The 71,061-nt window shown below is 34.1% G+C and overlaps 9 protein-coding genes, 1 long non-coding RNA gene, 1 other non-coding gene and 2 pseudogenes across 14 annotated transcripts; 8 read left to right on the forward strand and 5 right to left on the reverse strand.

Annotated features, from left to right (window-relative positions):
- Positions 16,410-20,517, forward strand: LOC18604667 (putative pentatricopeptide repeat-containing protein At1g74580). The gene is made up of 2 exons (XM_007037261.2): positions 16,410-16,590; positions 16,894-20,517. The coding sequence occupies exon 2, from the start codon at positions 16,989-16,991 to the stop codon at positions 19,266-19,268; it is 2,280 nt and encodes a 759-aa protein (XP_007037323.2). The 5' UTR covers positions 16,410-16,590; positions 16,894-16,988; the 3' UTR covers positions 19,269-20,517.
- TRNAL-CAG lies at positions 21,184-21,264 on the reverse strand. The gene has a single exon. It is a non-coding gene; the product is annotated as a tRNA-Leu (tRNA).
- Positions 21,380-25,934, forward strand: LOC18604668 (pentatricopeptide repeat-containing protein At1g74600, chloroplastic). Its single transcript, XM_018116889.1, has 2 exons — positions 21,380-24,458; positions 25,456-25,934. Exon 1 carries the CDS (start codon positions 21,393-21,395, stop codon positions 24,075-24,077), a length of 2,685 nt encoding a protein of 894 aa, XP_017972378.1. The 5' UTR covers positions 21,380-21,392; the 3' UTR covers positions 24,078-24,458; positions 25,456-25,934.
- Positions 26,941-28,480, reverse strand: LOC108661167 (annotated as a pseudogene).
- On the forward strand, positions 27,907-29,922 carry LOC18604669 (glutathione S-transferase U9). Its single transcript, XM_007037264.2, has 3 exons — positions 27,907-27,997; positions 28,738-29,173; positions 29,373-29,922. Exons 2-3 carry the CDS (start codon positions 28,853-28,855, stop codon positions 29,742-29,744), a joined length of 693 nt encoding a protein of 230 aa, XP_007037326.2. The 5' UTR covers positions 27,907-27,997; positions 28,738-28,852; the 3' UTR covers positions 29,745-29,922.
- On the reverse strand, positions 37,318-40,657 carry LOC18604671 (eukaryotic peptide chain release factor subunit 1-3). Of its 3 annotated transcripts, none has more exons than XM_007037267.2 (3): positions 40,527-40,657; positions 37,955-39,439; positions 37,318-37,732 (listed from the first exon to the last, which is right to left on the reverse strand). In XM_007037267.2, exon 2 carries the CDS (start codon positions 39,391-39,393, stop codon positions 38,080-38,082), a length of 1,314 nt encoding a protein of 437 aa, XP_007037329.1. In that variant the 5' UTR covers positions 39,394-39,439; positions 40,527-40,657; the 3' UTR covers positions 37,318-37,732; positions 37,955-38,079. The 3 variants fall into 3 exon arrangements, with proteins under 3 accessions (XP_007037329.1, XP_007037330.1, XP_007037328.1); XM_007037268.2 differs by having other exon boundaries at positions 37,318-37,735; positions 37,955-39,395; positions 40,527-40,651; XM_007037266.2 differs by having other exon boundaries at positions 37,318-37,735; positions 40,527-40,651.
- LOC18604672 (glutathione S-transferase U9) lies at positions 41,785-42,613 on the forward strand. Its single transcript, XM_007037269.2, has 2 exons — positions 41,785-42,127; positions 42,213-42,613. Exons 1-2 carry the CDS (start codon positions 41,807-41,809, stop codon positions 42,591-42,593), a joined length of 702 nt encoding a protein of 233 aa, XP_007037331.2. The 5' UTR covers positions 41,785-41,806; the 3' UTR covers positions 42,594-42,613.
- LOC18604673 lies at positions 43,294-45,200 on the forward strand (annotated as a pseudogene).
- Positions 45,818-47,011, forward strand: LOC18604674 (glutathione S-transferase U10). Its single transcript, XM_018117235.1, has 2 exons — positions 45,818-46,140; positions 46,473-47,011. Exons 1-2 carry the CDS (start codon positions 45,820-45,822, stop codon positions 46,851-46,853), a joined length of 702 nt encoding a protein of 233 aa, XP_017972724.1. The 5' UTR covers positions 45,818-45,819; the 3' UTR covers positions 46,854-47,011.
- LOC18604675 (60S ribosomal protein L34) lies at positions 47,271-48,876 on the reverse strand. The gene is made up of 4 exons (XM_018117065.1): positions 48,816-48,876; positions 48,614-48,693; positions 47,677-47,786; positions 47,271-47,502 (listed from the first exon to the last, which is right to left on the reverse strand). Exons 1-4 carry the CDS (start codon positions 48,874-48,876, stop codon positions 47,409-47,411), a joined length of 345 nt encoding a protein of 114 aa, XP_017972554.1. The 3' UTR covers positions 47,271-47,408.
- On the forward strand, positions 54,171-56,716 carry LOC18604676 (pentatricopeptide repeat-containing protein At1g74630). Its single transcript, XM_007037273.2, has one exon. The coding sequence runs from the start codon at positions 54,298-54,300 to the stop codon at positions 56,227-56,229; it is 1,932 nt and encodes a 643-aa protein (XP_007037335.2). The 5' UTR covers positions 54,171-54,297; the 3' UTR covers positions 56,230-56,716.
- On the forward strand, positions 57,058-60,309 carry LOC18604677. Its single transcript, XM_007037274.2, has 4 exons — positions 57,058-57,569; positions 57,749-58,052; positions 58,938-59,097; positions 59,522-60,309. Exons 1-4 carry the CDS (start codon positions 57,384-57,386, stop codon positions 59,988-59,990), a joined length of 1,119 nt encoding a protein of 372 aa, XP_007037336.2. The 5' UTR covers positions 57,058-57,383; the 3' UTR covers positions 59,991-60,309.
- On the reverse strand, positions 67,296-69,606 carry LOC108661280. 2 transcript variants are annotated; one of them, XR_001927036.1, is made up of 3 exons: positions 69,471-69,606; positions 67,807-67,890; positions 67,296-67,445 (listed from the first exon to the last, which is right to left on the reverse strand). It is a non-coding gene; the product is annotated as an uncharacterized LOC108661280 (long non-coding RNA). The 2 variants fall into 2 exon arrangements; XR_001927035.1 differs by lacking the exon at positions 69,471-69,606 and adding an exon at positions 68,534-68,575.

The raw sequence follows: 71,061 nt of genomic DNA on the forward strand, positions 1-71,061 counted from the left end.
GGAAGATGTCGATTTGATCCTCACACCTTGCAATGTGGGCGAGCATTGTGTGGTAGCAAAGATCGACTTGGTGAGGTGGACGATCAAGGTGGTGGACTCCGCAAGAACTTCGGATATTAAGGATAACGGAATGTGTGTAACTCAAATGACACCCTTTACGACTATTACGCCAATCATCTATCACCAAACTGATTATTTCGACAAAACACGTCGAAGACACGGGATTTGATGTCGATGCCATTGGATATCCATTTGCCAAAAGCTAAAGTGCATCAGCAAAACGATAGTGTCAGCTGCGGTATGTTCATAATAGGGTACATTTATGATATTTTACAATTAGAAAATATCAGAGTTAAGCATAATATGATTGCAAATATGCGTCGCTAATACGCACTAAAAATTTTTTTCAATAGTTGTGAGAGTGAACCCTGAACATATCGGCCCTTGTATGTACATCATTTTTTTATATACAATTAATTTTATTAATTTTAATATTCGTACATTTTATACACTACTTTCCCATTACTTCTTTATCAATTAAACATAAAATCAAGTTAAAAAGTGAAAAGGTAAAAATAGAGAGATAAACTTCATATTGAAAAAATCCAAAAATTCCCAAAGCTAAAATTTCCTTAATTTTATTAATTTTGTGCCGTGTCACCCACAAGGCTGCAACAATTTGGCCTGTCACACCAAGTCTGCATGCACTTAGCGTGTCACCACAATTGGCCCTTGTCGTGTCACCCTCCAAGACTGGAAGAAGTCAACGTGTCACGTCATAAGTCTGAATTAACTCAGCGTGTCATGCCAAGTCTGCATGCACTTAGTGTGTCACCACAATTGGTCCCTGTCGTATCACCCCACAAGACTGCAACAAGTCAGCGTGTCACGCCATAAGTCTACATGCACTCAACGTGTCACCACAAGCATATGCTCCCACTCAGCGTGTCACCATAAAATGTCATTCACATCTACCAATTACAGCCTAATCTCAACCCCCACACCAGATGATCAAAACTGCCACGTGGCATTTCTTTTATTAGCTTAACATAATTTAGATAAATTAATTTAATTTTATATCTCTTAGGAGATTTGACTGTAAGAACATAAAAGTTTAAATCAAATGAAATATAAAGGAATTAAATCAAATCATTAATTGTTTAATACAAGTGGTAATAAAATGTGAGAAATGGGGTAATAGTATAGGGACTTTGCATGTCTATTTAGTGTTCAAAACTACGAACAAAATGAAATGAATACTCAAATAATATATCTACAAAATTAAAAAAAAATAATACAAACTCTTTTCTCCCTCTTAAATTCCATTAGTGGTTAGGTGTAAATCCTCTTGGTGTTTATGGGTGGCATCGCCTTTTAGCTACAATATATCCTTTAAACCAAAATGGTGTTGATAAGTCTGAAAACATTCTTATTTCTGATGCACAAGATCTAATTGAAGTGGCAAGTGCAGAGCATACTCAGGACTGAACTCTCTGCATATCTATTCTTATTTCATTCATGAGAATATTGGAGAAGAAGGAAGAAAGTTTAAAAAGACATCGTTACGAACATATTATTCTTTATTTAGTTGAAAGGGGTCTCTCTACCCCAATATTACATAGACTTCCCCTTTTCACGGAGGAAGGGTAAGGAACAGACAAACTTTAAACGGTACAAGCATTATTATACATTTTGGATTGTTTGAGATAATGATGCTAATTGGATGTTACTTCAATTAGTATTTGGATGCACTCAGCGTGTCACCACAAATTGGCCCCTGTCATGTCACCCCACAAGACTGCAAGAAGTCAGCGTGTCACGCCATAAGTTTGCATTAACTCAGCATGTCACGTCATAAGTCTGCTTGCACTCAGCGTGTCACCACAATTGGCCCCTGCTGTTCACCCCACAAGACTGCAAGAAGTCAGTGTGTCACGCCATAAGTCTGCATTAACTCAGCGTGTCACGCCATAAGTCTGCTTGCACTCAACGTGTCACCACAATTGGCCCCTGTCGTGTTACCTCGTAAGACTGCAAGAAATCAGCGTGTCACGCCATAAGTTTGCATTAACTCAACGTATCACGCCATAAGTCTGCTTGCATTTAACGTGTCACCAGAATTGGCCCCTACCGTGTCACCCCACAAGACTGCAACAAGTCAGCGTGTCACGCCATAAGTCTGCATTAACTCAGCGTGTCACGCCAAGTCTGCATGCACTTAGCGTAACATCCACTCATGAAGTTATTTAGCATAATATAACTTAAACGAAGAAAATAACTCAAGAAAATATGTGCTCAATGAAAATAAAAATTCTTATAAATTTTATTAAAATTTTTTTTAAAAAAAACCCTCTCGAAAATACAAGGAGATGATACAAAAAAATGAACCGTAGTTCATTTTTTCTTAAGTTCATCTACTATTTCATATATCTCAGTGAGAATCTTGTTGTTGCTCAGGATGTCAGCCTCCAGTTCAAAAGTCCTGGCCATCAGCTTGTTGATGAGGGCGTACATCTCTTACTGGAATATCTTCAGCTTCTCCCTCAGAGGCATCTCTTCCTCTTCGGAGGCTACCTCTTCCCCATTATCGACTCTTGGATCTCTTGATGCCATTTTATAATAATTTGAGATTGATTTAGATAATTGAATTTGATTCAAATGGTTAATGGCTCTCTTTATTTATAGGCATGAATGCTGACTCTTCATTTTCTACACCCATATAAGTGCAATGAAGGGAGGCTGAATTGGTTATTAAGTACTTGCTCAGCCTACTTTTTCATCTTATCTATCTCTTAAAAGCAAAAGCCAGGTCAAACATCATTTTTCAAGAAATTCTTAATAAAAAGTAGCTTAAAGGCTTTCTCTCTTTCTCACTAATCAAAAAAGATTTTAATGTTACCTTTTTTGTCTTTTTGGTGTTGAAATTCGTTATCGTTTCCTCTTTTCTCTTCTTTTTTTTTTATTTAAGCATCATGGTAGACCAACCAAAATCTAATACTATTGCTATTATACAAGTATGAAATTATATATAAACTTCAAGAATTACATTAGAGCTTATTAGGTTATTGAAGACCACAAATCCTATTGAATTTATAAATAAAAATTTACTATATTTTATTAATATATTTTTTAAATTAAAAATATAAATTCATGACATATAAATTATATAAATATAAATAAAAGTGCTTAGTCAATGAGATTCTCGAAACTCTACTTATTTTCATTTTCAAAATAGACATATATTTGGCAAGGTTCGAAAAAGAAAATTGAACTTTGAGAATTTTTAATATTGAGTATGGATAAGCATCTGAGAGCCGGAATCATTCAAATAACAATTAAAATATCAAGTTATATTATTTTTCTTATAACAGGTGTTACTTTTTTAAAACTTTCCCTTCATTAACTTTCTAAATAAAGTAAAATTTACACTTGAGGTGGGTGAAGTGAATAACGGGCAAGAAGAAAAACAGAGGCAGAGAGTATTGGCGAAATTTAATTACTCCTAAAATAGAAAGGAATTTCATTGTAAGAACATAAACGATTAAATCAAATGAAATAGAAAGGAATTAAATCAAATCATTAATTGTTTAACACAAGTGGTAATAAAATGTGACAAATGGGGTAACAATATAAGGACTTCGCAAGTCTATTAAGTGTTCAAAACTACGGACAAAATGAAATGAATACTTAAATAATATATCTACAAAATTAATAAAAAACATAAAGACTCATCTACAAGAGAAAACTAACAAACACTAAAAAATATGAATGAATGTAAGATACTGTAAGAGGAAATTGTGAGAAAGGTATTGCACATGGGTTACACATTTAGTTAGGCGGACAAGCTGTCTTTATCCACAACACACCCTACATTTTCATACATTGTCCTTCGTATTGGATAGTTGTTGCGTGTGTGATCGGTTTGTCTGCAACTTGAACATGCTTTGGGTCGACGCACTCGTGGAGGCATCAATTGACTTAGAGATGGTGTCGGATTTGTGGATGGAACTACAAATGGGGATGGGCAATGTTGTCTATTATGCCCGTACCTTTTGCATTGTGAACATTTTCGTGCTAGACTACCTTCACCAATTGATGGAATCCTTCTCTTCCTAGGTCTTCCCACTTGGCCTCGTCAAGGTGGTGGCAAGACAACAATTTGTTTCACATGAGGAGGGATGTCCCACTCACTAAGATGCCCTACCGACCTAATGGATCCCGAATAACCCTCCACCAAAACGGTTGTCTTGTAGTAGTTAGCGCAGAATTCAATGGCTTCACGTTTGCATTTACTGAAAATACAATAAACTCAATCTTCAAGCACAATGTAAATGCAATGTCAATTACGGTTCAAATAAGAAATAAAGATATTCTAACCTTATTACTTCAATGGCATGGCAGCATGGCAGTAAATCTGTTTGGAACTCACAACATGAACACGTCTTCCTGGATAGGTGTACAAGTTCATCCATCTTCCCGACTTTAACTTCGAACTCTACTAGATTGATAGGTTTAACTACAAAGCGATGTACATCATTGAACCGTTTGCTCAACTACCTGGCAACCCAAGGGCTGAGGGGCGTGGTCACCTTGACGGCCTCCTCGTACCGGTCATGGAACCAACACTGGAACATATCTCTGATGAACTCGATCAAAACAGTGATTGGTATTTGTCTTGCATGCTTCAAGCATGAGTTAACACATTCCGGTGTGTTAGATGTCATCATTTGGTATCGCCTTGCCGGTGAACATGCACATGCCCATCTATCAGACCCTATTCTCATAAGGTCAACATGGGCTCTCGTGTGAATATGCTTGAGCTGGTTCATATGTATGTTGAAATCGAAAACCTTATAGCAATCTCGAGCAAGGGTGAAAATCATACAACGTCGTCACGCTTGAACTTGTTTTTAAAGTTTTTTTTCAAATGGTAACCACATAAACCATGGTGTGCTTCTGGGTATGCATTTTGGATTGCTTTCTTAATGCTGAGATGCTGATCAGAAATGAACATAGTGTTTTCAGGACAACCAACCGCATCATGCAGCTTGCTAAGAAACCACGTCCACGCATCTTCGTCCTTAACATGGCCGATGCCAAACGCAGCTGGATATACGCACTCGTTCGCACTTCGCATACAGCGACAAATAGAACACCCTTGAACCTGCTTTTCAGATGTGTCACATCAATTACAACCGTAGGACGCATTACATCCCTAAACCCTCGAATACAAGCCCCGTATGACCAGAAATAATATTTGAATCTTTCTGCCTCATCAGTAGCCACCGCAGTCACTATGCCAGGATTTTCTTGTTCTAACATATAAAAATACAAAGGTAGTAGTTGAAATGACTCCTCCGATGGATAGAAAATAAGCCTATTCGCATACTTTTTCGCTTGCCAAGTCTTACCATACAAACATTCCAATCCCCATTGAACCATCATCTCACAAATTATGTCCTTAGTTCTCAATGCTACTCTATTAGCCTGAAGCTTGTATGACATAAGTTCACCAATTATCTTCGCACTCGTAATTGGAAATCGCATTTGCAAACCATCAACAGTACAAGTGTGTACTTTGTGGAATGTCCGAACTTGCCAATATTCTCCTTTGTCAGGTAACTTCTTTGCACGCACATTGAACTTGCATGCCTTGTCCTTGCAACCAACTTCATAATGACCTTTACATGACCTTTTTACTATTATCGCGAACTTCTCTTTTATAACCAACATGTTTAAAGCTCATTTCAACTCGGCCTTCGACGAAAACATTCTTCCTTTGCATAAGCGATCATCGGCACATGTCGACTCCTCAGTGGTAATTGTTTGGAAAGAGAACCTTTATGCACATGTAATTACCCATGTACGAGATATCCCTACATTTCTCCTTTCCTAATCACTATCATTGAGAAATGTATCAAGGGAATGAATCCCGTTCTCACTAGCAATGGGGTTATTGTATATGAGGTCATCACACTAAACATCTCATACATCAACACCTCCAACAGGTTCCTTTTCGCCTTCAACATTATTACAAATTGGAATGTCACTGTCGTAAAGGCAGTCATCTTTGAACTGTCATCTTGCCATTGTTCAAGCCCATAATCTGAAGTGTCATCAAATCTATCTTCACTAGCAGCGAACAAATCCTCATTTCCCTAATCAAATGCAGTATTATCCTCTAGCGTCGCAGTGTCACCCTCTAACCTCACATTGTTGTCCTTAAGTGTCGTATTCTATTTGACAATGGCATTACACACTCTACAGTTTCACTCGATCATTGCATTTGTTCGACAGAAGCAAGTAATTGGTTTGATGCACATCCTGATCGAAATTGTGCAGCCAACTGTTCTGTGAATGTCGTCAGTCTACCAGGCTGTACAAACTCTTCTGCATACCTCAATTGCCATTGTTGTGGGTTACAGACCGAATGCTGTGGTATATGTGAAGCATTGTAAATCTCATTTTGATTGAAATGATTACCATGTTGTCCAACTTCTTTATGTGACATAATATTTGTTTGGCGTCTCTTAATGCTGACATACACAACCGGAACATTCCTCTGTTCTAGCAGAATTAATGCAACATCCTCATCGTCCTTGATAATTGGCCGTGATAGCTCTCCGAGTGTACTGATCAATGCAGGTAACTCAATCTCTTCAATTTCTGAGTTTACCCCAACAACATCTTCAACCAACTTCATTAAGCTCGCAAACGACAAATCACTCCTAACCCCCCGCATGCATGACTCACCACCCTTGGAAATGCCATCCACCCACTGACCACCGTGTCTTATCACAAGTCACACAATTGGAACCCCACTGAAATTTTGAAAAAAAAATTTGTCAATCATTTTACACAATACATGCCGTGATAAAAAAATTTTCAGTCATGTTGTTACACGCCATGCATATAACGTAAAATGTGGTAACCCGCCATGCATATAACATAACATAAAATGTTGTAACACGCCATGCATGTAGCGTCAAATGTGGTAACACGACATGCATATAACGTAAAATGTCGTAACATGCCATGCATTTAACGAAAAATGTGGTAACACGCCATGCATAGAACATAAAATGTGGTAACACACCATGCATATCAAGTCAAATGTCATGACACGCCATGCATCAGTGTCGTTACACTTCAAAAACCCATGTGACCAATTAACCAATGCATCAGTGTTGTGACACGGCCAAAACCAATGTTGTAACACGCCATGCATATATCATTAAATGTTGTAACACGCCATGCATATAACCAATGTCGTGACACGTTAAAATAATGCTAACACATGTTATACATGCATGACGTGTAACAACTCTAGGCAATGTTTCTAATCCATCTTCTAATTTATACCAAATATTTCAGAAATTTAAGTGTGTTGCAGTAATAAACCCAATAACAAGTATCTTGATGTCATCTCTATTATAGGGTCTATTAATCTACGACAATATGGCCAGATGTCGAGAGATAGACCACAGCCCGATGACCATGGTGCTCAACAGAGAGTTGACAGAGCTCATACAGTTTAGAGATCTGAAAGAGTTGAGGACGATGGTGCTCAACAGAGACTTGCCAAAGTTGAGACAGTTTAGAGAGTTAAGAGAGAAAGATGACCAAGCTCAAACAGTTGAGCATTTATTTTTATTTTTTATTTTTTTCTATTTTTTCTCTGGTGAGAGGGAGATAGCTCAAACAGCTGAGCATTCATTTCAAACGATGTTTTTAAGGGCATTTTGTTCTACTCATGCTTCTTTTTGGCTAGAAATAGATAACTTTATATGGGTGGTTATTTCTGAAATTACCTTATCACGAGGTCCTTTTCTCACAGTTTCCTCATACATTTATTATGTTACACACTTGGTTAATATGTTTATTAAAGAGATCAAATTTAATACGATACGATTTAATACAATAAACCAAATTAAACATGATCAATACAATAAACCTCTTTTATTAAAGAAATAGCTTATTTGTATTTGAATATTTGATTTATTAGTTTATGCATGATCTCTTTATTAAAATAACAAAGATCATATCTCCTTTTCTCTAATTTTTTTTTAAAAAATTAACTTATTTAAAGAAAATTAATTTTTATTAATTATTTAATTTAAGTGTAAATATAATATTAAAATAAAATTGTACTAGTCTCTGTTACTCAAATTTAAAACTAATAATTGCAATGCAACTATGATAACCATCAAGCATGCTAAAGTGTCCATTAATAATAAAACAACTATAACAAAATAATATTGTCTATGAATCAAAACTCCAGTACTCAATTGGCTTTCCTTTTATTTTCTTTCTGTCCCATTTCATCCATCGTTAGCAATCATCATATTCCTTTAAAATATGAAAATTTGATTTAAGGTAATATGTAAATGATTGAATTCCATAAACGAATAAGAATATTTATCATTTAACTTCACTACTTCAACAAAACATAATACCAAAATAATCACATATTACCAATAATCATTAAAATGCTAGAAGGCTCAAATCAAGTTTGAAAAGCCGTCTAAATTTTAATCGAAATTCTAAATAAGTCCATTAGTTTACAAAATAGATACTCCACCTTAAAAAAAATCTTTCGCTGGACACATAGGTCTAGCCGTTAATCAACCATTAGTGTTTCTATTAGTTTGATGACATGGTAATATTGAAATGATAATATTATCCTTTATTAATTTTAAAAATGATTATTATATATTTTTATTAATTTTTTTATTAGTTAAAAAAGAAAAAGAGTACTGATTAGTGCTCTTTTTTATTTTTTATAAAAACTATAATAATAATTTTTAAAATTAACAAAAAAGGGACATTTTACTCCTTTCATCATCTCTATTGACGGTGTTTACACTTTTGGGTTGAAGTGTCCATTTCGAAAATTAATAAACCCGTTTGGAATTTTGATTAAAACTTAGAGGTGTAAGAGTATTTTACCCTTGAAAATATGGCATGTCTATAGAACACAAAGTAAAACATAACATAATATATTAAAACTCACATGCTAGTTTAATTTTACTTATATTTCAATCTATAAGATTGATTATCCATTTTACAAGTGAGGAATATAACCATGTGTCAGTCTCTGTATTTTATTCATATTCATTTTTCTTGATAAAATTTTGATTGGAAACAATTTAAGAATAATGTTGTAATATAATAAGATTCTCATAATTATGACTTTTCATAACACCTTATACAAAGCACACAACATTCCAAGGACTTTATTTCATCTAATCAACATTTATAGACCTTTTGAAAATAAAAGAATGTTTTTCATAAATAGTAAATGCTTAAATACAAGATGTACCTTTGTACAATCAATACATTGGTTTACAGGGCATACATTTACACTACACAAAAAAAAAAAGAGAGATCGCATGGATAGAACCCCATATGCCTTGGCAATTAGATCCATCATGCACACGATGCTTTTGCACTAGACTAGATGCATCATAGGTTCTAAGTTTTGCAAGCATATGTCAAGTTAATCTTGGTAAACATCACTAGATAGCAATGAAGAATATCTTTAAGTACTTGAGAAGGTTTAAGGATTTCATTTTGGTTCATAGAGGAGTCGAACTTAATGTAATGGGTTTCGATGATGTAGGCTTTCAATCTGACAAGGATGATAACAAGTCGTAAGGAGGATATTGTTCACTCTAAATGGTGGTGCATTTAGTTGTAAGAGCTCCAAACAAGAGCCAACCATAGGCTTTACAATCGAGGTCGAATACATGTTTGCATATGAGAAAATGAAAAAAATAGTTTGGATCGAAATTCATCACAAAACCAAGTGCGATTCTTAGCATTTGTTGAATTAATACCCCTATATTGTGAAACAAAAAAACCAATGTGTCATCAATAATCTAAACACGTATTGAGGCATTACCATTTAGTTAAAAGGATTATCAAATGAGGTGACATAAAGATTGAGCAAGTGCCTATAAAGGATAACTCAGTAGATCCTTTTACTAACGCTCTGTTTTAATATAAACATGATTGCTACATGAAAGTCATGGGTATTAGATACCTAGGCTATTAGTTTTATTACAAGTGAGAGATTGATAATGTAAACGTATGCCACACAAGTCAATTAAATTGGTTGTAAAGATACAATAATGTTGATTTATGCATTTAGCCTAATAAAGGTTTACTTTATCTATGAGTTTATGGAATAATTGATGTTAACTTAATAAGATAAAGTCCTTAGAATGAAAGTCCTTTGCAAAAAGAATTATAGCGAGTTATAATTATGAAATCCTTAATACACCAAAACATTATTCTTAAATAGTTCCTAATACATACTTTACCAAGATAGGACATTGATAGAAGTTAAGAGATTAACACATTATTTTTTTTACTTATGAAGTAAGCAATTGGTTTCACAGATTGAAGTATAACTATATCTAAAACTAATATGTAGATGCTTATTAGAATAACAAATTCATTGAACAAGACCCACTATGTAATTATTTCATGCCTTGGTCTGGTGATATCACATAGCAATCTTTCAGTTGCTATGGTTTGCAGTTTTGATTTTAATTAGTTAGACCACATGTATAAGGTGAGGTATGAAACTTTTGCTTCAATCTTTAATTTAAGTTACATGTATGAAGAATTAGGGAATAGTTAAATATTTACTCATTTAGGAGTAAATATAACACTTAGATTAAGAATCAAGTTCACCATTAAATACTCATCACAAGAAGTTCATCATTATATAAAGATCCTTAAAAGTGAAGACCAGAAGAACTTTGCCACTACTTAACAAAATAGAGGGCATATCCTAAAACCACAATCTTGGCTAAGATGTTTAGTTTTTCTTGGTTGTCTCTCACCTAGACATGATTCTTTAACAATTTAAAATTTATGATCTTATAATCTTATTGAGCTTATATGTTATGAGTTTATCCATCGAAAAATTGTTAAGTCATTGATTCTTCTTGTGTTTAAACATATTATTCGAATGCAAGTTCTATAAAATTCAACCCTTCTCACCATAGAGACAATGGCAAAAAGTTGCATGAAAAAATTATTCTAAGTGTCTAAAAGGGAAAATGAGAGATTTTCATGAATTATATACAAGAGAATTTCATTTCGTAATTCACTCAAATGTCTATGGAATATATTCTCATGTGTTAATTGTGTAAATGATCCTTAAATTTGAGATCATTAGGCTATCTTATGTGTGGTTTACTACACTTTGATACTATCTTAGGTAGTCCGTACCAAGGATGAACGATGAGGTTGATATTAGATATAACATGAAGTACATGAAAATAAATAAATGATCAATAAATGATACATCACCCTAAGTAATTTTAAGGGAGATATCTCATTGTTTATTGGCATTTCTTAACTCAAGGAAATCTTTTGTCAAAGTATAATGAAGACTCGGAAAAAAGTAATTTTTTAAATTTCATTAAAAAGTTAAGTACCCACCAAGAATAAAAAGGGAGTATATAAGTTAATATCCCTACATACACCAAAGAACATGCTTCATCCAATAAAGAAAAAATATATAATGAAATTGATTTGCATTTACTACTTTTCTGGTTGGAATATAATGCACGATTAAATTGCAAAAATGTAAAGCAAATCATGTTTAGTCTATCAACCTTAATTTTGCTCGACATTGGTTGGAAAGAAATAAATTGGTAACGACCTCTTAAGGTGAGCAATTTTCAATTTTAATTGAATTAACAGAAAATTTTTGGTTAAAAATGATTCGATTAATTCAATTAATGAGATAGGTTAATTCGATTAATTTATAGTTGGTTAAGGTTTTAAAAATTTTTCTGGTTAATTGAATTAATTGTATTAAAAATGTCAAATTAAAAAGTACACAATTACTTGGCTAAGGTCAAGTGTTCCATCAACAAAGTTAGGGACAACTTGTTTGTTTAAATGAAAAAACCTGCATAATTCTTCAATTTTCAATAAGGGCGGAGCCTTGTGTAATTATGGGGGGCTTCAAAATTTTTAAAATTTTGTATATATTATATATTTTTTCTCTTAATGGCCATCTCAAAAAATTTTAACATTTATTTCTCTTGTTTTGACCTTTCAATAAAAGTTGGCTAGCTTTATCCTTGATTTTCATATGAGGACATTAAATTTTTCTTCTTACTTGAGTTTACTATCATCTAAGGCATAAACAAGGGTTATTGTGTTGAGTTACCATTTTCCTTTTTAAGCAAAACATCAGAACTTCATAGAAAATTCTCAACCTAGAACAGACTCTCTTAAAATTCTATATCTAGAAATGGGAGCAACATAGGGTTGTTCCAAACTTGGCAATTGCTAGCCCATTTGCTTAAAAAGGTTGGTCCCCATGTGGTTTATTGTTAAAGAGCTTCAACAAATTTCTTGATTTTTGCTCTATTTTAAGAATTTTCTAAGGAATATTGGGTAGTCATCAATGTTTTGGCATATTGGGATAACATGGTTTGGTAGCAATTCAATAATTTAGGTTTGGCTCTTTCCTTGCATGTTACTAAATACTTTTTATATTTACGAACATCATCATTTATTCGAAATTATATTAATTTTACTTTTCATTATCATGATATAAATAAAATGAAGATTATAATGAAATTGATATGCATTTATTCAAAAAAGAACAACATTGAAAATATTATTTCTTTAGAATTTTCATTAATAAAATAAATTATAAACCTTTTCAGGGAGAAGGAGTAGGAGAAACATTCTCTCCATCCAGAGTACACTTATTCCATACTTGAGCAGTTTTTGATAAGATCACTGATGTATCATTATTTTTAAATAGAGAATTTTGAAGAGTTTTTTTCACTAATGCATTATGACAAAGTTGACTGAGTCCTATAAGTTCATGACAACAATCATCAGAAACAGTTCCGGTCTTGAATATACTGGCGAAAACCTCAATAACACAATGCGTTGTCATCTTAGTTTCACAATTGTTTGCTTTGATCGAATCAACATCACGAGCCATGACCGTTCCACTTGTCATAATCACCAAAACACCGAACGCAATATAAACGTTAAAACTTGCCATTACACCCAAGGAATACTAACTTCGCTTATTTTTGTTGTTGGCAGAATACTTTGTACTGCTGCAAGAATTGATTTGCTAGGAAAATGTTCATTTATAAGATAAATGGAAGGAAGACGTTATAAATATCTTAAAGACATTTCAGCTTCAATAGTATTTATAAGTATTCCACATGATCAAATCTTAATGGGCATAAACTCTTAATTACATATGTTTCTTAAGAATTCTAATGAACACATTAAATTAAGAAAAAACAAATGAAGATTATTACATATGGAGAATGAGCAAAAGACAAAGAAAGAATGACCTAATTAAAATTGGATTATGGATCTAATCTACACATGTAACTGTAATGTTGCATCAAGTTTGCAGTTGGATCCTCCATGGCGATAGACTTAAATCAGCATTATGTATTTTAATTTGAATTTCAGTTCATATTTCAATATTTACTTTTGTTATGAATTGTGGATTTGAATTATGAGTTGAGATGAAAAAATAGATTATTTTAACTATTTTTATTAATTTTATCGATGGAAAAATTGATTGAATTCTGTAGGTAATTATCTCATCACGAATGGAATTCCATAAGTAAATTTACTAGTTTTTGATAGATTTGATGCTATAATTATTAACGCATTAGCCTACTTGTTTACCCATTTTTTCACCTTTCTCAATTGAATTTTCCATTGAAAATTTCAAAGATTTATCAACGAAATTTTTGAATTTTTCGACCATTGACAATACCTATTGTATTTTTAGTGATCGAGTTCTTCATTGGAATTTTGTTGGAAAAAGTAAATTTGTTTTGTAATGTTATAATTGGGTTAATTATAAAAAATGATCTTAATATAATTTAATTTCAAAATTTACAAAATGATCTCAGAGTAAATGTGACGTTTACAAATATTATTTTATATCAAGATTTGAATAAAAGTGATAAAATATGCACAAAAAATTTGACTTTTTTTGAAAGAAAATTCTATTAAAATTTGACTTTAATTTTTTTTGTATTGTAAAAAATTGGTTAATTATAATAAATGGTATTCATTTAATCTAATTTCATTTTTTACAAAAAAAATACCCTAGATAAAATGGAGTGTCTATAAATATTATTTTATATCAAGATTTGAATGAAAGTGTTAAGATATGTATTTATATTTATGAAATACTTTTTGTATTTACGAACATCATCATTTACCCAAAGCTATATTCACATGAAATTTTACTTTTCGTTATCATGGTATAAACTAACAACTTGAAGATTATAATGAAATTGATTTGCATTTATCCAAAAAAGAACAACACTGAAAACAATCCACCTTTTCACCTAGTGGTGAGTATCGGTTGGTTTCGATTGGTTTCAATTTAGGAGAGACCAAAATTGACCAAACCAATGCTCTAAGATGACCGACTGATCATCATGGAAAACCGATAAGATTGAAACCAATCATGGTTTGATCGATTTTGATCAGTTATAGATTTTTATAAGGTTTGGGTTTAAATGGCCCAAGACAAAAAATAACTAATTGGCCCATACTTTCATTTATATGAGGATTTGAGCTTAATTGGATCAATTTGACAATTTCATTTTGTTTCAATAGGTAGTCTAGTCCATATAATTTATTGTTTAATAAAAAAAGTAAACAATTAAGCATCACATAATTTATTTTTTAGTAAAAAAATCAAACACTATATAATTTATTTTTTAGTAAAAAAATAAACACTGTGCCTTAAACAAAAAAAGAAAGAGAGAAAGATTCAAACATTGGGTACAAACATAGAGTAAAGTGCAAACAAGAACCTTGTAAATAAATGGTTAAGTAAGACTGAGGTAGTCGATGAGGTGGGTAAAGGCAACTGATGGGTAGGGTAGATGCAACACGATAACGGTAGAGTAGCAGAAGGCAAGTGAAGATGGGGGGAGGGTTTTTAATTTTAAAGGCTCTGTTTAGGATTTGAAAGTAAGAAATGGTGCCGATCGGGGGAAGGAATGGAAATGGGGAAGGGGTAGATATTTAATGAAACCTATGATAGGAATTCCCCCTACCCATATACAAAAGGTAATTAAAAAAAATACATCGATTTTTCAATCAGTTTAGAGGGGAAAAGTCCTTTTTGGCAATCGAACCGATCAGTTGAAGAAATCAACTGCCACAACTGGTGTCACAATCAACATTGAATAACTGACCCATTTGGAGCGAAAATCGTCGATTTCGATCGATTGTCTAACACTTTGCTATAACTTTCATAATGTAACTCGTTTTTTCTTTTGGTATGCATCTAATTTTTTAGGTGCATGTCCATCGTCTATTTAATCCATAACTTCTTTTATTTTTTGGTTATTGTGAATATATAATTCACATTTACAAAAACTAATTACAACAATTTTATGGTCTTTTCTTGAGCTTGATCTCTTCATTTTCCTTCTTTGTTCTTTTTAGTTTTAGATAAATGTAAACTTTTTTTCTAACTTTTCATGTCGTAAAATTGAACTTTAGTGGTTGAAAAAGAAGGGCTACTGATGGTGATTAGTATGGTGCTACCATTTGCTGTTGGTTTAAATGATGGGTAAACCTTGTTTGTCATGGTCGGATAGGAGAAAAATTACGAGGGAAAAAATTAAAAAATATTAAAATCAAATATAAATTAATTTAATAATAAAAAAAATAAGAATAAAATACTCTTACCTCTTAGGTTTTGATCAAAATTACATGAAAATTCATTAATTTTAAAAATGAATACTTCGTCTCAAAAAAATATCTTCCGCTCGACATATAAGTTTATTCATTAGTTAACCGTTAGTGTTTCTATTAGTTTGATGACGTGATAATATTAAAAAAATTAAATTTACTCTTTATTAATTTTAAAAATTACTATTATATAATTTTATTAATTTTTTTATTAATTTAAAAAAAAAGAGAGAGCCCCGATCAAGTTGGTGCTCCTTTGGAGAACTTGATCGGGGCTCCGGTGCTTCCAAGGAGCATCAATCTGGTGCTCTCCATAGGTGGTCAGTCGGTGCAAGGAATGCCATCGGCCGGCTCAAAAGAAAAAAAGCAATAGAAAAAAAAATATTTTAGATATTTCATATTTAACATTAACATCGTTTAAATATTTGAGATAAAGTGTTTATTTTAAAAGTTAATAAAATTTTGTGTAATTTTGATTAAAACTTAATAAGTGAGGGTATTTTGCTTAAAATATAACATGTGATATTTTGTGAGAGTTGACATAAAAAATGAAATAAGAAACAACGGACGATAAATTTTGATTGGGTGTTCTGAAGGAAAAAAAAAAGAATTTATATAATTTTGATCAGCCTTTAGATTGAGAAAATGAGGTGTTTACAGCTGACATGGCAAAATCTGAGTCGTTGCCTGGGTAGAAATATGAAACTCTAGCTGCTCTCTGTTTGCTAGCACGTCTCCCTATTCCAGAACCCTAGGGAAAACACCAAAAAAAATTCAAATTGGAGATCAGTCTCTGGGTACTTTTTGTTGGGATTGCGTTGCAATGCAGTAACTTTTTCTGGGTATTTTCAGGTATTTATTTTCTAATAGTTGTACCGTCTTTTTGATAGTCTTCGCACTTATGAAATGGTTATGGCGTTGGCTCTTTTATTTGGTTGCTGAGAAAAGGGAAGAAAAGATGAGAATTTGTGAATTCATTTTACTTGTTTCCAATATTATCCTAGTGTTAGCCTTAATGAATTTGTTTTTTTTTATTTGCCGAATATTGAAGTTTAGAGCTTTTCACATTTGAAAGGGGTTTGCTTTTCAATTATTGGTTTTTCAAATTGCAGACAAATGATCTTACTTTTTTGGTTTTTTTTTTTTGGGTATTAGGACAACTTGAAGCTCAAAGTGAGAAGAAGAGCAGAAGACCTTCAAATGTCAATTGATGTAATGTGTTTACGTGGTGTTAGATTTTTGGTTTTGGAATGAGTCCTGCATTACTTCCTAAACATGTAGCTGCAGTTGTAAAATACCAAAAAGATCCGCTCAAAGCGCTTGAAATTTTCAATGCGGTAAAGAAAGAAGTTGGGTTCAAGCACACTTTGTTAACCTATAAGTGCATGATTGAGAAGCTTGGGTGTCATGGGGAATTTGAGGCTATGGAGAATGTGCTCGTAGAGATGAGAATGAATGTAGATAGCAGTCTGCTTGAAGGAATTTTCATTGGGTGCATGAGAAATTATGGACGGAAACAGAAAGTTCAAGAAGCTATTGATGTGTTTGAGAGGATGGATTTTTATAATTGCGAGCCAACGGTTCTATCATATAATGCCATAATGAATATTTTGATTGAATATGGGTATTTTAATGAAGCCCACAAGGTGTATATGAGAATGAGAGATAAAGGGATTGTTCCTGATGTGTACACTTTCACAATTAGGATAAAGTCATTTTGTAAGACAAGGAGGCCTCATGCTGCTCTGAGGCTTCTTAGAAGCATGCCTTTACAGGGATGTGAGATAAATGCAGTTGCTTATTGTACGATAGTAGGAGGGTTTTTTGAAGAGAACCATCAGGTGGAGGCATATGAGTTGTTTGATGAGATGCTTAGGCTGGGAATTTCTCCAAATATCACTGCATTTAATAAACTTATACATATTCTTTGCAAGAAGGGGGATGTTCAAGAAAGTGAAAAGCTGCTGAACAAGGTTATGAAGAGGGGTGTATTTCCAAATTTATTTACACTTAATATCTTTATCCAAGGGCTTTGCAGAAAAGGTGCACTTGCTGAGGCTGTTAGTCTATTGGGTAGTGTGACCAGGGAAGGTCTAATGCCAGATGTTGTTACGTACAATACCTTGATATGTGGCTTGTGCAAGAATGGCAAGGTTGCAGAAGCTGAAAGATTTTTGCATAAAATGGTGAATGAAGGTTTGGAGCCAGATGGTTTTACGTACAACGCTGTAGTTGATGGATGTTGCAAATTGGGGATGATACAATATGCAGATAAGATTCTCACTGATGCAATTTTTAAGGGTTTTGTTCCTGATGAGTTCACCTATTGTTCCTTGATTAACGGGTTATGCCAGAATGGTAGGATGGACCGAGCTGTGGCTGTATTTAATGAGGCTTTGGGAAAGGGATTAAAGCCTAATATTATTATGTATAACGTTCTCATCAAAGGGTTGTCTTTGCAGGGACTCATTTTGCAGGCTTTGCAGCTGATGAATGAGATGTCAGAAAATGGTTGTAGTCCCAACATATGGACTTACAATATTGTCATAAATGGATTATGCAAGATTGGCTGTGTCTTTGATGCTAATAATTTGCTGAATGATGCGATTGCCAAAGGCTACATTCCTGACATTTTTACATTCAATACTTTGATTGATGGTTATTGCAAGCAGTTGAAAATGGAAAATGCAATTGAGATTCTAAATCAAATGTGGAACTATGGTGTCACTCCTGATGTGATCACATATAACTGTGTGTTGAATGGTCTCTGCAAAACTTCTAAGTCAGAAGATGTGATAGAAACATTTAAAGCTATGACAGAGAAGGGGTGCATTCCCAATGTAATCACATATAATATACTTATAGAGAGCCTCTGTAAAGCTTGGAAATGTAATGAAGCATTGAACTTACTTGAGGAAATTGAAAAAAAGGGTCTGGCTCCAGACATTGTTAGTTTTGGTACACTGATCCATGGCTTTTGCAGTAATGGAGACTTGGATGGTGCATATAAGCTGTTTAGAAGAATGGGACAAAGATACAAGGTTTCTTTTACAACAGCGACATACAATATCATGATTAATGCTTTTTCTGAGAAGCTAAAGATTAATACGGCAGAAAAGCTTTTCCATGAAATGGGTGAAAATGGGATTGCCCCTGACAGTTACACTTATCGTGTCATGATTGATGGCTTCTGCAAAACAGGAAAAATTGATTCTGGTTATGATTTCCTTCTGGAAGAGGTTGAGAAAGGGTTCATTCCATCTTTAACAACATTTGGACAGGTTATAAATTGTCTTTGTGTAGAGGATAGAGTTCATAATGCAGTTGGTCTCATCCACCTGATGGTAGGAAAGGGTATAGTTCCTGAGGTTGTGAACACAATTTTTGAGTCAGATAAAAAGATTGGTGCTGCTCCTAAGATTGTTGTAGAAGATTTATTGAAAAAGGGCCACATAACTTATTATTCTTATGAGCTTCTTTATGATGGAGTTAGAGATAAGAAGCTACTAAAGAAGCTTCAAAGTAGGTAATCTCATGATTCATTATGTTGATAAATCAGTTTTGTGATTAGATAGTGGAAACGCTTGTGGCAACCAAAAAGAAGTCGCAGGAGCATTTAGTACTCTGCTTCAATTCCATCAATTCTTACTTCAAGTGTGCACATCTTTCTCAGTCAATGTGATAAATGTTTTCTTGGCTGTTCAGGTTGAGCAAAAAGGATAGAACTAGTTATTGACAACCACTTTTCTTAAGATATCAAGAGTAGCCATTCTGCATGTTATCATTGTGCTTCGATTCTAGTTCAAACTTTCTAAACATCCATGATATGGTGGTGCTGGTGCATTTGTTGTCGAACACTGAAAATGTTTAGCTCATCATGCTTCTAACATAAGCAGGTGGCTAACATAGCCTGTCAGTGTTTGTGATGATCATTAAGGTGACTGCATGCAATTAGCATTTTCCTCCCAAAACATCACTAGGTTACCTTATGTTAGTTTAAATTTAAAAGTTAATAATATAGGTAAGCCTCATCGATGAATTAGCTGTAGGCTTGCAGTACATTGCTGTGTTGTTGTAAATGCTGGTTTAAGTCCTTACATTTGCCTAGTATTTGGATCATGCTGACAAGCTGCTATACTTGGCTCTTCATTTGCATGAGTTTACACTATTGAAATCACGTCATCTTTCTTGTCATAGGTTCACTCCAATGTTATTCATGACTTGTATTATATTGTTACAAATTGTTCAATGTCTTGTTTCTGGGTTAATAGTGGATATTTTATGCCGCAAACAAGACACTTGATTGTATGTCAATGAAATTAAAGCTGGAAACACCTGTTCTTTCCAGTGTTTACTGTTTGTACATGATCTTCTCTGATGATTAGTTTCCTAGTGAATTGGACTTGAAGAAGCTGCGAGTCCACGATTCAGAACCAGGGCTCCCGAGATTTCAAGTCCAAATAAGTCCTTCAAAGCTTGCAGATGAAGATGTACTAAACTGTGGAGAATAAAGGCCTTTGTTTTTTTGGTTTCTTTGTCTTTTGGTCACAAGAATGTCTGTAAAGTGCACTACAATAATAAAGAGACGATGTGGATCAAAGAAAAATTTAAAAGTGCATCCTTTGTAATATTGACTTGGCACAATGTTTTGCTTGTACCAGAAGGAGTGACGAATAAAAAGGCAGAACAGTTGATTGCCATAGATGTCAACTGAGTGAGTGTACCTCATGTCAGCTGCTTACAATGGCAAGATCCATAAAAAGAGTTCTTTGAAGTCAAGATATCCAGATTCTTGTGAGCATTTTACTTTCGACAAAAAATGTACAACAATGCTTGAGAACCTGCTCGATAATTCGACATTTCCGTGTATTTTTTAGTACTTCTCAATCAAAGCTCAAGGAGCTTGGTCATGGCAATTGTCAATCTCTTCTTGTTTGAGTACAATAGTTTTGATAAAAAACGATGTTGAATGTTGTATGTTTTGCATTAGAATGTCATGAAATTCATTACTAGTTGTAGTATCACTACATAATTTAACATTGCACCTTTATAGCATAGAATCAAAAGAGTTTAATATTGACTAAATCGTATTGTTAGAGCGTTTGAAGGTCAAAAATCGATTAAAATATTTTAATTTACGTTAAGTGTTATAAATTATTTGTTCAAGACTTACTTTGTTTTTAATATCAATCCTCGTATTTGGTAATGGAAGAGATGAAATGAGAGTTAAGAAAATATATACTTAATACTATAGAGTGAATGATAAAGACCCTTTGAATTTTTATTTTTTTAGAATTGACTTATAAAGTCAATCAAATGAATTTTAAGGATGGGCACTGAAGATTGTAGATTTTTGATCGCTTGTTTGCAAATGAAGTGTGGATAAAAAGCTGTAAATATTAACTTTTTACATTTTAAAACAAATTTAAAATAAATATTTATTTTTGTCAAGAATGGGATTCGAACCCATGCCCTTTCGGACCAGTACCTGAAACTGGCGCCTTAGACCAACTCGGCCATCTTGACATTTTTGACTACATGGTTGGTTTTTCTTTAGTTGTACTCACTAAAGCTTTAAATTTGAAGTGTTGGCGCTTATTCAAAAGCCTGGTCTCAGAAGAAGAAAAGGACCATCCGCAAATTCACCCTCTGAAATGCGTTCTGTTTTCAACATAAAAATCCACACCCAACTCTATTATTCTTCTTATAAATTTATATCAAGTCTAGCTGCAATTGAAAACCCATCCATTTACAGAGTAGAAAATGATGACAAAAATCCCACTTTTTTTAATACTTCTAACTTTTTCATTGATTACAAAAGATTGAGGCAGTACACTATCAAAAGTACCAAACTTTTACATACCCATTTGCTAAAAACATCAAAACTTCAATCCAATATCTTTGTTGCAAATTCTTTGCTTGATGGGTACTGCAGATGTGGTTCTATGGAGGAAGCAATCAAGTTGTTTGATCAAATGTCTGAACCAAACATAATTTCATGGAATACTATGATTTCTGGTTATAATTACAACTATCTGTTAGAGGGTTCTTGGGTATGGTTTCTTAAAATGCGGTTTTCGGGTTTTGAACCTGATGAGATTACTTATAGGAGTGTGCTTTCAGCTTGTGTTGCTATGAGAAGTACTAGCTTTGGCAAGCAGCTTTACTCAGTTACAATGAAAAATGGGTTCTTTTCAAATGGATATGTACGTACTGGAATGATTGATTTGTTTGCAAAATGTTGTGTCTTTGAGGATGCTCTGAGGGTGTTTTATGATGTTTCATGTTGTGAGAATGTGGTTTGTTGGAATGCTATTATATCTGGAGCTGTTAGGAGTGAAGAAAATTGGGTTGCTTTGGATCTTTTTGTTCAAATGAGAAAACAGTTTTTGATGCCAAACAGTTTTACTTTCTCAAGTGTTTTGTCTGCTTGTGCTGCACTCAAAGAGCTTGAGATTGGAAAAGAGGTTCAGGGGTGGATCATTAAATGTGGTGTGGTAGATGTCTTTGTGGGAACTGCCTTGACTGACTTGTATGTCAAGTGTGGAGACATGGAAGAAGCTGTGAATATGTTTTCATGGATGCCTACACGAGATGTGGTTTCTTGGACTGCTATCATTTCTGGATTTGTGCAGAAGGATGATTTGCTCAATGCCCTTGAATTTTTTAAAGAAATGAGATATATGAAAGTGGAAATAAACAACTATACTGCTACCAGTTTAATTTCTGCTTGTGCTAAACCAGACATGATTGAAGAGGCAAAACAAATCCATTCGTGGATTATTAAGAGTGGATTTTATATGGATTCGGTGATACAAGCTGCTTTGGTAAACATGTACTCAAAAATAGGTATAATTGGTTTGGCTGAAATCGTCTTTAAGGAGATGGAAAGTATAAGGAGCCCAAATACATGGGCTGTGTTGATTTCTTCTTTTGCTCGAAAGCAAAGTTTTCAACGGGTAATTGAATTGTTACGGACAATGTTAAAAAAGGGTCTGAGACCAGATAGGTTTTGTACTTCTAGTGTCTTTAGTGTGATAGAATGCATAAACCTAGGGAGGCAGATGCACTGTTACACTCTTAAAACTGGGTTGATCTTTTATCTTTCTGTTGAGAGTTCCCTTTTTACAATGTACTCAAAATGTGGTAGTTTAGAGGACTCTTTAAAAGTATTTCAGAATATTCCTGTCCGTGACAATGTTTCATGTGCTTCAATGATTGCTGGGTTTACAGAACATGGCTATGCAGAACAAGCTGTTCAACTCTTTAGAGAGATGTTATCTGAAGAAACCAAACCTGATCAAATGACTCTAGCGGCAACTCTTTCTGCTTGTTCTTCTCTTCATTGTTTGCATAAAGGCAAGGAAATTCATGGTTATGCAATTCGTGCAGGGTTTGGGAATGAAACACTTATATGTGGTGCAGTTATAACTTTATACTCTAAATGTAGCGCACTAGGATTAGCAAGAAGGGTATTTGACATGCTTGTCCAAAAAGATCTTGTATCATACTCTTCTTTGATTACTGGGTATGCACAAACTGGTTTAATTGAAGAGGCAATGTTGCTTTTTTGTGCAATGATGAAGTCTAATTTGGCAGTAAACTCTTACACACTTTCATCCATTCTTGGTGCTAGTGCACTTTCAAACAAATCAGGTGTTGGGACTCAACTGCATGCTCTTGTTATAAAATTGGGTTTAGATTCAGAAGTTTCTGTTGGAAGTTCACTTGTTACAATGTATTCTAAATGTGGGAGCATTAGAGATTCCGAAAAAGCATTTGATGAGATTGATAAACCAGATTTGATAGGTTGGACAGCTATGATCTCAAGCTATGCTGAGCATGGAAAAGGTGTAGAGGCCTTAAGAGCCTATGAGCTCATGAGGAAAGAAGAAATCAACCCTGACCGAGTAACTTTTGTTGGGATATTATCTGCCTGTAGTCATAATGGGCTGATCGAAGAAGGCTACTACTACCTCAACTCAATGGCTAAAGAATATGGAATTCAGCCTGGTTACCACCACTATGCCTGTATGGTTGATATTCTTGGTCGGTTGGGGAAATTGAGAGAGGCTGAAAAGTTTATAAACAATATGCCTATTGAACCTAATGCTTTCATTTGGGGAACACTACTTTCTGCATGTAAAGTACATGGAGATGTTGAACTTGGAAGGCTAGCAGCAAAAAAGATTATAGAGTTAGAGCCATGCCATTCGGGACCTTATGTCTCTTTATCAAATATCTGTGCGGACATAGGTCAGTGGGAAGGAGTCCTGGAGATTAGAAGCCTGATGAATGGAACTGGGGTGAGGAAGGAACCTGGTTGGAGTTCTGTGTGAAATTCAATTATTCCTTGATTTGTGAGTCTGATTTGATCTTTGGCTTCAGTTACCCTGTGCGACAGTGGTTGTTTTCTTATAAGTCAGGCAGCTTTGAGCCTAATCAGCAGCCCAATATATTGTAGTTCCTCGTCATTGATATATGCAGTGGAGAATAATTGAGGTTTACACAAGGAAAGACATTTGTAAATTGATGAATGCTAACACTCGACTTGTATTGAGATGTAGTTTGGCTCAAACAAATTTGTTGCGTTTCTTCATTCTCCCAAAGGTGAAGCTACTCGCTACATTTACATGGAGAAGTCAGTTGGCTTGACCATATTTGATTACTTTCTATGTTATTCACATGTGGTAATCCTAATATTGGATTTGCATGAAGAGGTTAGTTGGCTTGACCAAAATCTTTTGACTTTCTCCAAAAGAATATTTTGGTACGGAAGGGGGTTTATTCTTTCTTAGCTGTTTAGTGTTATTTGAACTGAAGTTCCATAGCTTCCCAGAAATTGACTTATTCTCAAGAAAAAAAAGCCATGCTTTTTTGGAATATAGACCTTAACAATCACATTCACATCCGATGTAGGATGGGGTATCATAGTTCATCAGAGAGAAAGACTTCCATGGTAGTATCACATTTAAAAAAAGGGTTAAATGTTTAACTTGCAACTTTTTTTGTTTATTGTTGGAATGATTTTTCTAAAGCAATATTCCCAGAAGCTAAATTGACAGTTTCATCTGAAATTAGTGAGATAGGAAATGGCTCTGATGGCTTTGCAAGTATATAGTTGTCATACCCTCAATTACCACACGACTACTATAACAGTAGCACTCCACAAGTGGATAAGTTGTTTACTGTTCCAGAGTGTTCCAATCTGTATTTAGAAACTCTCTTTGGTTTTCATTTTGCGTAAATAATTTCCTCACCAAATGAACATGATGTCAGTATATAGAAAGTCACAACCATGTCAAAGGAGAAAATCATGGTCATTAATATTTGTATATGTTACCGTTGCATAATTCCTGTAATTTTTCTCTCTGATTTCTCTGTTACATCCTCTTCTGGCCTATCATTGACCAGCATTTTTGTTTATACTCAGGATCAATTGGAAAAAAAAAATTACTGCTTTCTTCTCCAAAACTGGTCATGGCATCAAAGATATTTTGATTACTAGTAGTCATCTTGCATATGCTCAACTCTATTAATCTTTGGGGACTGGGGGTGTGAAAGAATCAATGCTATTAAATGAAAAGTATCATCTGAACAAAATACAGCTCATAGCATCATTAATCACTATATCTTGCAATGGCTTCACATCTTTAGTTATTTTTGTCTGAGGGGAATGAATTCCTATCTGACTTCTGTATTCATTTTTATTTTCAGCCAGTTTCTGGGAATCCTCCTATGGAATGGATATGCAGGAGGTGCCTAGTTATAGACATCAATTACTCAAAGTTGTAAAACTTGTCAAATTATTCCGGTCCACAAGTGAAATTAAATGGGCAATATTTTATCCTGATAATGCCATGTTGATGATAGCTTTTGATTCCAACCATCAGTCTTAAAGGGGCTTGGAGTGTTGAAACTAAGGAGGAAAAGCTGCAAAGAATATGCTAAGCTGCTGGGAGCCAAATTATCTTCAAATGCAAAAGTGGTTATACTCTATTTAGCTAACTTAAATGAATCTATATATATATATATGTGTGTGTGTGTAGTTACACCTGTCCGGTGGTGCCTGCAGGACCATGTTTTTGCATGTCTGGCATAGGTTAGTTCATGATGTTCATAAATGTCTTGCAATCTGTGATTGCTTGCAGACAATTTTATTGTCACTCAAGCGAATCAGATCAACATTAAACAAAGATAATGTCATCTCCCTTTTTTATTTTTTTGGTAAAGGCATATTCATCAGTTGTCCGCAATATCTATGTACTGTGAAGCCTCATTTTGAGACAAGTAAGGGGTTCTTATTGGTTAGTTTTTTTGTCAAGTTAGTCGTGTGATTAACAGTATTAATCTCCATACGCTAAAATAGCTGATTGTAATTTTTTAAACTTTAAGGCGAAATCCATTAAGGTCATTTGCTTAATGGATATGACTAGTTAGTCATTTGTTTTAAGGTCACTACTTCAAGTGTAGGCTTTAAAATCTTTTGACACATATTAAACTTAGAACAATCTTGATAAATAATGTACTGAGAAACTGTAACTCCTGCTTAATAATTCATCAATTATTAGCATAATTTTTTTTATAATGTCATCAAATAATTTATGATGATATTATCTACGTCATAAATGAATACAATTCTCATTAAAATATAATATATGTGAAATAATAATTAAAATAAACAAAAATACTAATATAGGGTTTTAGGGGGATATGTTTAACAACAAAATCGAAATCATTAAAGACAATTTAAATGAAGCTCATTCATATCTGCATTAATAATGTCTTTGTATAGGTGCATTATGTTGAGCTTTGTACAGGTCATGTTTTTCATTTTGTCAGGATCCACTTTTGTAAGATCAAAAATGTTTGTGTTGGTTCAGCGCTTTGAACAAGGACGCTGCCTGGTTTTTGGGGTTGTTGTCCCGGGTTTAAGATGCTAGGACGATTTTATGAATGTGCAGAGTGTGTTGTGATTATGATGTTTAGGGTCTGGGGTGTTTCTGCAGCTGGGGCTGTATCAATTGTATAGAGTTTAGGGTTTTCTCTTTTGGAAGGATTTTGTTATGATCTTCTGTAATCTAAGAATATTAGAGCAAAATCATTGACCAGAGGTGAATGTTTGTTCCCTCTGTTATGAATACAATTGAACTTAAAAAAAAAAAAAACCAATGGCTTTGTACCAAACCTCTTTACTTGTTTGACATGAAAGCAACAGTCTGACAGGGAAAGGATATAGCTCTGTAATTGCAAAAATAAAGATTAGTTTTCTCATTAACTGAAATGAATGCAAAAAGTTTATCTTTTTTGTGGCGGTCTTCAGCCTTTGGAAGATAAATATAAGAGGATTCATTTGTCTGGCACTTATTTAAGACAAATAGAGAGAGCCATGAAATGGAAACCAAACCCCGTAGTGGGATGGAAACATCAAAATTGTATTACTGCTTTAAGAAGTCAAGCCGAAGAAGATTTTAAGAGCCTTCTCTCTAACAAATTTACTAAGTGCTACTGCCTTGTCATGAGTAGGGGCCAACTCTTTCACCAAGGCAGCTCGTTGATAGCTCTCAACCAGGAGAATATCAGCGGAGTTCTTTCTGGGTCTATAATTTTCATGTCAAGAACATCTTCTTGAAGTTTGTAGGGTTTAAGCAGGAACAAATCATAATTTCTAGGATTCCCATGCTTTCATTGCTGATCGAAGGAGTTCCATCGGAAGAAAGTCCTTCATTCCCTCTTCAAGCACTTGTACTTTCTCCAACAGTTCCTTGATGGCTTTTTCCTGTACCTCTCCACAAGTTTTCACCACTGTAAGCAGTCTCACATGGCTGCACATAAGAATGCTGAGTTAGTCTATCTGTTTTAATATGCTCAAAGTTTTAGTGGCATCTTGTTTTCATTAGCTTAACAATATTCCACTATATAAGCTATTATGTTAACTGGTGTGAACAATTCACATTTATCATCTTACATTAAATGAAATGCATAAAAAGGAAAAAAAAAGATCAGTAATGCACAAATTAGCTTTTAACCTTTTGCTAGATGAAGTTGGTCCAGAAGCGACCTTTGGCTCTTTTGTAAGGATCCTCAGGCAAGAGTTGAGGGATATTCATCCAGGTTTCATCGATGTATACTATTATCCAGAGCGATTCAGCAAAGGGTATTCCATTGTGAGCAAGAACTGGACCTTTCTGGTGGACAGGGTTGTACGTTAGGAGAAAAGGGCTTTTGTTCTTAAAATGTTCTTCCACACACTCGCAAGGTATGCCTTTAAGCTTGAGATCCAATTCTACTCTCCCAGCATAAGGAGTGCATCACATTCCATGTAGGGTCACTTTGTTTTCCTTTTCCAAATCTCTGTCTCCACTTGGATCTTATGTTCATCTTTGTGGAAGCACTCTACAGACTTGCAGCCATCGTCCTTAACTTGCAGTGCACATCAAGTCTTTTGCTCACTCATCCAAAAAGGTCGATGGTCTGGACTGAGTAAGCCGCCAGTCACATTGTCATATTAAAGAATAAAGCACCTAGTACAACTCTGTCACATAAAATAGAAAATTAGACATAGCTTTCAGAGGTTGGTGAAAAGCAGATGACACAAAACTCCAGTTGATCTGAATTATCCATAATATTTCAAAATTTGAAAAATGAGATTAGTGGTGTGTTTTGTTCTCTGTTTTTAAATGATAAGGTACTTGACTGAAATCTCAGTTTTGGTAGCACAAATAGTCAGACTGTCCCACATGTATAGTTAAATATAACTGCCTTGAATAGCAAGTAACTGATCCTTTGATCCATTACTAGTCAATGAGCTTATCACTGATGCAAATCACATGAACGCTTCATTGATCTTAATTCTTTAAAGGGCTGTGGTTAGGACGGAGAATACTTTAAGCTAATTAGCACTTGTTTTATGGTTATTTGACTTTTGGCCTGTGACTGGCTAAAGGCATGGACTAAACCTTTTTTGGTTTTCCCTTTTATCTTTCATGTGGTGGTTAGATGTGGAAAAGGTTGACAAAAATCTCTATAGAAGTTTGCTTAAACTCTCTAAATAGCCATGAATGAGATTATCAGATAGACAAGGAAAGCTTTTAAGAGAAAGAGAAATTAAGAGATGGGAGAAGAAAACAAAGTGATACTACACGGGGTGTGGGCTAGCCCTTTCAGCAAGAGAGTGGAACTGGCTCTGAAGCTTAAAGGCATACCTTTTGAGTACGTTGAAGAAGATTTGCAGAACAAAAGCCCACAGCTCCTCCGGTGCAATCCTGTTCACAAGAAGATTCCTGTTCTTGTTCATAATGGAAAGCCAATTGCTGAATCGCTCGTCATCCTGGAATATATTGATGAAACCTGGAAGAACAGCCCTCGTCTCCTGCCCAAGGATCCATATAAAAGAGCCAAAGTTCGGTTCTGGACCAGCTTTGTCCAGCAACAGGTTAGCGAATATTCTTTGCATTTCTGTCTTTATAGTTTATAGGGACATCGCTTAAACTCACTACTGAAACAGAGTTGCTCTGGTTTTGTTGGAATGAATTATATTTGATACTTAATAGGAGAAAATACTAAAAATATGATTTTATTGAAATTAATGTTCAAGCTAATATAAGGACTAATGCTTATTTTCTTAAATGCAGCTGTTTGATACAATGTTCACAGTGACCAAAACAGAAGGAGAAGCACAAAGGAAAGCGGTCAAGGAAGTTTCAGAAAAATTGCAGGTGCTAGAAGAGGGAATAAAAGAGTTGTTTCCAAATGGCAATCCCTGCATTGATAGCCAGAATATTGGACTCCTTGACATTGTAATCTTATCATTACTTGGCCCCCACAAAGTTCAAGAAGAAGTTCTTGGCATAAAGATCATCGATCCAGAGAAGACTCCATTGATATTCGCATGGCTGACAGCTATAAACCAGCTGACTGTAGTGAAAGAGGCGACTCCACCTCATGACAAGTTGGTGGCGCTTCTTAAATTTCTTAGAGAGAATTCCCTCAAGTCTTCAGCTTAGTATCATATGGTGTTTTCTTGATGTTATTAGGCATTGTCTAGCTTTAAGTTCCTTTCATATGCCTCAAATAAGCAGCAGTCAAGGCCATATCATCTTTGTGGTTAGATTGTTTGATACTTGATAAATTTGGTTGGAATATTTTTATCATTTATTCAGGATGAATTTTCATCATAATATTGTGAAGAAGTTTTTAAGAAAACTAATTCTGAAAAAATGATGACCATTGTTGTCTAATTTTCACAGACGTGCACGTTATCCCAAACAAGTAATATAATGATAAGTAGAGTATCGTTTTCGCAGAAATTTGTTTCTAAATTTTTACCAAGTATTAAAATATTATAGCAAATCAATCTTATTTAAGTAATCAAAATTTGTAAAAACTTAATTAAAACAAAATTTAAAATAAACACTAAATTAACCAATTAAAATTAAATATACTTGAGGAAAATAATAGACTAAAGACCTAAGATTATGAGTTTATTCAACATTTCATCGGATATCAACTTCTCTAATTATTTACCTTCTTAGGTGGTTTTACTAACCTAGAATCTAAAATTATGTACAAGTCTATGTTGAGATGTTTGTACAAATATATAACTTAATTAGTCTACTATTTGTCAATAGGAGTTAACTAAATTAAGTTCATTAAGCTAGTGTCCTAATTTGGCTATGTGTGGCAATTGGTGTATGTCTACCCGAATCGCAAATCAAATCACCTAAGTGACGTGAATATACACTATTTAAATTTTAATCAATATAAAATTTCTTTGTTGAGTCTCAATTAGATTTACAAATCAATTAATTATTGATCAGATAATTAACAACAATAATAACATATTTGAATAAGCAAAACTATACCCATTTATGATAAATAAAAGAAAAATTAATATTCAAACTACATATTAAAATCTACCATAATCTTAAAAAAACAAATTAGTTCATAATATCTAAAGAAAACATTATCCAAAGAAATTTAACCATGAAATTCAAGTCAAAGAAAGTAAGATTAACATAAAATAGAGAGAGAAACTAATGTTAAAGCTTTGTGTTCTTGAATCTTTGTTAATTGCTCTTGTTCTCTTACTTGATTCTTAGCTCAAAATCTCCAAAAAGGCTATTGTCGTTCTCTCTCTTCAATGCTCTGAAAAAGGTTCTTTTTATAGGTTTAAATTAACCTAATTTCCAAATTCCCGCATAGCAATTCATTTTTGGAAAGCAATGTGGCGCCACAGCCATGCTTCCTTGGCACCACAAAGCCATGCTGTTGTTTGTGGGGTCGTGACCTTACTTCTTCAGCGTTGTGGCGCTTTGGCCTTGGGAGTTTGTATGATGCACTCCATTCATCTAGTGCTGCGGCCATGCTCTTCCCAGCACTGCAGCCTTAACTTCCTCAACGCTGCAACTTTGAGAAACTCAAGGCAGTGGCCTCCAGTCAACATGCTGTCTTGTGTAGAATTGCATCCATCTATCATTTTTCAATGTGATTTTTACCTCAATCAGGTCTGAATTGGGTGAAGTGGTAAAAGTAAAAGTTATAGCATATTCTCTTATCTTTTCAATGGATCAAGAATCGCATCAATTAGACTTTTATAGTTTAAGTTATCTTTAAAATACTACAGCATATACGAATAAAGCTTTCACCATATTTGTGCGATTTTAAATCCAATAAACTTTTTTCATCAAATATCTTACAAAAACCAAGAAAGAAATCAACAATAACAATCTTTAAAGTAAATTAAAGCAAAATAAAGTAAAATTAAAATAAAATAACTTAAATTAACTACTTAACGTGTAATTTAACTTAGACTAAAAAACATCTAAAATGCTTATGATCCAAACTTAAAATCTCAAGAATCTAGCTATGAAAACCCTCAAAATGTGTCAAAATAACTCTATGTAATAGAGTTATCAAACACTTGAAGAATAGGGGAAGAAAAAAGAATGAAGAGGCAGTATATCAGATAATCATAAGCAACCAAGGAATAACGGTTGCATTTTTATATTTATACTCACAAAGTAAAATAAGATCCTTAAATTCAGCCTTATGAGACAAAATCGAAAAGGAATCAGCTAAGCACAGCTGTGCCAACGGTAGCTAAAACAAACTAGCAAACATGGCTATTGAGCCTTTAATAGAAAAGAACCAAAACAACTGCACAAGTGTGCGTACAAGAAGAGTAAAGTGATAAGACCTAAATGACACAAGGAGTGTCATACAACTTAAAACAGACAATAAGAAAATGCCACATGAACCCATCGTTTCAACACAAAGAAATAAATAAGCAAAATGACAGGCTAAATAATGTTTAGACATTAAACTTGAAACAAAAAGAAAAAAAAAACGACATCGTTTGATGAACACTATTCTTCAATCTTTAACTTTCTATTGGTTCCCTTTAAACCTTCAACCAGATTAGGAATCAGTTCTTCAACATAGCCCCTTGATTCCTAATCTTGTGAACACCAAACAATGATCTCAGCGTTTCAAACTTTTCCCTACTCAAGCTCTTGGTGAATATATCAGTTAATTGTTGATCAATATGACAATGTAGTAAATGGATTTCATTTTCCTTCACAACCTCTCTCAGTGCATGGTATTTAACCCTGATGTGTTTTGTTCTACCATGCAGTATAAAGTTTCTAGCAATAGCAATGGCTAATTGATTATCAACATAAATTGGTGTGCTCATCTCTTGCTTAACTCCAAGATCAGATAATAATTTTCTTAACCACTTGGCATGGTTTGATGCACCAACTGCTACTATATACTCAGCTTCAGCTGAAGACTGAGCCACAACCTCCTGCTTTTTAGAGTTCTAGGAGAAAACACCACTACCAAATGTGAAACAAACCCATTTGTACTTTTAGAATCAACAATAGACCTTGCTCAATCACTATCACAATAACCTAGTAAATCACTGCTCTCATCCTTCACATACACCAAACCATAATTCACTGTACCCTTCACATACCTGAGAAGTCTTTTTGTAGTAGTAAAATGCTCAATTAAAGGTGACTGCATAAATTTGGAAAAAAGACTAGTGGCGAACATTAGGTCTGGCCTTGTTGCAGACATGTATAACAAAGATCTTATGATATTCTTGTAAAGCATTCCATTTGCCTTAATAGACCCATCATCATTGCTCAACATACACCCAGTTAAAAGTGGGATATTCACATCTTTGCGTGATTCCATTCTGAACTTTTTTAATATGTCACCTTTATACTTAGTCTGATGTAGAATAATTTGAATAGGCAATTGCAATATTTCCATTCCCAAGAAGTAAGACATTAATCCTAGATCAGTCATCTCAAACACACTTAACATTTGAGTCTTGAAGTCTTCTAGATACACCTTGTCAGGACTTGTTGTCAGCATATCATCAACATATAGGGCCACAATTAACACCACAGTGTCATTTGATTTTTTGATGTATAAAGTGTGCTTAGTCACACTTTTGACAAAGCCTTGATCACTAAAATGCTGGTAAATTCTCTCATGCTAGGCCCTGGGAACCTGCTTTAATCCATAAAGAACCTTGACAAGTTTTCAGACTTTTCCTTCTGAGCCTTTCTTCACATACCTTTAGGCTGTTCTACATATATATTCTCTAACAATACACCATTAAGGAAGGCTGATTTAACATCTAGGTGAAAAATCTTCTAGTTTTTTTTAGTAAATAGTGCTACAAGTAGTCTGATGGTGTCATACTGGGCACCTGGGGCAAATGTTTTAAAATAATCAACATTATACACTTTAGCATAACCCTTTACAACTAACTTAGCTTTGTACTTGTTAATTGTCCCATTTGGATTTAGTTTTGTTCTGAAGAGCCACTTAACTCCAATCACATGTTGGTCAGTAAGTCTATTAACAAGGATCCAGGTATTGTTCTTCAAGATCATATTCATTTTAGCATCCATAGTAGCATTCCAGTTCTTGTTTGACACTATTGCAGTGAAATTTGTAGGCTCAGTTACAGCTACATGACATCTGTTGTATATATCCTACAAAGTTCTAGTTCCTTTAACAGCTAAGGATTCATATTTAATATCAGATACTTCATCATCAGTAACTTGCATAGGATTCTCATAAGCTACAATCACTTTATTTGATTTTTCTACAGTGCTTTTGTTCGAATTCCAACTTTGCCCTTCATCAAAAGTCACATCTCTACTCATGAATACTTTATTAGACTCGATGTTATATAGCCTGTAGCCTTTAATCACCTTACTGTAACTAATAAACACAGCCACAATTGACTTAAAATCAAACTTTGTTCTTCTTTCTTCAGGCACCTTGGCATGTGAGATAGTTGGTTTATGCCCAAACCACATCTCATAAGGGGTTTTTTTAACTCAGCACCATTGTATATGCTTTATTAAGCAAGTAGTTGGCTGTATTCATAGCTTCTGCCTAGAATTTCTTGGGTAAGTTCATTTGATATATAGCAGGCATCTTTCCATTTCTCCCATTGTTCTATTCTTCTTTTCTGACTTGCCATTCTGCTGAGGGTTATATGTTACTGTGAGCTTATGTTGAACTCCAAAAGTGGTTAAAAAACTCTCAAATTCAGTTGAAGTGTATTTTGTGCCATTATCACTTCTTACTGTTTTTATACTCAAGCTTGCAAAGTTTTCTGCAAGTCCCTTAAACTTCATGAATTGCATTAAGGCATTTGACTTCACCTTCAGGAAATATACCCAACAATAATTGGTAAGATCATCTATGAACAAATTATAGTATCTACTTCCCTTCAAAAAGGGAATTTTCATTGGCCCACTAATATCAGTATGAATAAGCTCCAATTTCTGAGTAGCCTTCCATTTACTTACCTTAGGAAAAGGTTTTCTAGTGACATATTTTGCAGTTTTTTTCTGGTTTTGCTATTGTTGGCAATCCTTCGACTAGTTCATTAGATGACATGTATGACAGTGAATTATAATTCACATGTCCTAGCCTCCTACTCTAAAGCCTAGAGGTATCACATTCACTATACAGTGCCAAGTGTTTAGTGTCTGCCAAGTTAAGAGGATAATAGTTGTTCCTCATTTCAATAGTCAATAGTTCACTACGAGTTGGATCAAAAATTGTGCATCCAAAATCTGCTTTCCTTTGACAAATGCAAATTCCACTAAACTGATCGGCCTATATTCTCTTACTCTATTTCGATTTTTCACCTTAGAAATTAATGTAATAAAACTTTCATTAACTCCATGCCCTAGTTTAACAGTATGAAAAAAAAATCTTTCATAAAGCACATCACTTTTTCACTATTTGCCACTGTGATTTGAAGAAGATGAGATTAAACTCCTCTGGTCTAGAAGTTTTATCCCCATCACACTCCTTGATAACCCCCACACACCTCATCTTCTTGAAAAGGGGATTCCAGTTCAAACATAATCTCTTCAAAAAAAACAGGGATTCCACAATTTATATCTTCCAGTTTTAACGTTTTTATCAAACTATAAAGCTTTTGAACATGTTTAAAAACCTCTTTTTTAATAGGATTTGGGTCATCAATTTGTTGGTTATTCACATGTATACTGGCCACTCTAATGCTTTCTTCTCATCTCAGACGTTATTGCATGAAAATATTTAGTATTCCTGTCACTTTCACAAACCCATCTGTTTCTTGACTTTTGTTTCCATTTTTCTTCTTAGATTCAATGCAGACTTCACAACTCACTTCTTTTCTTCATCACAACAACTCTCAAATCAAAGTTCCCCTAAGAAATCTGTCATTCCACATCCATTTTATGCAATTCTCCTTCCAAGGTTTTAATTTTCTGAGCCATCTCCCTAAACTTATTTTTATGCCAATCTTGAATAACTAGTAGTAAATTTCTCAACCCCCTCCATACTGCAAGTCCACGACTAGTCTCAGCCACTGCTTTCTTCCAATTGTCTGCTATCAAAGAGTGAAAGTTATCATTCTCCATCTAATGATTGCAAGCTTTGAAAGGTTTCGAACCTTAATTAGTATTCACACCTCCTAATACTACAAGATGATGATCAGACAAGGAACTGGACAAACATTTCTGAAATATATCCGAATAACAATTTAACCATTCATTAGCAATCAAAATTCTATCCAACCTTGAGAAAGCTGCCTCTGCACGCCTCCTGTGCCAAGTAAAACAATCCCTCACCATAGGGAAATCCACAAATGCTGTATCTTGTATGAAGTTGGCAAATGCGAAAATCGAGTTAATATTCTCAGTCCTCCTCCTCCTAATCCTTTCTTCCATTGATTTATTGAATTAAAATCACATCCCACACACCACCACACGTCCCTTTTGCGCATTTCATTTAGTAATAGTTCCCATAAAACGCTTGTCGTCCTTTCATCATTTGGTGTATATACATTGATAAAACCACACTACTTATTTAGACCATGGACTTTTGGTCGCTAGCATAAAATTTTTGTTTAATAGGTGTTCTTCCTCAATGAAAAAATCACCCTTCCACATGGTAATAATACCCCCTAACAAACCCTTAGCCTCCACACTGCACCCCATCACTCTGCTCTTCCACTCAATGACATAATCATAGGATTTTCTTTCCTAATCACCGTTTGAACAACTCTCTTCTTCTTATCTCTACATAAACCACGAACATTCCATGTAAAAAGTATCATTTAAACGATATAATACTACACCCTCAACCTGCTCTATTCCTCTAGACCTGGGTACCTCTCTCTTCTTCCTTTAACACCACCACAGTACTTATGAATTTCTTCTTAGAGTTCCCACTGCATTCCCAAAAATTTGTATGGTAATTTTACTTTCTAATTTGTTGTATTATTCTCTTTTTTTTTTTGTTTTGTTTTATTTAAAAATTTGAAAATTTTTGTTATAAAATAATTAAATTTTATTGTTGAAAATTGATTAAAAGCGTGAATAAGGAAAAGAAAAAAATTAAAAATTTGAACGATTGGTAAATTAGGGTATAAAAGTCCATAAAAAATAAAAATGGTTATGTAATCTGTTAAATAATAATTTCATTGGAAAAAAAATATTGATATATTAAAAAATTATATGAGCAACAATATAATAATGTGAATAAAAATAAAAAATGCAATTAATGTTAATTACTAAAACATAAATATGATGAATGATTTTAAAACCTAAATTTTTGTTTTATGCTATCTTACGAATATAATATGCTCATACAGAATTATTTAAATAAATATAATTAAGATTAGATACAAATTATGATCCTTGTTATTAATAATTGAATCAAAATCTTTTAATAAAATAATTTCCTTTTTAACATTATGTTTTCAACAATGATTTTATTTACAATTCAACTGATATCATTGAAATAATTTGAGAAAGTCAATATTCGATACCATTAATAATAATATATGTTAAGTTATACAACAAAATATAAATATTTTTTAAAGAAGCAACGATCTATCAATTATATCTCAATTTGTTTATGATAAAAATTATGCAGTTTATAAATAATTACTCTCAATATATTTAATTTGCTTAACTTTAATTTTATTTCATTATTTAAGAAAATGTGATTCTATTCTATTAGCAAGAAAATATGAATATTAAGATCTGTAGTTTAAATTTGGGGCAGCAATCCTCTATAGTGGGGGATAAACCATATATTAGCTTGTTACTACTTAGGATAAGATAGACTTCTTATACCAGGCAGCCACAAATTACAACGTCCAGGAGATAAGCTACCCGCAGCATAAAATAAGGCAAGCCAGTCTTTCAACCAAAGCCAAGTAGGGCATAACACTATCCTAATAGCTCCGGACAACCACAGCCTTGTAACCAAGGCAATGTTAAACCACAAACATACGAATAACAAGCTCCAGATTTAATATATGCAAGGCCCTGGTCCAAGACAATAGAAAGGAAGCTCCATCCAATTCCCAGCAAGTTTAAAGAATCTTTCCAGCTATGCCTCCAAACCATTTTAGCTGCTCCCATCATTCCACCCATGCAACATCACCACGTAAAGCCTGCTGTAAATCAGATAATGGCATTTAGTATGGAACTAAAAAGGGGAAGGGAGGAGCAGTTGTACAACGCACACATTCAAATGACCAAACAATGCCTCAAAAAACACAACACCACACACTCTACAACAAATTGACTATAATTCAACCTGCCAAGTTAGCTCTTTTTGGTTAAGTAACCAACAATTTTATCACGGTAAAAATAAAACAGTTCAAAACCCAAACCTTATTTAGAAGTATGGGAAACTTTTGGGGCATTCTGAGCAGTGCGAGACAGCTCGTGCGCTGGTGCAAGTTTTGTGTGTAACCCCATCATCTTGCACCAATAACGGGGTAGAGTTGATTGATTGCTATTCAGAATCATCATAGACTTCTCCATCATCAGAAACTTCATCAAATGATCTCATGTCAAGCTGGTATCGAAGGATGCCTCCAATCCCGCCAAACCCCCGGCAGAACTGAGAACCCTCCTGTGATTTGTTGGTAACAAACTCAAGATTACAACCAAACCGCCTGTATTCATTAGCAAACCACTCTAAAAGTGGCATCTTCTCCTGAACCTCCAAATCAGCAGAGCTGGCTGAATCATGGAAGTTGTTCTGATTAGCTTCCTGCTCCTTGTTCAAATGTTTTATGACAATTTCACCAGTACTGCTGTTCTTCAGCACATACCTATTGATGTCCAAATTTTCCCACACAATAAGGATCTCAACAGCTCCCATCTCCAAGGCCTTCAATGTGTCATCCACACCGAATACATATTTCCCTGTATCTTGACTGATTTCTTCAAAGTATTTCCCTATTAAGCGCTTCTCCTGTATGAATTTCACATTCGACAGGATTTCTGATGAAAGCTCAATTGCCTGGTTAAAACCATTCTCTCCTCCATAAGAGACATCAACCACATTCAGAATCTTAGCCTGAAGCCGCTGATCAAACATATCTGATTGACTCAACTCAGTTTTGAAATCAGCTGATCCAGCCAGTATTAATCCAGCAACATTAGGCTGGCTGGTGGCAGGATTGATAAAAAACTGTGTGGCAAGTTCAGCCGTCTTCCTCACATAGTTGTGCCGCTTTTCCATTCGAAGTCGAGCAAAACGAAGAGCTGATTGTCCTCCTCTCCCATGCTTCTTTGGAAGATCAACACTGAACTTATGAAGAACCTCTCTGGTATTACCACTTAATGTTCCAAAAAGAGTTCCATTACCATCCATTACAATAAAACCAAACTTATCATCTGATTCCAAAAGTTCATTCAGTGCTTCCGTGTGAAACTTGTTGTCACAGAGATAGAGTGATGCATTTATAGGCTTGAAAGGCTCAAAATCAATTGTGACTTTCTTCTCCTTCCCTTCTTCAGTCACAATTGTTCCTGTGTAGAGCACAAGTCCATTGGGAGGAACCTTACTATAAAGTTTGAGCCTCTGCTGAGCAGAAGTGATTGCACCCAACACAGATTGACGGTTGACCCTGCTTTTAATATTTGAAGCAGTTCCAAATTCATCTCCCAACATCTTCGTAACCCTAGATACTTGATCGCGCGGAGGCATTATGAGGGATATCATGCTGGTTCCATTGCCTTTAGCAGCTTCAAGTGCTTTAATCAGCTTCTTGATCTTCCATATCTCAATATTTTTATCGGTCTCGTGGCCGTCTGCCATTGCTAGGTAAAGTAATAATTGCAGAAAATGGAAGCTATAAAATTACCTAAAAAGGCAGTAAAACATTAACAAACTATAACTCAAAAGTATTCAAATCTAGCACTAAGGGCATGTTAGACCGGGAACTTTTCTCAAGATAATAAACCAATCAAACAAAAGACCCATAAGAACATGAATATTAACAAATAAAATATCATAAACTGCCAAAGAAAAAGCAAGTATGTATCAATCATAGGCCTTATCATAACCACATCTTTGTACCTTCACTTGCAACACATCTAGCTTCGTTGTACTAACAAAAGCAAGATCGAATAACCTAAAGAAATCGAGAAAAAATACTATTGTCTAGTCTAGTAATTCTTCAAAGAGCCATCACAAATCTAGTAATAATAACAGGAAAAAAATCACCTTTTTTTTAGATATAAAAGTGCCAAAAGCAACTTCAAATAAACTGAAAAAGCCAGGAGGCCAAAAAAATGAAAAAAAAAAAAAGAAGAAAAAACACGCGGCGCATAGTAATTGGTAATACTAACAAACGAGATCTTAATTAATCATTTAAAGTAGCCATCAAAGCATGTACTAATACACACGTAAATATCTTTTATTGATTTTATAGAAAATCCAAACATATCGGAAAAAAGTTGCAAAGATGTTACCTTAAATTAATATAAAAACAGGAAGAAATACTTCAAAAAGGCTTCTTAGCAAGATATTTTTGTAGATTCCTTTCCTGCTAACATACTATTTTAATCGCTCCCAAAAAAAAAATAATATTAACAGATTCCTTTTTAATATATTATATTATATTGTAATAGATATTCGCCAAAATATATATAATAATACTAGAAAATATTTAAAAATCTATTCTTGTTACTCGTAAAGAATAAGCTGTCTTATGTTAAAGACCAATTTTTCAAAACGAAAATGAAGAATACAACTGAAATTCGAAGCAATCGTATTAAATCGAAAAAATATTTAGAAATTGAGGGATATAATTTTATACTTAATCCCCGAAGTCGCTTCGTCTTGGATAAATGATGGAATCAGAAATCAGACCGAGATCAAATAGGAGAAGCAAAATCCAAAGCACGCTTTGAATATAGATAGAATTAAACTAAGAGAGAGAGAGAAACCTGAGGGTAATCGCCTGGAAGAAGAGGCTGGAATTTGTTTGCTTGTGAGTGCAGTCCGATAATAATACTAATAATATTCTATTCTATTCTCTCAATTCTTATGTTGAGAGCAAGAGCGAGAGACAACAAAGGCAGCTTTTATATATATATATATATATATATATATATATATATATTATATATATATATATATGTAGTACTACTACAGCTATTGCAATTGCGCCCTGAGACAGGAAATTCGTCTCAACCCCAAAGTCCATACCAAATTTCCAACGCGGCTAGGGTTTAGATTTGACATCATGAATTAAAATTTAACTATTTATGTAAGAAAATGTTGTATTTTTTTTAATGTTATATTCAATTGGAGTCTTTATAGAGTTTATTTGTTAACAATAATTAAAAATCAAATAAAAAAAGTGTATTATATGAAGCTTTCATAATTTTTTTATTTTAGAAAAAAGTTAATTTAAATTTTTTTTAATTATGAAATTATCAATCTGAATCAAATACTTGATACTTTTTCATCAATTTTTGAAAACTCAAATATGTCTTATAAAATTATGATCGTTAATTTTTATTTTATTCCTGTTTTTAAATATTATATCCTACAACGCTTGAAAATATAACTAGTTTTGGTCGTTCTTAAAAATAGTAAAGATTTTTTCTTATTTTTGAGAATATAAATTCATCTAATTTTATTTGTAATAATATTTATCATATAACTATAAAAATTCAATAGGAGATACTGATTATTACAGCAAATGAAAAAAAAAAAAGTGAGAAAATTTGTTATTGATCTATGTCAACTTAGATATAGTGATATATATTTATTAGTATAACTAATTAAATGGATTTTAATAATCAGATTTGGAGTAGGCATTTTTGTTTGAGAAGAAATTAAGATAATCGATAATTAAATTTGATAACTGATTAAATTATTAAGGTATTTAGGTCCATCATTTTTATATAGAGAAAAGAATATATTTGGAAGAGAAGAAGACAAAGAATGGATGGCATTGTCTATATACATAAAATACTCGAAAGAAAATTTTGGAGTCAATTGTCTAAAGTTAGCCTACGCATCAGCGAGGGTACACCTCTTATTAACCTTGAATAAAATATTTTCTGAATCAAAGTCATGTATACGACCATGGAAAAGCAGCTGGTCGAGAAGCTGGAACTAGGATAAAAGCCATTTTAGTATCTACTTCTAAGTTTTGCAGCCAGGAATTTGATCAAAATAGAGAAAAAAAAAAAACACCGAGTGATATGTGGAGAATATGGGAGAGGTAAACATAGTGAAGCTGCATGGGATAGGGGCTAATCCTTATTCTAAGAGGGTGGAACCGGCCCTTAGAATTAAAGGCATACCCTATGAGTTTATAGAAGAAGATCTGAGTAATAAGAGTCAACTGCTCCTCAAGTCCAATCCTGTTTACAAGAAGATCCCAGTACTTGTTCACAATGAACAACCAGTCGTTGACTCCCTTATCATTTTAGAATACATTGATGAAACTTGGAAAAACGCTCCTCAGCTCTTGCCTGATGATCCACTGGAAAGAGCTAAAGTTCGCTTCTGGACAAGTTTCATTCAACAACAGGTAAAGAATTGTCAGTACTGTCTCTTTACACCGTTGATATAGAACCCTACAGCTAGAAAATAACTAATATCTTTTGTGAGTGCAGTTGTTTGAGGCCATGACTAGAGTAGTAACATGTGATGGGGAAATTCAAGCAAAAGCAATTGATGAAGTACAAGGGAAAATGAAGGTGCTGGAAGAGGGAATGAAGGAAGTCTTCCCAGGTTCAGGTTCTCCAAGCATTGATGGTGATAATTTAGGATTGTTAGACATTATGATTTGTTCAACATTCAGTCCCTACAAAGCTTATGAGGAAGCCCTTGGAGTAAAAATATTAGACCCAGAAAGGAACCCATTGGTATTCTGCTGGGTGAAAGCCTTGAATGAGCTGCCTTTGGTGAAAGAGCTATACCCACCTCATGACAAGCTGGTAGCCCTGCTAAAGGTTGTCAGAGAAAATGCCCTCAGAGTTTCTTCCTCGACTTGATCTTCTTCTATTAATATGGTTCCAAGTTTGCCTGCTTTTGTTGTCAAAAATTTGCCTTTAAGGCCTTATTATGTGTGTTTAATCAAATAGAACTTGAGCTAATATAGCCTCTTTTCCTGTAGCTTCTTTTTACAGAGAGCTCTCTTCATCACTGGTACATGTCAACTAAATCTTGGTTTCAATAATAATTTTTGTTAACAAGCTAAGTAAAATTTTTATATCACTTTTTACATTGGTTTCAACTAAAGGCGCACAATTGTTAATAACATAGATCAACTGTCATTTTTCCATGCTAAATTTAGTCGGAAACTTTGAGGTTTGAGGTTGAGCTTCAATGTCAGCGAGTACGGGACTGCAGTCAGGAACAAGGCAAAAGGGTTTTTGGATGAACAATAATAACATTAACAACATCAAAAGAGGCAAAACAGAAACGTACGGGGTTCATTAAGAGATCAATTAACTTGCTTATTATCCAATGATCGATACTTGCCTAACTCATCAAATTCACATCATTAAACCGTTATTTCAATTTTTCACTAAAAGCCAGAAGCAATAACAATGTTATTCTCCTTTATGATTTGGTGAGTTGCTGCGAATTAAGTTGAACTCGTTCACTTTCAGTAACCCCAGTAAACAAATATTCTTTGACCTTGATTGCCTTGAGTAAGAAGGAATTGACCCATTACTTAGTTATAAGCTCATGGCTGATGTAATTCATGTGGTCCATTCAACACTAACGGGGCTACAGATTAATATGTTAATGTGTATGACCTAGTTAGAATACCTTAAACTATCTCTTCTTCAATTTTTCATCATATCACTTCTGACTCGTGGCTTAGTACAACTCCGAAAACCATTTTTTCCCCTATTTTGTAATTTTTTAACTTGATGGCTGAGTTAGCAAAATGTTGACAAATAACTAAAGCTAGATTGTTTAAACTTTAAACTCTATATATTGCTTAATCTAACCGGACACTACAAAGTGATAATTTGCCCTTTCGTTGGGATAGTTGGCCAAGTTGTTGAAAGAAGAGAGATGGGAGAAGAACACTACACGGGATGTGGGCTAGCCCTTTTGTTAAGAGGGTGGAAGTAGCATTAATTCATATCATAATAGATAAGAAAAATATTTAGCTTCAAAAATTTTTAAAATATTTAATGTGTTATATATTTAAAACATTAATTAATACTATCATTATGAGAATATATAAGAAAAATATTTAGCATATAAAATTTTTAAAATATTTTATATATTATATATTTAAAAAATTAATTTATATCATTATTATAAAAATACGAATTGTGTAAGAGATTAACAAAAATAAAAAAGTCTAGAAATTATTATTAGTTGATAGATTAATTTATCACATTTTGACTCTTCCGGTTTTTACAGTAATTATAAAATTAGTCATTTCAATAATAAAAATTGTGAAAATAAAATTTCAAAACAAACTAAATGATGAATTTCTTACATATGATTTAGTTGTCTATATTGAAAAAGACATTATTAACTTTTTCATTACAAAATCAATAATTGATAAATATGAATTTAGAAAATATTGTAAAGCATAATTTTTCTAAAAGACTATGGTATGTATTCTTTTCCTATTTTTTTTATTTACATGTTATATTAAATTATTATCCATTATAAATCTTTTAATTATTAATTAAATTCAAAATATTAGTTTTAAAAACTTTTAACTCTCAGTTTCCTTTGTCTTTAGTCCCCTCAAAATTTATCTAGCTCCCCCCTAGTACATCGGAGAAGATTTGGGGAACAAAACCCCACAGCTCCTCCAGTACAATCCTGTTTACAAGAAGGTTCCTGTTCTTGTTCATAATGGAAAGCCAATTGCTGAATCCCTCATCATCCTGGAATATATTGATGAAACCTGGTAGAATAGCCCTCAGCTCCTTCCTGAGGATCCATACGAACGAGCCAGAGTTCGCTTCCGGACAAGCTCTATCCAGTAATTGGTTAGACAATATTCATGCTTCACCCACTACTCGAACAGAGTTGCTCTGTTTTACATGATTTTCATTGCATACATAATATAAGACAATAATGATACGATGCTATGTAAAATGAAGCAAATACAAGGAATTTGTCTTGAATGCAGCTGCTTCAGACACTGATCACAGTGATCAAAACTGACGGAGAAGCACAAGAGAAAGCCATCAAGGAACTGCTAGAGAAATTAGAGGTGTTGGGAGAGGTAATGAAAGAGTTTTTTCCAGATGGTAATCCATCCATTGATAGTGAAAATGTGGGACTCCTTGACCTTGTATTTTTCACATCGTTCGGACTGCACCAAGTTCGAGAAGAAGTTCTTGGCATAAAGATCGTAGATCCAGAAAAGACTACATTACTGTTCTCCTGGGTGACAGCTATAAACCAGCTGCCTCTAGTGAAAGAGTTGACTCCTCCTCATGACAAGTTGGTGGCATTTCTTAAGTTTATCAGGGAGAATGCTCTCAAGTCTTCTTCAGCTTAGTATGATTTGGTGTTTGCCTTCGAGGCCTTGATATGTGTGTTATATGATCGGCAGCACTAAATAGAACTTAAGCCACCTTTTCGCTAGCTTCTTTTACAGAGAGCTTTCACCTCTACATGTGTACCAAAATATTGGTTTCAATAATAAATTTTCTTAGGAAGGTTAACTGATTTTTTTTTTTTGTTACATTGATTTTGACAAGAGGGGCGGTTTACAAGAACATAGATCAACTGTGGTTTTTCCATGCTAATTTTAGCCAGAAACTTTGAGCTTCAATTCTGACAAACAAAATGATCTGCTTCTTTAATGGGGACACAGGTAGTCGGTTAACATAATTCAAAGACAAAAGAAGGCTTCAATTGACTTCGAAGCAAAACTTACAGAAAGAAATGGTAATGTGCTTGTAGATTGTCCCCATATTTCACTTTTGCCTACAAATAGGGCTCTAATTCATGGCTTTCGTGCCAACCAAGACATTGGACTGGTCAATAGCCTTAGGATTGAAGTTAGAAAATTTCACGTTAAAAAATATTAGCAATTCCAAGAAGGAAAAAAGAATTCATTCCATGGATATGCTAGATGTTTAAATCCAAAGTCCAATTTTATATCTATTTGTAAATTTTTGACCATCTGAAAAGTGCCAAGACACTTTAAACATTCTATTTATTAAGGGATCCACCATAAACACAAAATCCAAGCACTAGCAACAAGAAGAAGGGGGAGATACAGAGATGGAGGAAGAAAAGGAAGTGAAATTGCTTGGGATGTGGGCTAATACATATGTTAAGAGAGTGGAAGTGGCCCTAAGAGTTAAGGGAATACCCTATGAGTATATAGAAGAGGACTTGAGCAACAAGAGCCAGGTGCTCCTACGACACAATCCAGTTCACAAGAAGGTCCCCGTACTTGTCCACAAGGGAAACCCTATAGCTGAGTCCTCTGTCATCCTGGAATATATTGACGAAACCTGGAAAGTTGCTCCTCGGCTCCTCCCTGATGATCCGTATCAAAGAGCTCAAGTTCGATTCTGGGCAAGTTTTATTCAGCAACAGGTAAAAGAATGATGCTTCTTAAATCACCAGATATCACTATGCTATGTTTCCTTTTATTTTCTTTTCTTTTCCTTTCAAAATAATTGATCGTCAAGTATTATTGACCAAGAGATGTCAACAAAGAAAGGATAGAAAAGAGCAGTTGTAATACCTTTGTCATAGATTAGCGCAGAACAGAACCATGGTCTTTGTGAATTCTAACGTTCTACAGAAAAATTAAGAAGACTGGCAATAGAATAAGGAACCGAACTGTCCTCATTACAAGAGCAATGATATATCTGATGTCAAACTGTCGATGACTAAGATTTGCACCAATCGTTTTATGCATGCAGCTGTTTGAGGCCATTGGTTGGATTATCACAAGCAATGCAGAAGCACAAGAGAAAAACACAGTTGAATTGCTTCAACAAATGGATGTATTCGAAGAAACGATGAAAGAATTTTACGCTGAGGGCATTCAAGGAATCCGAAATGACAACTTAGGGCTCCTGGACATTCTAGTTTGTGCAACATTTGGCCCCTACAAAGCTCTAGAGGAAGCCGCTGGTGTAAAAATTCTAGATCCGGAAAGGCATCCGTTTTTATACTCATGGGTGACAAATTCGAACGAGGTGCCTGTGATGAAAGAAGCAACCCCTCCTCATGAGAAGCTTTTGGCACTTCTTCAATTTGTTAGACAAATTGCCCTCAACTCTTCCACTTCACAATCTTGATAACCCATCAAAGTTGCAAATATCTGGTGAATTAAAATAAATTTGAGGAATCATTCCTTTCTCTTGTTTAGACCTTTGTTTACACTAGGAATAAAGCCTGTTGGCAACATGTTTTTTCCTACAACAACTTCTGTATTGCCCGTGTTCTATGTATTCTTAATTAGGAGTCAATCCTATTTCTTAATTCTTACGAGTTACTAATACCTTAATTGGTTATCTTTACTTCATTCCAACCAAAATATAAAACAAAAGAAAAACCCAACTCTAGAAAAAGAGGAAAAAGAAAGCCACCCCTCCAGTAATTTCAGTCAATTGCAGCAATCAGACTAGTTACTAATTAATATGGCATGCAAATAACTTATCTTGATGGGCATGAGTGTATGGCACCAGAGTTGGAGCGATCCAGAGAGTAGAGGGTAAAGATTCCAACAAAAAATTAAATGCTCATTCACGTTTAAACAAACAACTCGCAATAATAATGCGCACAATCATCATCTCTTCAAGTCAAAATTTAATTGAAACAAAGTAAAATTGAAAAAGCTTCTGTCTCATCTTTTAGCTCTTTGATGCCTGCTTTTCCTTGGTCTTCTGAATCTTCAAAACCTTCTTCACAATCTTCTGCTCTTCAACCAAAAAGGCCCGTATGATCCTATAGAAACATTAGAATTTCCAGGAATTATTCACTGGCATATTACAAAAGAACAGTATCAAGCACTTCACATTTGAAGTTATATCTGTCATTGTATCAAAAGGTAAAAAACAGTTACTTCCATGTGAATAAGATAGCAAAATTAATAATTTTGGCAAATAGATATAAGCATACCTCTCCCTGACTGCACCACCAGATAGCACGCCACCATAGGCACGGTTCACAGTCCTCCTATTCCTGGGTAACCTAGACCTCTTGTATTCGGCAGGTCTCAAGTGAGGAATCTGCACATAGAGCAATGTCGCATAACAGGAAGATTATTTCCACATGAAGCAGTCAGTCAACTAGCACAATCAGCACATATTATGTACAATAATTAAGTTTAACAAAGGCAAAATGACTTCTGCGCTTTGAAAATAATCAAACAACATTAAGCTCAACCTGTCCCCAAGACAGAAGAAAAATAAACAGCAAAATAAAACTCAATCCTGTGGAGGAAGCGAGCAGGTGAAAGGCTAACATTGCAATCTAACACGAGAAGTTTAATTCAAAATGAAGTAAAGTTTTAATCCCAAACTAAACTTCATCCCCATCTTGGAGAAACACAATATAATGGGGGAGAAATGCCCCAACAAGACATAAAATTGCATTGGCGATGCGGTATTTCCTTTACAGTATGAAAGTAAAATTCACAAAGTGTTTTGCATCTGTGAGAGATAGGGCAATTTATATAACAAAAACAAACTACAAAGAGCTGCCCCAATTGTTTCCAGCACTAAATTTAACTAACTTGTTTATAAAAATGCTCCTTTGCATGTATTTAACGACTGATTGGCATAACATATTATGAACATTCCAAGCTCATTCCTCCAAAATATAACTACCCCAACAATTCAAACCATTTTATATGTCTGAAGCGTTCTTTTTCTTTTCCCATCCCTAACCTTTTTCAACATTAATAAAGGTAAATTCAACTAAAAAAGCTTGAATTCCTTATACACGTGAAAATATAGGAAAAGTTCAATGTTGATGCAATGCAAAAGCTCACAAGCTTGAATTAATTGGTTCTTTAAAAAGAAAGTGAGAACATTTAGTAAATTAAACAACATACCCCTTGGATTCTTTTGCCAGTAACAGGACATTTGGGTCCGCTAGCTCTCTTCTTGGTGGTCTGGTACACAAGTTTCCCACCTTAAATTTCAACCAATGCCCACACAAATAAGCAAAGTTAAGAATTAAAAAAAAAAAAAGCAATGCATATATATATATATATATATATATATATATATATATATATATATATATATATANACGGTGCTGGTTGGACTTGGTAGCGTAGCTGTGGCGCGTGCGGTATGTCAGCCGTTGAACCATTTTTTCCCACTTTTATGATTCTCTCCCTCTCTCTCTCTCTCTGTGGATGGAGGCGGAGACTGGAAGGGCTCTTGTTTGCAGCGAAGATGGCAAGTTAAAAACTGGAATGACTAGGATGCCCTAAATCGGACGGCTGTTGTACCTTCTATTTTAACGGTTGAAATTTGGTCTCCTTTGCTACTTTATTTTATTTAGGTTTTATGGTCGAAAAAATTTGAATTCTTTTTAAAAAATTTAAATAAATTTTTATTCTTTTATTATATTCAATCACATTTTTGTATTTTTATTTTAGATCAAATAAATTTTTTATAATTATTAATTAATTAATTATTATTAATCAAAATATTATTTGTCATTATATATTCACGTTGCACTGATGTAACGTTAATATGGAAGGTAAAAAATATCACATGTTATATTATTATCAATTATGATATGTCAACGTATTATATCATCATCAATTATGACATATTAACATATTACATGGCATAAACATCATTAATTGTGACTTGTTGACATGTCAAATGGCATAGAATAATAAATAATATTTTACCTAAATCAAACCACACAATATAGCTTATTTGACTTCGAATAAAAGTATAAAGACTTATTTGATTCAAAATAAAATAAGTGAGTCATAATTAAACATAATAAAAAAAGAACTTATTTGAATTTTTTCTCAATAATTTAGAGATTTTTTAAATATTATACCTTTTATTTAATAGTAGTATTGAAATTAAAATAGACCATTAAAAATTTGATTTTATTTGGAACAATACAAAAATAGAGTTATTCTAAAAGTCTCGATGGGCACTCTTTTATGATTAGTTAAGTTATTATTTATAAATAATATAGTTATATAAAATATAGTAATTGACAATGAATGTGATGAATACGAAAAATATTACCTAATATCATAATCTTACTTTAGCAAAGGTTTATAAAATATAATGGCATAAGAGTAAATATGTAAAATAAATAATTTTTTATCATTTAACACTTACATTTATCAAATAATATAGTAATTATATTTAACACTTAATTTCTCAACAACATATCAAACAGTTTTTACAATACAAATTCAATACTTAATTTTTCAGTTTAGCAAATAACAGCTAATTATGCATTAGAAATATGTCCTCAAACTTTGCTTAAATATGCATTTCACCTATCTAACTTTCTCCTATATCATCTGATTAATCAACCTATCATATGAAATTAAGGATGCGCAAATGGCTTCAAACTTCAAGCAATTTTTAAGGTTACCTACACGATAATCATGAACTAGTTTGTTCGGACTTATTCTCATTTTTCTAAGCATAGTGCATGATTTACACACACGAAAACAATTATAATTTATGTACCTGTTTTTTTTTTCCTTCTTTGAAGTTGACTTTTTTGTTGAAAAAAAAAAAGAAATAGAGAGAAACGAGGAAAAAGAGGGGCGAGAAAAGAGAGATAGAGATAAAAGGGAAAGGATCAAGCAAGGAGCAACAAGGGAGGAACAAGGTCATAAAAGCTAAATAGGGACAGAATCAAACTTTAGATATTTATCATAGACTGATCTTAATTAAAGGATAAAGGTTACAATACATTAAAGCCTCGGAGTCAAAATTATAAGGTTCTAACACAATTTAATCATCTTACACCAAGCTAGATTGCAGCAAACCACAAGCTATCCAAGTGTATATATAGTCTTTGATGATGATCCACAAGAATGCCAATTAGGAATAACTTTAATGGAGAATGGGGTTACTCAAGCTTGCAAAGTCTAGTGCTAGCTAGAAGAAGGCAATCAATACTTTCTTTTCATAGAAAGAAATCAAAACACAGCCAAAAACTTCAAAGTTCATCAACTGACGATGAAGGCACCAAGTTTTCAAGCTAAATGTGATCCACACGGTTTCATCTCCTCAACCAAACCACAGGGTTTCAAACAACCATTGTTTAAACCTCAATCAACGAATAATAGTACATGAGTCACACTCAAAAAAAAAAAACAAGAGAAAAAAACAATGCCCTAGTTGGTTGAAAGTGATGATCGACGGCTCACAAGGTTACAAGATAGCTAGGTCTATTTTAATGGATAAAAAGTCTTTGCAATTTCACTCAAAAAGCTTTTAGGGTTTTGTGGATGATTTCTAGTAGTTTAGTATTGTTGGTCATACCCCACAAAATATAGCATAAGCCTTATAATTTTAGGTAATTAATTAATCCCAAACCTCAGTGGATTTTGCTTAACCTTCATGTTAATTGCAAAATTACCAAGACTAATTGAACTATTTAATTAAATCCCTAAAGTTCTCAACTTTTTTCAATTAAGTCAAACTTAATTAACCTGTTTTCCACATTCTCAATTGACATTCTTTAACGTTTGTGACCCATCAAGTTCTTAACATGTTGACAATAAATAGAAATTATAATACAAGTCAAACTAGAAATAGATGAATTAAACTCCTTTGCATTCATCATCAATTCTCAATTGATCAGTTCATATTTATAAATCAAGATTAGCATATAGCAATGTATCATAACCACCCAAATCTTAAGATTAGTTATAATAATTTGACTCAATCTTTCAATACGCAATCTCATAGTGTAATTAATGTCCCTTCATCATCTAATATCTCAACAAGACTTAGAAAATGGTGCAGTTTCTACTCTAATTCTATCTTTAGCATTTTAGTACTTGATCCCAATAATTGAACTCATCTTGAGACTATGGACAAACCATTTGTCAACATCTCAAATTGTCTAAGCCTAGGGCTTCCATGAGTTATTACTTAGCAAGCTATAATAGGATATTCCCTTTAATTTCACTTAAAGTGATAAATCCTATATTGATCATTGTCTTACCTTCATATATCTTATGCTATACCTAATATCTATCCCCTTTTTAGCATCCTTGGCTAAGACCATTTTAGATAGTATCAAAGTATAGCACTCCTTAAATAAGGTAATCACATGATCTCAAATCTAAGGATCTTTTACATAACTATGACAAAAAAACTTACTCCATAGACACTTGAGTGATATATTAAATGGAATTCTCATGGTGGGTCATGTTTAGTGCAATTGTTCTTATAACAAGCATTCACATGTTAATTCAAGTATCCTCATGCTTTAATCTAAGGAACATAGCCATGTTTCAATCTTTATGTCTTATCAATATCTATGTTTCTTGATAAAACTTTCGATAGGAACTAATTTAAGGATAATGAATTGATGCGATAAGGTTATTGTAATTATAATTCTTTATAATACCTTTTGCAAAGCATGTAATATTCCATGCAAATCAGCATGCATAAGGATTTAATAAGTAAAAAGTACCTTTTATAAATAATAAATGCTTAATGACAATAAGTATCTTCGTATAACAAATCCAATTCACTTGCTAGGTATAATAACACTATCAATCTCCCATTTGCAATAAAGTCAATCACTTATGTATCTAATACTAGAGTCTTCCATGATGATCATTTTTCTATTGGGACAGAGGCTTCGTGAATGGATCTGTTAGATTTTTATTTATGGGAACACCTTCAATCTTTATATCACCTCTTTGTATGATCTCCTTGATTAAGTAATAATAGCTTAATACATGTTTGGATATATGATGAGACCTGGGCTCTTTTTCTTATGTAATGGCTCCATTTTTATTACAATACAATAGTATTAGGTTAACAATGCTAGGAACCACACCAAGTTTTTTCATGAAATTCTCGATCAAAATAACTTATCTACCACTTCAAACATAGAGATGTATTCGACCTCAATTGTAGAGTTTATGGTTGATAACTTTATGATATAGAGTTATTTGGGTTTAATTTCGAATGAATGTATAGATACATTGGGGTAATGTATTGATACATATGGGGCAAAATAGCCTTAGGTGCTTTCTGCTTCAAATGCATCGATACATTTTGACAATATATCGATACATGTTCATCTTTGGCCAAATCTATCGATACTTTCTCAAATGTATCGATAGAATATTCTTCCTAGGGCATTTGTTGTTCATTTTGCCATGAATGTATCGATACATTGAGGTATGTATCGATACTTACACCCTTGTAGGTCGTTCTAGGCTTCCCAAAAACTCCAAAAATCCAAGTTTAACACTCTAATATTATTCTTGGTTGATATCACATCTCAAATCATTCATTTAAATTAATCCCATACACATAATCTCACAAACATAACATCAAACTTAGATTGAAACCTTAAATTATGGGACCATATCATATTTCCTCAAAGTTTTTGCCTAAGTGTCAATATATATACTTTCAAGCACTTAGCATACATATCATATCATCAAAGTCCTCAAAACTCCACATATTTCATAAATCGTTCTTAGCACACATAAAAAATTGGGGGTGTTACAATGCCATCGACCCAATGACCATCGTACATAATCGTAAGCTTCACATTGACATGCCACTGAAATTTAACAAAAAATAAGTGCCACAATCAATTAATTTATATATAAAAAAAATTTGTAATCATAAGCTTCAATGAACTAGTCACGCAATACCTAACAAACCTTTCACGTAATGCTTAAAATCAATCTTACAATCCCTTCGTCTTAGTCATGCAATCCATACAACCTAGTCACGGAATGTCTAAAAATCAATCACGCGATGTATCGAAATACCTACATCTCCTTATGCCTAAAAATCAGTCACGTAATGCTTACAACCCACTCACAAAAAGCCCAAAATTCAGTCTTACAATACTTAAAAATCAATCACATAATACCTAAAATCCAATCGCGCAATGCCTAAATCACAATGTTTAAATACCAATCTTGCAATGCCTACAAACTAGTGACTTAATGCTTAAAAATTAGTAACGTAATGCCTAATAACTAATTGATTTGCCTACTCGTAACTAAGTTTAAGTTGTCAAAATCATACAAATATCTAATTAACAAATATGTCTAATCAATTTTAACCTTTCAACTCTAAGATTCAATTTTATGAATATAAACCTCAAAATACATATCTTGATGCCATTTCTTCTCTGTGGGATTGTGAGAGATAGTTTAATGACGAGATAAATAGTATTTGGTAAGAGACAAAAATGGAAATGGCGAGATAAATGCTAATTTTGCATAGAGAAAACTAGTGATTTGTCTAAAATTATTTAAAAGCTATTGTTTTCAAATCATGTCAAAAATTAGATGAAAATAATTAAAATTATTATAAAAATCATTTTTGAATTAGACTTATAAAAAGGGTTACTTCCCACCATTCCCTTTATAATAAATTGAATCAATCCAAATCGCTAAGTGTTTGATAGGAGACCCGGTCCGAATCGAGCTTGATCAGATAGGTGCTCGTGCTTCTTCGCTTCCATCAAAAACAGAAAAAAGAAACGGCTACTTCCAAAGGAGCCATGGACAGTGAACATAACTGAGAAATGAACAACACATCCCACCATTGCCTCTCTTTATTAACCAGCTGCAAAAACCTCAAAACCCTCAATCAAATCCACGCTTCTCTCGTCAAAACCGGCCTCAACTCGGACCCTTTTATCGCCGGTAAACTAATCCTCCACTGCGCTGTAACTAACTCCGATGTTCTCGACTACGCTCGCCGTTTCTTCCTTCACTTCCCAAATCCGGATGTCTTCATGCATAACACTCTTATTCGAGGGTTCTCAGAATCGAGTACCCCTCAAAACTCAATATTTACATTCATAGATATGCGTAGGAAATCAATGGTTCCTCCCGATAGCTTCTCCTTCGCGTTTGTTCTCAAGGCGGCGTCGAATTATGGGTCGTTGAGAGCTGGGATTCAGCTGCATTGTCAAGCTTTGATTCATGGTCTCGATACCCATTTGTTTGTTGGGACGACTTTGATAAGTATGTATGGAGAATGCGGGTCTGTTTGTTTTGCGAAGAAAGCGTTTGAGCAAATGCTGGAACCAAATGTTGTTGCTTGGAATGCAATTGTGACGGCGTGTTTTAGGTGTGGTGATGTAAAGGGTGCACGGAAAATGTTTGATATGATGCCTTTTACGAATTCGACTTCCTCGAATGTAATGCTTGCAGGGTTTGCGAAAGCTGGGGAGATGGAGCTTGCCAAAAAGATGTTTTGGGAGATGAAAGTGAAGGATGATGTTTCTTGGAGTACTATGATTGTTGGATTTGCTCATAATGCGAGTTTTTGTGAGGCTTTTGGATATTTTAGGGAGTTGCGAAGGGTTGGGTTGAGACCCAATGAGGTTAGCTTAACTGGGGTGCTATCAGGTTGTGCACAAGCGGGGGCGTTTGAGTTTGGTAAAATCTTTCATGGATATATTGAGAAATCTGGATGTAATTGGATTACTGCCGTGAATAATGCACTCGTGGATATGTATGCAAGGTGTGGGCATGTGGAGATGGCTCGATTAGTTTTTGAGAATATGCCATATAAGAAGAGTGTTGTTTCTTGGACTTCAATGATAGAAGGGCTTGCGATGCATGGTTATGCAGAAGAGGCAATACAGGTTTTTCATGAGATGGAAGGGTCTGGAATTAGGCCTGATTGGATTACCTTCATCACCATCCTATATGCTTGTAGTCATGCTGGGTTGATTGAGCAAGGATGTAGCTATTTTTCTAAGATGAAGAATGTGTATGATATAGAACCAAAGATTGAGCACTATGGTTGCATGGTTGATTTGTATGGTCGAGCTGGTTACCTGCAGAAGGCCTATGACTTTGTATGTCAAATGCCAGTATCACCTAATGCTATAATTTGGCGGACTCTTCTCGGGGCTTGCAGCATCCATGGTAATGTTGAGTTGGCGGAGCAAGTAAAGGAAAGGCTTTCTGAGCTAGAACCCAATGATTCTGGTGATATTGTGCTGCTGTCAAATATTTATGCAGTTGCAGGGAAATGGAAGGATGTTGCCACAGTGAGAAGGTCAATGACAGCTCAGAAGATAAAGAAAACTCCTGGTTGGAGTATGATTGAAGTTGACAGGACCATGTATAGCTTTGTAGCCGGGGAAAAATCAAAAAAGACTACTGCAGAGGCTTACGAAATGCTAAAGGAGATAATGTTGACGCTTAGGGTTGAGGGAGGTTATGTTCCAGAAGTTGCAAGTGTTTTTCATGACGTAGAGGAGGAAGAGAAGGAAGATTCAGTATTTAAGCACAGTGAGAAGCTTGCTGTAGCTTTTGGGATCTCGAGGCTGTGTAAGGGAAGGGATATAAGAATAGTGAAGAATTTAAGAATATGCAGAGACTGCCATACAGTTATGAAGTTGATCTCTAAGGTTTATGGATTGAAAGTTGTGGTCAGAGATAGAAGTCGTTTTCACATGTTCAATGATGGTTCTTGTTCATGCAAAGATTACTGGTGATTGGTAAGTAGTAAGCATTAAGGCAATGAAAGTTTCTGCACTTCTCAGAAAAGAACTTAAATTTAAAGGAGAAAACTGAAGCTGCAGCCTGAGAAAGGAAAAATGAGCTATGAACCTGCTTATTGGGAAGAAGTACTGTGAAAAAAAATACAATGTTTGAGCTATACAATGGATCCGGTACAAGGAAGATTTTGAAAACTAACAATATTTGATTGAATTGTGCCAAAATGGAAAAGAACTTTTGAGTGAATCATACTCTGTTGGTATGCTGTAGGTCATGACATACTGAATGGACAGGGATGGAGCAAATAGTTAGTCTACAAGTCTGGTCAGGCTTCCCATGTGTAACATATGAACAATGTATCTCCACGTTGAGTCTTTCCTGGATTTGGGTGGAGATACTGACCTGAAGCTGATTGTGCAGAGGAACTTGCTGAGCACAGTCTATACTTATTCTAATAACCAGTCTGCGGCAATTTTGAACCCATTATTTGAGATGTTGTCAGTGTGTATACAGAGAATTTTCAACTGGAGCTAATCAATTGTAGATGAATGAGAATATTTATTACTGCATCCATTTTGGATGCAAATGGGAGTGTGAAAAGACCATTTTTTTTGTACAACAAGAAAACACACAAAAAAAAGGACTATTCCTAATGAATTTTGCATTAGATACTATGGAATCTCTTGTATAGACGTTGAGAACTATCCTTTTCCTCGTGTTTTTTTTTTCTTGCTTTCACAACTCTCTTCACTTCCTGCCCATAGGGTTCCTATCTCTATTTAAATATTTGGGGTAGTATTGTCCTTTTTTTGTTTTCTTCCTTTCTCCAAATTTGTTGCTAGTAGTAGCAACAACAATTCAAGCACCGGCAAAACGAGAAAAGTAGACAGAGATAGGAATTGAAGAGGACTGATCTCTTGAAAAGGGCTGTAGGCGTCCTAAGTTCCAAGTAGTCAAAAGAGACAAAAAGTGGAAACCAAAAATCTTAGTGGAGTGGTCCTGGTTTTAAGTCGCTAAGAATTCCAGCAGAATCTGCCTTCTCAAAGTACCATCCTTCTTTTTGCTTCTCTTCCTCCTCCTTCTCTCTCCAGATATTTCTAATCTCAAAAGGCTCTTTCATTCTCTCTCTGAATTTCTCCAATTCTTTTTCATGGCCTCCTTTGCAATTTCTATATTCTCGTCATCTTCTTTTGCTCTTTCTTGCAAAAACTACAGACCATTTCTCTCTCCCACAGCCTTGTCTGCAAAACCCATTTCCATCAAAGCTTCTTCTGCTTCCCTGGATTACTCTACACCCTCCTCTGTCATTGAACAAAAGCCCCTCAAACCTACTAAGGTAAAAAAGTTACCATTACTTTAGTTGAAAACATTGCGGAAATTTGAAAACCTGGAAAGACTTTTCATAATTAAACTGTAATTTATAGATCTGGGTTAGATTGGATTCTTCAATATTAGTTTAATTTTAGTTTGTTTATATCACTAGTAGTCTCATATCATATCTTTTTAATCATTCAGACAAATTGTTGGGAATGGAAGTTCAAGGATAATGTAATTAATATATACTATGAGGAGCATGAGAATGAGAGCACTGATCATGCAAAGAACATCCTTATGATTCCAACAATATCTGATGTAAGCACTGTACAAGAGTGGAGAGCAGTGGCTAAAGACATTTTGGGACGAGTTGGTAAAGTCAATTGGCGAGCTACTGTTGTTGATTGGCCTGGTTTGGGATACTCTAGCAGGCCAAAGATGGATTATGATGCTGATGTAATGGAAAAATTCCTAGTTGATTTCATTAAAGAGATAAGCTCCCCAGGTGGCTACTAAACTTTCTTCTTTCACAGTGTTTATCATTGTTGGTTGTAGTTAATTTGTTGCTTTTTTAATATGCATAGTTCTGATTGCTATGATTGATGATGATTATTTTGCTTGAATGGCATGATTTGACCCTTGTTGTGCTTATAATTGTTTGTGTTGATAGTGAATTCCATGGAGAGAGGCTTGGGCTACTGCAGGCTTAAAAATGTCTCTTCATTCTTTTTAATCCTTTTGGGATTTAGGAGTGCTTCTTCTTCTATATCTGTGTTCACTTCTATTTGTATTTATTTGCAGCATGATTAATTGGTTGGGAGAAAAGAAAACTTTTCATTCCTTTGCATTGTCTGTCAAAATTCCTTTTGAGACTATTTAACATAAGGGGGCTGTGCTGGTTGAGAGCATGTAGATTTATCACCTGGTGTGAAAACTGAGTAGAAGACACACACACACACACACACACACACACACACGTTCAATGTCTGCTTTGGACATTTACCGCCAAAAGATGTGAGAACTAGCAGTCTATACTCAATGGTGGTGTTTGAGGTCCAGTTCAATTTGGTTTTCCTTTTTCTTTTATGCTTGGTGTCCTTTCCTTCTTGCATTTTCTGCAGTGATGCTTGACCTTCTGCCACTAGTTTTTTCTAGAATGTTTCTAATTATGATACTTTATGTTATTGCCGCTTTATCTTCCTATAATTCTCATGTTTACTAAGCATGTCATATTTTCTTATCTAAGGCTTTAGTTTGCATCTGCAATACTGTCAACATTTGGTCTTCCTTTGGATCTTTTACCCTTTAGATGATATTATGGGAAAGTATTGCAAGACAATTTAATTAGAAGGCAATATAGCTTGCTAATAATTTATTGCTATTGAAACAGAAAACGATTTTGTGATCTTTGGAGGAGGTCATGCTGCCACAATAGCAATTCGTGCGGCAAAAAAAGGGTTGGTGAAGCCAAAAGCTATTGCTGCAGTTGCTCCAACCTGGGCTGGCCCCCTGCCTATTGTGTTTGGTCGAGATCCCAGCATGCAAACAAGGTATTCTGAATTCCAGTACTGCCTTTGTGAATGTGGACAGCTTGTTTGCTGGCCTTGAGAATCACTCTTGCTTTCTAGGTTGTGAAATTTAATTGAGGCCTATGTGCAAGGTAGCTGGGAGAGAAGCGGAGCTCATTTCACTCTGTTGAGACAAAGCTAGTTGCATCAGATCACCCATTCAATTTTTATGGTGCTAGATTTCTATACATTAGTTTTGCATCTTCTTTTTACCCAACAGTGCAGTGTTTTTGAACATCTCTGGCTCAACCTAAGCATTGTTGTTTGATTGCTTTTAGATTTTCCCATCAATTTCTTCCATGCAGAGTTTCTTTCTTATCAAAATTATAGATATGATGATTTTTTTTTTGTTTTCTTGATGAACCACTCAAATAGATCTTTCCTTTATGGTTCATGTAATTATCAGGTATGGACTGCTGAGGGGCACCTTAAGAGCCCCAGCTGTTGGGTGGATGATGTATAATATGCTTGTCAGCAATGAGGGGGCAATTCAGTCACAGTATAAATCTCATGTCTATGCAAATCCTAAAAATGTGACTCCAGCAATTGTTCAAAGCAGATACAAGTTGACAACAAAGAAAGGATCCCGATTTGTGCCTGCTGCTTTCTTGACTGGTCTCCTTGACCCTGTTACTTCCCGGGAGGAGTTCCTTGAACTCTATGCTGAATTGGAGGGGGAGATGCCCATTCTGGTTGTGTCAACTGAGGGATCTCCAAAGAGATCAAAGGCAGAGATGGAAGCTCTCAGGGAAGCTAAGGGAGTAAGCAAGTTTGTTGAGGTTCCTGGTGCACTTTTACCACAAGAAGAGTACCCTAGAATGGTGGCAGAGGAGCTTTACCAGTTTTTGCAAGAGAATTTCGAAGTCAATGCTTAAATCCTTCATGATGGAACTTCTAAATTCCAAGGGACATAGTTTTGTTCCACAACAATCCTGCTCTAACATTTTCCTATTGCTGGTCAGAATGGTTCTGTGTCAATGCAATTGTACGCAAAATAAAACCTTGTAAAATGATATTCGTCTTTATATATTTCACAGCTATGATAGGATAAAAATTGCTCATCTTCCAGAAAAGTTATAGTTGTGAAAATTTTTGAGGACTGATTAAGAGAAGTTATATAGTCTATTCAGTACCAGAATGGCAGAAAAATTGCCTGAGACTTAATGCTTTAATAATTACTACCTTCATCCTGCACTTGTATGGTAATTTGTGAGGATTACTTGTATATCTGTGTTTATGCTTTTGTGCAATCCCAAATGTAGCTGCTTGAATCCCCTAGATGGTTTTTCTTCTTAAGTTATTGGTTTCCTCTGACGAGAACAAGAAAATGATAGTATAACCATCTCTTTTACTTTCTAAATTGTTAACTTTACCTCTCCCTATTTCCCTGGACACATTAACATTAGAAATAAAGAGATGTGGAATTAACTTCATCCAAGGTTCTTTTATTTCCATGTTTATGTGCACGTCGGGTCCCCTTCAATCAACCCTCGGGACAGGGCTTCTGCTCACTGCCCTGCTGCTTAAGTAAATCTCTGGAGATAATTATTAAAAGATTACAATAAATGAAAATGATGCAAGTTGTGAACCTAATGGTTAAGATAATAAAAGGAAATTGTACTAGACATGGAATGCAGATTTTTAGCCTTGAAATCGTAAATGCTGCAGAGGAGGCATTGATGGAATTGCCATTGACAACTAAGAGAGCTACTCCACTGAATTGTGTTAAAATGAAATCTCTTAGCTTCTAATTTATTAGTGTTGGAACTGAACTTTAGCAAATGAAGATAGGTAGTTTTTATCTAGAAAAGACAAAAGGTTACTTTCCTTTGTACAAGTAAATGATTTAAAGAGTTTTTTTTCATCTTGTCGTTATGACATAATTAAATGGCTTGTGTCCATAAGAAAATGGACTGGAGATTGAGATTGTGGTTCAATTCTTGAGGCCTGCCCTGTAAGGCCTAATATAGAGAATGACCCATATTTTTTATTCATTGGGCTGTACTTCTTTTTTCTTGGCTAAAAGGTTTGTTTAGGAGTACCTTCAAATTTTAGGTTCGCCAAGAACGACATCCTTTGCTGGTATAAAAAGGAGAGGAACTAAGAAACGTTTTCAATAAAAAATTATCGATCGTAATAAATAATTAAAAATTTATATTTTTTCAATATATATTTCTTTGTATACAATCGACGATTCCGATGATGAGATTTTTTCGAGAAGTTTGTAAGGATAAGTTTCTTTAAGAAATTCTCTAGGTGAGATGACATTCTCGGATTTTATCAAAACGATGGAAGAATATGGGAAATGTCTTTGATAAAAGGTTATCGATTGTAATAAATAATTAGAAAGAATGGTTAAAGGTTGGTACGTTTTTTTACACACATGAGATGATTTGCATTCATACATGAACCTTCTACTTGGGCTTTGTCCTTGATTAAGAGGGAGTTAAGTAGCTACGCTCTCGTGAGATAATAACCTCCGTATGGGTTAGCGAAACACTTTCACTCAAATTGAATCTAGTTTGTTTAAAGCTTATGATGGGCAAGGATCAGTGTGCCTTACTAGTCCATGTGGATGATAGTGAGGAACAATTTGAGAACCTTTTAGCTTTGAGTGAAATTGAACTCAGTATATGAAAAATTGTGAGTAGCCTTCCTATAAGTAGAGCCATTCCAACCTACTGTGAAAGATGTACCATCAAATAGGAACACATGAATGAATACTTTTCACTCTCTTTACTTTGATTTTTCATATAAAATTATGAAAATAATGGACAACAGAATGAACCATAGAGTGGATGAATATGTCAATATCAACAGTAATGTTGCCTATTTCACCCTTAATGGCATTTTGATTAGTTTTAAAAAAATAAAAAATGTATTATAAAATAAAATAATAATACAAAATAAAAAAAGGGGAGTTCTTTTCTTCGAGTAATGCCTTTTCGAAAAGGAAGAAAAAGGAAAAAAGCAAGGAAAAGAAAACAAACAATGTCTTTTCTTTTATTTCTTTTGTCTTTTAAAAAATTATGAAAATGGTAAAAAGAATAAAAAATGATATTTCTTTTAATTTTTCTTTCTCGTGAAAAAAAAAAACCATAAAAGATAGAGAATGATCTTCCATTTAGATAAAAAGCAAAAGAGAAATAAATAATAATGGGGTTCTTATCGTGCTCGCATTTCGTGTATAATGTTTAAATTTTCTTGCATTTTAGGGCACTTTTTCATTCTATATCACTCCATCCATTCATCAAGGCATTGTTGCATGTCATTCATACATGCACATGACATATATTCATCCATATGCATATATTAGTCTCATGATTATTTTTCGCCATATTTATTCCAATAATAAAGAACCACATAATGTTATTAGCTTTGAAAGAAAGAGAACAAATCCACTTTTATGGAAAACATAATTAAAATTTTAGTGAAATTTTAATTTTTTTTCTTCTAATTTGTTTTGATGTAAGTTAAGGGGGTTGAAAGATATGGAACATCAATTAGAAATAAGGATAAGTGCACTAAAGTGCAATCAAGAAGAGTTTAGATACGATATTCGAGAAATGAGAGGGTAGATTGCCAAATTAATAGAAATGGTTGAAAGTCTCAACAAAGCCAAAGGAATTCGCCCTCAAGAATCCTCGTCACCTTAAATTGAACCTTGCCTTCAACAATCACTGAATGAATATCAATTGATCATGGACAGATCTAACACTTTGTTTAGTAGCCCAAGTAAGGATCAGGTTTGGAAAAAGTCTTGAAAGGGATAGACGAGCTAAATACACATATGATTGAATTGAAGAACTTCATATCAAAGATGGGATTTTTGAGGCCCACACAACCTTCAAACAGTGGATTGCCCTAAGCACATATGTAGCACCCTTGATTTTTCAATATAAATTATGAAAAATGAATTTGAATTTGTAAATAAATTTAAAGACCTTGATGATGTGTTAAATATGTTGAGTAAATGGAAGTATGCCTATTGACACTTAGGCAAATTTTTGAGAATATATTTGGTAAATTTTAGAGTTTGATACTTTGATCAAGATTTGATCATATAATTGACTATATGTATAAAGGATTTTTTAGTAATATGAATTATTTGAAGTGTTTTGATTGAAGGAAATGAATTAGAGGCCTTACGGATGAATTTGGAAGGCTTGGAAAAGTTAAAAATTTGGAAATTAGGCATGATCTATCGATAGATTCAAGATAGAAGGTTTGGGAAAACAAGTTGGATGAACATTTATTGATAGATCCACTTAACTATCGATAGATGTCCACCAAAGAACTTTGTAAAGTATGGTGGCTCGAAAACTATCGATAGATTCACAGAATTTATCGATAGATGACTGCATGAAATGAAAATTAAGTAAGCTGAGAGGCATCTATTGATAGAATCGTAGAATTTATCGATAGATAGCCAAACGAGAAAAATAAAAAGGGGGGCTAAAGCACAATATATCGATAGATTCAAGGAATCTATTAATAGATGAAGGTCAGTGCCCAAAACTTTTTAGAGGGATCTATCGATAGATGCCTTCCATCTATGTATAGATGACTTGTAAACATAAAAATAAAAGGGGCTGAAAGTGTCATTTACCTTAATAAAAGAGGAAAACCCTTTCTCTCTCTAAACCCCAAAACCTTAACCTCCCAAACAAATTTTTGGACCTATTTAGATTGGAGCTTCGAAAATGCTTCCAGAGGTAAGATTAAGCATTTTTATCAATTGATTTTCAATTTAATTGATTAATAACTTAATATCAATTTGGTTTAGCTTTGGTGAGATTTTCTCCTTTGAGTTTGATGGGGATTTGGAGCTAAGATTTGGGCAACCCAACCACTAATTTAAAAATTTAGCTAATTGTTTAAGAATTTGAGCTCATAAATTGAATTTAGGTTATTTTGAAAGCTAGATAGTTTTGAAAACTAGGAAATAAATATGATTTGAATTTTTTGATATGTTTAAGGGAAGGTGGAAGCTACCTAACTCGTTGGTGAGCTAAATGACGATTAGAGGCTAAGGATTGGAGTTTGGCGATGGAACGCGCCTTCAACTGTCACTGTGAATGGGTTTAATTAAAATATATATGATGCATGACGCATTGAATAGTGTGCTGCCGTGGTACTAGAGTAATTTGTATGTACATAATTGCCTAGATGATTGTGCCTAGGCTAGAGAACAAAATATATATATGTGATCATATGTGCCATGTTGTGTGCCTTAATGCAAGTTACATAGTGGCCTATGATGTTTGAACCTAGACTAGGAGGTCAAGTGAATGTGATGAACGTCTAGGAGTAGATTACTCAAGACGAATGATTTTCAGAAAGATTGAATATATGATGCCTTAGAGGTTTAAGGACAGTTAAAACTATATTGAGCTTATAAATGATTAAAGCTCATTAAATGTGATTGATGGTGTGATTGATGGATATGTGTAGCATCCAAGGAGTGATGGCCTTATTTCTGGATTTGTATTTCATTTGATGATAAAAATTCCAAACGCTGATTTGATTTGAGGTTGAGTGGAGACCTATGCCCATTGTTTAAGTGTGCTTGTAAGGATGCTAGTAAGTAGGGATGGTGGCCTTAGTCTCATTTGTGATTCTTGCCAATAGCGTTTTGATGTCACCCATCTAAGATTACTTCAAGTGATGCCATTCATTAGAAAATTAATCCGAATAATAACTTTGATTCTTCACCCATTGCTTTAGAAAGCATGTGATTTGACTCTGCCAGTTGGCTACCATGTGTGATTTGATGATGTCTAGGGAAGGACCACTTTACTATTGTGATTTGAATTGTGAGTGATATGACATAGCCTCGGATAGGCTTAGATAACCATGATTTGAAATTGATATAATACCTTGGCAACTAACGTGTGCCTATGGATATTCACTTTGATACAGCTTTGAGGATAAGCCTAGTGATATATTATTTGTGGAGACTCCCAAGGATAATTGATATGCCCCTAACATTGGAGATGTTTGTTAGAACATTTGTTTGCACTAATAGTGCAATATTTGTATGTGTCAAATACATATGTTTGATTTATCTACACCCTTCACTGCGTATTGATTACTCACCCATTTGTTATACCATATGCAGATAAATAGGGCACATGACTGCATGGCAAGGGTCGTCCATTGACAAACCAATTTTGGCATATGGTAGGTCCCCATCTTGACATATCCTATAATACCCCGTACTTTGATATGGTGACTAAAAAGCTTATTGGATGCCAATTGAGGGTAATTATAATGTTTAGAAATGATGAAAGATGAAAGGAATAGTTTGGGATAAAATATTCAGCACACGAGGAAATAATAATAAAATAATGATATATTTATCAGAGAAGAATTTGCAAGATAAAAAGTGATTCAGAAGTCAATTGAAGCATAATAAGGTATTTTGGGTACTAAGGGGACAAGAGGAGACAAGAGGAAATTTTTGAAATAAAATAATATTTTATTAATAAAATAATATTAAAATATTAATATTTTATTCAATGTCAAAATTTTTCATGAAGGAGTATATGGTCAATCTAAGTGGGGGAGAAGAAGAATGAGAGAAATTTCAGAGAAAAATTACGTCAGTGGGGCCTGCTTGTCTTTATTAAATAAAGATAGCGCGGGGTAAATAATATTTTAAATATTATGAGAACACCGCGTTGGGGTACAATCTTTATATTTCATTTGTACATATGTAAAAGAAGATAATAGAAGGAAATTGGAGATTTAAAGATTTTGGGAGAACTTAATTAAAAGGATGAGAAACTTAAAGGGTAAAATAGTAATTTGTTACAAAGCTTGGTCAAAGCTTCCAATTTGTTCCTCATGGCTGACCATCCATGTAAGAATTTTTGGAAATGTAAGGCTTATATACAAAGAAAGGAAAAGACAAAGACAATGAGGAGAAAAGATGAGACAATAGTGAAATGGGGAGGAAAAGTCAAGTAAAGTGGCTTTAAAGGTTCCAAGCAATTGTTGACTTGCATTCTAACCACATGGCCGGTCAAGGAAGACAATAAAAGAAGAAGGAATGATGGTATGGGCGGTCACTTGTGAAAGAAAAGAAAGAAATGGAGAATTTACAAGCAAGCTCGTCATTGTCGACCCCACTTGCAAACCAAATCAAACAAAGTTTTATCAATTTCTTTTGTTACCAACTAATTATGGAGACCGGTTATGGAGACAAAAGAGAGAGTCAAGCTATTAGTATTTTATTTTAAATCATGTGTGAAAGTAAAGGGAGGCCGGCCATTGAGATGAAAGGCCATATAAAAGAAAAGAAATGAATGAAAAATGAAAGATAGAAAAGATAAGAAAGAAATGAAAAGAAAAGTTAAGTCGGTTAAGTGAAGAAGAAAAAAGAAAAAGAGAAGTCGGTTGTGAGGGATAGCAAAAGAACAAAGGAAAGAAAAAAGAGAGAAACAGCCGAGAGAGAGAAAAAGAAAGAAGAGAAAAACACATATTTCATGTTCAAAAATAAATTTAGATATCTAAAACATTCTTTTAAAGTAAAATTATAACTATTTAAATATAGTAAAAATATTCAATAGAATATTCTATTTTCTTATAAAATAATATTTATAGAGTTACCGGTAAATAATTTTTGTAGTGTAAAAGCTAAATAAATTCATACATACTGTAATACAAATAACCAAAGTACAAAATTTAATTTACAGTGACACGTGGGCCCACAAACGACCAAAAGTATCAAAAGTGGTAAACCTACAGTTTTTTTTTTAGGATGCAAGTCCAACTGTAGTCCTCGATGATATAAGCTATCTACAGTCTATTCTAAGCCTGAAATGGGTGGGAAGGAGGGTGGTGAGATTATACAATCCCATTGAGTAAACAAACATCATCTGAAATATCTAAAGTCGAGTAATAGGAGACAATCAAAATATCCATCACAATACGTATTTCACAACTTGAAAATTCATCCCAACCCATGCAAACGATTGTATTTCATTTAATTTCTTAATAAGGCTTATGACTTTCATAAACATTTGGCTCATGCCATCAAATAGTACTCGATGGCACCTTGATCAGAAGCATCCAATCGAGCCCGCCAAGGCTGTAAAAAAAAAAAAAATCTCGTATACATGTAAAACATATTTTTATTTTATTTTGAAAATACAGCCGTTCCTTGGTGTTAGCAGAGTTCATCATCATGAGGTGGTTCGGCGTGACGTGAACTCTAACCATACCTCAGGAGATACCCTACGCGCCTCTTCGATCGAGGTACGAATATAACCAGATTCTATGCCCCTCTAATAGGCTGGTCCATAAAACCCGCCCACTGCAGCAAGCTAAACCCACCATACAATAAAAATTCAATAGCATGACATGGCAATTTGATCATTATCTAGCCTATCAAGGCAAACAACAGTTTATACATTTTCAACACAAATACCTATTCAGTCATTCATGCCAATATTTCCATAAGCCAATCAATTAGAACCATAAATTCACAATACATCAAATGGTCTCCAATTACTCTATTTTCAAAGCCATCATTCAATTTCAAGACAATTTATAAAATCAATTCATTTAAACACATTTTGTTTATAAAACCTAAAAATTAACCATTTAAACTCATTTTCCATAACATTCACAAAATCGAATAAAAAGACCACTTTAGATAATTAAAATGATGATAAGGTTACTCACTATGTCAAGAGTTCGGATTTTGGAGTACTCTGACTATTGATCCTCGGGTGCAATTTTTTTACCCTTTTTCGGAGGATTCACCACCTAGACATAATGCAAAATCAAGCAATTTACCACATTGGTGCTAAACCGTTATAAAACTAATCTAAACTCTATATGAATGCATGATATGGAACGCGAATTGTTCGGATTATCGTCTACATGCGGTGTTGGCCTAACTCGATCTATCACCCGATTAATTGGCCAATACATCCAATTCAACTCCAATTAACTCCATTTCTTTTTTAATACCTCAAATCACCAAACACAAGTCAAATAACATAAAATTTAACAAAACCATCCTTACATTTCTTCTTGAGAATTTCGGCCATGGTGAGTGCATCAACACTATGATTTTTCTTACTTGATTTTCTCACCATAATTCATCATTTCCTAACCAATTCACTTGAAATAAAATCAAATCCACCATCAACACTCTACAAGGAAGATTCAACCAATGATGAACTCATGAGGAATATGTGAATTTCAAGCTTAATTCTTACACTTAACACCATAAACAACTAAAAACATCCATATATCTTAAAAATCTATCTCAATCATCATCAAATCTTCTCTCTAAGTGTTCGGCCAACAAGAGACCCATCATGAAATCATGTGATTTAATCATGGAAAATGCAAAAGAATGTATGGAAAAGGTAGATCACAAGTCAAAATCAAGAAATTTTACCTTTGATTGCTTGATTACTTGAAATTCACCAATTTCCTCTTGAATTTTCACTCTAGGGTTTTTGTTCTTTCTTTTTCTTGTTTCTCCTTGGTGAGGCCGACCATAATGAAGAGAAATGGGCTGGTTTTGTGCTAATTTAAAAGGTAAAATAATAAAGAAATAAAAGCTTGACACTTGTCACCTTACCATTGGTCCATTTTTAAATTCTTAACTATTAAGCTTTCTTTCTCCACCACTTAAATTTTCTCAATTATCCATGATAATATTGGATAAAATCCATGTGTTGGACAAGTGTTGGGTGGTGTAAAATTACAATTTTGCCCTTGGGGTGGCAAAATGACTATTTTACCTTTATCCTCGAAAAAACATCAAAATTAAAATTTTTCATTTCTCAAACTCCAATTATACTCCAAATGATCAATCTTAGTCAAAAATTTCATCCAACACTCACATCTTAACCTCGGGTGGCAAAATGACCATTTTGCCCCTAGGTCATGAAAATTCCAATTTGACTCCAAATCGGTCTTCGAACTCCGAATCACCATTTTAACTAATTCTGGGGTTTTAAAATTCTCAATTTCATCTTAAAATCTCTATTTGGACTAATTTGAGGCTTAATTCAACTTAATTATACCATTTGGTACATTGCCGTCCTTTAACGATTTTTCAGGTACCCAAGTAAGCAAACATGCATTCTTATGTAAGAATGGCATAATAAACATATTGTAGAGTCGAGCTTGACGTTTTCCATGCTAAACATCACCAAACAACTAAAAATACTAGAATAACATGAAATCTAGCTAAATCCAAGATCAAAACCCCTGCCCCTATGTTCGGCCAGCAAAGGTATCTTCATGCAAACTTGATTCTCAACCATGGAAAATAAAAAAGAATGCATAGGAAAGGTAGATCACAAGCTAAAATCAAGAAATTTTACCTTTACTTGCTTAATTCCTTGAAATTCACCAATTTTCCCTTGAATTTTTGCTCACTAGGGTTTGTTCTCTTCTTTTTTCTCTTTGTTCTTGTCTTAGCCGACCAGGAAGAATGAAATAAGAGAGGTGTGTGCTGGTTTTTTTTTTTTAAAGGAAATATTAAAATAACTAAAGCTTGCCATGTGTCACCTTTTAATTGATCCATTTTTTAAACTTAATAATTAAGCATTCTCCCACCACCACATAAAATATCTCAATTATCTAAAGTATAATAGGTAAAATTCAAGGGCTTGACAAGTGTCATGGTGGTGAAAAATTTCAAAAATTCTAATTTTGCCCCCACAGACAGTAAAATGACCATTTTGCCCTTATGCTTGGAAAAATGTTAGAATTAAAATTTTTCACTTCTCAAGCTCAAATTATGTTCCAATAGTCAAACTTGATCAAAATTTCATCCACCATTCCAATTTTGCCCTCGAGTGATAAAATGACCATTTTACCCCTACGTTATGAAAATTCCAATTTAACTCTAAATCAATCCCTGAACTCCAAATCATCATATTAAGTCATTCTAAGGTTCAATAACTCTCGAATGCATCTTAAAATTTCTATTTGGACTAGTTCGAGGCTTAAATCAACTTAATTGTACCATTAGGTACAATATCGTCTTTTAACGATTTCTGAGGCATTCAAGTATGCAGACATTCTATCAAGTACCTATACAATATGGCAAATATATTATAGAGCTGGGCTTGACAGCACTACCCCCCTTAAAATAAAATTTTACCCTCAAAATTTCACTTATCGGACTCGAAGAAAAGATAGGGGTATTGGCTTCTCATCTAGTGTCGACTTCCCACGTCATCACCTTTATAGGGAATTTCGATTTGTTCACCTCGTTTACCTCCAGTTCAACTTGAGTACTTCACTTATGTCTATCATTATCCTTTAGAATCAGATCAACAGTAACCTTCACAATCATGATCTCTTATATCGAGACACCAAGCATGCTTCTATTACTATCATTAAATTTGAACCATAACTCCATCTCAATCATACCAATTTCGATTGTATTTTATATTTATTTATGTATACTAATCACCATCTTATTACTTCATTCCTTATCAAACTTCTCGACATTCATTCATTCATCCCATCCTCATACAATATTGTGTAGTTTATAGTATCAATAACATGGCATACTCATTCCTGTATATATCCTCAACGTTAGGGAAGGTTATGGCTTCAATTATTCCCACATACTTCATGTTTACCTTGCATTTAGGAAATTTCAATCTTCTTAATCCTATTAGTCCATCCCATATGGCTTAACCGTACTATAGATTACATTTCCTTAACTATTTCCCCAAAACTCTTTAGGTCGCCGTAAGTAAACTTCTGACAGGATTCTTGATTGTTACATTATCTATGCAACTCATTAAATATATTGAGTTCAAGTCTCGAACCATTAAGAACCATTCTTCACTTTAGTTGGGTACATTACTAACTCCACACATGCATATGCACACATACATTCAGATGTCCATATTCCTCAATATGTATAAGGGTCCTTGTTCTCAAGTGCCTTCAGAC

This window comes from Theobroma cacao, chromosome 3, assembly GCF_000208745.1.
Source record: "Theobroma cacao cultivar B97-61/B2 chromosome 3, Criollo_cocoa_genome_V2, whole genome shotgun sequence".
NCBI lineage: Eukaryota > Viridiplantae > Streptophyta > Magnoliopsida > Malvales > Malvaceae > Theobroma > Theobroma cacao.

What these genes read in the sequence shown, in the direction of transcription:
- LOC18604667 (XM_007037261.2), top strand. Translation starts at nt 16,989, where the DNA reads ATGAGTCCTGCATTACTTCCTAAACATGTAGCTGCAGTTGTAAAATAC.
- LOC18604668 (XM_018116889.1), top strand. Translation starts at nt 21,393, where the DNA reads ATGCGTTCTGTTTTCAACATAAAAATCCACACCCAACTCTATTATTCT.
- LOC18604669 (XM_007037264.2), top strand. Translation starts at nt 28,853, where the DNA reads ATGGGAGAAGAAAACAAAGTGATACTACACGGGGTGTGGGCTAGCCCT. An exon ending in CCAGCTTTGTCCAGCAACAG is followed by an intron (nt 29,174 to 29,372) that starts GTTAGCGAATAT and finishes TCTTAAATGCAG; the next exon opens with CTGTTTGATACAATGTTCAC.
- LOC18604671 (XM_007037267.2), bottom strand. Translation starts at nt 39,393, where the DNA reads ATGGCAGACGGCCACGAGACCGATAAAAATATTGAGATATGGAAGATC.
- LOC18604672 (XM_007037269.2), top strand. Translation starts at nt 41,807, where the DNA reads ATGGGAGAGGTAAACATAGTGAAGCTGCATGGGATAGGGGCTAATCCT. An exon ending in CAAGTTTCATTCAACAACAG is followed by an intron (nt 42,128 to 42,212) that starts GTAAAGAATTGT and finishes TTGTGAGTGCAG; the next exon opens with TTGTTTGAGGCCATGACTAG.
- LOC18604674 (XM_018117235.1), top strand. Translation starts at nt 45,820, where the DNA reads ATGGAGGAAGAAAAGGAAGTGAAATTGCTTGGGATGTGGGCTAATACA. An exon ending in CAAGTTTTATTCAGCAACAG is followed by an intron (nt 46,141 to 46,472) that starts GTAAAAGAATGA and finishes TTATGCATGCAG; the next exon opens with CTGTTTGAGGCCATTGGTTG.
- LOC18604675 (XM_018117065.1), bottom strand. Translation starts at nt 48,876, where the DNA reads ATGGTTCAACGGCTGACATACCGCACGCGCCACAGCTACGCTACCAAG. An exon ending in CTGGCAAAAGAATCCAAGGG is followed by an intron (nt 47,787 to 48,613) that starts GTATGTTGTTTA and finishes CTCTATGTGCAG; the next exon opens with ATTCCTCACTTGAGACCTGC. An exon ending in GGTGGTGCAGTCAGGGAGAG is followed by an intron (nt 47,503 to 47,676) that starts GTATGCTTATAT and finishes ATGTTTCTATAG; the next exon opens with GATCATACGGGCCTTTTTGG.
- LOC18604676 (XM_007037273.2), top strand. Translation starts at nt 54,298, where the DNA reads ATGAACAACACATCCCACCATTGCCTCTCTTTATTAACCAGCTGCAAA.
- LOC18604677 (XM_007037274.2), top strand. Translation starts at nt 57,384, where the DNA reads ATGGCCTCCTTTGCAATTTCTATATTCTCGTCATCTTCTTTTGCTCTT. An exon ending in AGCCCCTCAAACCTACTAAG is followed by an intron (nt 57,570 to 57,748) that starts GTAAAAAAGTTA and finishes TTAATCATTCAG; the next exon opens with ACAAATTGTTGGGAATGGAA. An exon ending in TAAAGAGATAAGCTCCCCAG is followed by an intron (nt 58,053 to 58,937) that starts GTGGCTACTAAA and finishes CTATTGAAACAG; the next exon opens with AAAACGATTTTGTGATCTTT.